The sequence below is a fragment of the Bubalus kerabau genome, unplaced genomic scaffold (genome assembly GCF_029407905.1).
Source record: "Bubalus kerabau isolate K-KA32 ecotype Philippines breed swamp buffalo unplaced genomic scaffold, PCC_UOA_SB_1v2 scaffold_104, whole genome shotgun sequence".
In the NCBI taxonomy this organism is placed as follows: domain Eukaryota; kingdom Metazoa; phylum Chordata; class Mammalia; order Artiodactyla; family Bovidae; genus Bubalus; species Bubalus kerabau.
The window spans coordinates 7,975-77,154 of NW_026577958.1; the positions used below are offsets into that span (position 1 = coordinate 7,975).

The window sequence follows — 69,180 nt, forward strand, 5'->3', positions numbered from 1 at the left end:
CGGGCGAGAACGCTAGAAGCTGGGAAGCGCTGGGCGAGGCTCGCCCAGGCCAGAGCAGCCTCTCGGCCGGGGCTGTGCGCTATCGCGCCTGGGCGCAGAGCTGGAGCTCCGCCGCTCTGGCAGCTCGCTCGGTCCTTCCCAGTAACAGGCCCGCAACCCCTCTCTTCTCTCCGGCGTGCTGGGAACCGGGCTTCCAGGCCTGGGGACAGAGCCCTTGCCCGGAGCTCTCTGCTCAGGGACTGGTTCCCCTGCGCTGGGGCTGTGCTCTCCCCAGCCCAAACGCACCGGGGAAGGCCCCAAACCACATCCACACGACTCTACGCTGGGGGAGAGCTCCAGGGAAGCCCAGTCTGGCAGGCGCTTGCTGGGCACAAACGGAGGATCCCTCTGGCTGTGGTGCTGCCTCCCCCAGTCAGGGGCGCTGGGACCCTGATTCCCTCCGCCCAGCGCTTAGTCTGGGCGGACAAGCAGCCGTTTGGGAATGCAGCCCTGGGCGCTCTCTTGGCCTGACAAAGAGCTCTGCTTGCGGGAGGCTTTGGCAGTTTGCACACCCCCGGCCCCTGAGCCTTCTGCAAAGAGGCCTGGCTCCTAGATCCAAAGGGAAGGCCAGAGCGGAGCTGAGGCCAGCCAGGCGCCAGTCACGTCTCCCACACTCCCGCAGCCTGCTCCTTCCCGGGCGAGAACGCTAGAAGCTGGGAAGCGCTGGGCGAGGCTCGCCCAGGCCAGAGCAGCCTCTTGGCCGGGGCTGTGCGCTATCGCGCCTGGGCGCAGAGCTGGAGCTCCGCCGCTCTGGCAGCTCGCTCGGTCCTTCCCAGTAACAGGCCCGCAACCCCTCTCTTCTCTCCGGCGTGCTGGGAACCGGGCTTCCAGGCCTGGGCACAGAGCCCTTGCCCGGAGCTCTCTGCTCAGGGACTGGTTCCCCTGCGCTGGGGCTGTGCTCTCCCCAGCCCAAACGCACCGGGGAAGGCCCCAAACCACATCCACACGACTCTACGCTGGGGGAGAGCTCCAGGGAAGCCCAGTCTGGCAGGCGCTTGCTGGGCACAAACGGAGGATCCCTCTGGCTGTGGTGCTGCCTCCCCCAGTCAGGGGCGCTGGGACCCTGATTCCCTCCGCCCAGCGCTTAGTCTGGGCGGACAAGCAGCCGTTTGGGAATGCAGCCCTGGGCGCTCTCTTGGCCTGACAAAGAGCTCTGCTTGCGGGAGGCTTTGGCAGTTTGCACACCCCCGGCCCCTGAGCCTTCTGCAAAGAGGCCTGGCTCCTAGATCCAAAGGGAAGGCCAGAGCGGAGCTGAGGCCAGCCAGGCGCCAGTCACGTCTCCCACACTCCCGCAGCCTGCTCCTTCCCGGGCGAGAACGCTAGAAGCTGGGAAGCGCTGGGCGAGGCTCGCCCAGGCCAGAGCAGCCTCTCGGGCGGGGCTGTGCGCTATCGCGCCTGGGCGCAGAGCTGGAGCTCCGCCGCTCTGGCAGCTCGCTCGGTCCTTCCCAGTAACAGGCCCGCAACCCCTCTCTTCTCTCCGGCGTGCTGGGAACCGGGCTTCCAGTCCTGGGCACAGAGCCCTTGCCCGGAGCTCTCTGCTCAGGGACTGGTTCCCCTGCGCTGGGGCTGTGCTCTCCCCAGCCCAAATGCACCGGGGAAGGCCCCAAACCACATCCACACGACTCTACGCTGGGGGAGAGCTCCAGGGAAGCCCAGTCTGGCAGGCGCTTGCTGGGCACAAACGGAGGATCCCTCTGGCTGTGGTGCTGCCTCCCCCAGTCAGGGGCGCTGGGACCCTGATTCCCTCCGCCCAGCGCTTAGTCAGGGCGGACAAGCAGCCGTTTGGGAATGCAGCCCTGGGCGCTCTCTTTGCCTGACAAAGAGCTCTGCTTGCGGGAGGCTTTGGCAGTTTGCACACCCCCGGCCCCTGAGCCTTCTGCAAAGAGGCCTGGCTCCTAGATCCAAAGGGAAGGCCAGAGCGGAGCTGAGGCCAGCCAGGCGCCAGTCACGTCTCCCACACTCCCGCAGCCTGCTCCTTCCCGGGCGAGAACGCTAGAAGCTGGGAAGCGCTGGGCGAGGCTCGCCCAGGCCAGAGCAGCCTCTCGGCCGGGGCTGTGCGCTATCGCGCCTGGGCGCAGAGCTGGAGCTCCGCCGCTCTGGCAGCTCGCTCGGTCCTTCCCAGTAACAGGCCCGCAACCCCTCTCTTCTCTCCAGCGTGCTGGGAACCGGGCTTCCAGGCCTGGGCACAGAGCCCTTGCCCGGAGCTCTCTGCTCAGGGACTGGTTCCCCTGCGCTGGGGCTGTGCTCTCCCCAGCCCAAATGCACCGGGGAAGGCCCCAAACCACATCCACACGACTCTACGCTGGGGGAGAGCTCCAGGGAAGCCCAGTCTGGCAGGCGCTTGCTGGGCACAAACGGAGGATCCCTCTGGCTGTGGTGCTGCCTCCCCCAGCCAGGGGCGCTGGGACCCTGATTCCCTCCGCCCAGCGCTTAGTCTGGGCGGCCAAGCAACCGCTTGGGAAGGCAGCCCTGTGCGCTCTATTTGCCTGACAAACAGCTCTGCTTGCGTGAGCCTTTGGCAGTTTGCACACCCCCGGCCCCTGAGCCTTCTGCAAAGAGGCCTGGCTCCTAGGTCCAAAGGGAAGGCCAGAGCGGAGCAGAGGCCAGCTAGGCGCCAGTCACGTCTCCCACACTCCCGCAGCCTGCTCCTTCCCGGGCGAGAACGCTAGAAGCTGGGAAGCGCTGGGCGAGGCTCGCCCAGGCCAGAGCAGCCTCTCGGCCGGGGCTGTGCGCTATCGCGCCTGGGCGCAGAGCTGGAGCTCCGCCGCTCTGGCAGCTCGCTCGGTCCTTCCCAGTAACAGGCCCGCAACCCCTCTCTTCTCTCCGGCGTGCTGGGAACCGGGCTTCCAGGCCTGGGCACAGAGCCCTTGCCCGGAGCTCTCTGCTCAGGGACTGGTTCCCCTGCGCTGGGGCTGTGCTCTCCCTAGCCCAAAGGCACCGGGGAAGGCCCCAAACCACATCCACACGACTCTACGCTGGGGGAGAGCTCCAGGGAAGCCCAGTCTGGCAGGCGCTTGCTGGGCACAAACGGAGGATCCCTCTGGCTGTGGTGCTGCCTCCCCCAGCCAGGGGCGCTGGGACCCTGATTCCCTCCGCCCAGCGCTTAGTCTGGGCGGCCAAGCAACCGCTTGGGAAGGCAGCCCTGTGCGCTCTATTTGCCTGACAAACAGCTCTGCTTGCGTGAGCCTTTGGCAGTTTGCACACCCCCGGCCCCTGAGCCTTCTGCAAAGAGGCCTGGCTCCTAGGTCCAAAGGGAAGGCCAGAGCGGAGCAGAGGCCAGCTAGGCGCCAGTCACGTCTCCCACACTCCCGCAGCCTGCTCCTTCCCGGGCGAGAACGCTAGAAGCTGGGAAGCGCTGGGCGAGGCTCGCCCAGGCCAGAGCAGCCTCTCGGCCGGGGCTGTGCGCTATCGCGCCTGGGCGCAGAGCTGGAGGTCCGCCGCTCTGGCAGCTCGCTCGGTCCTTCCCAGTAACAGGCCCGCAACCCCTCTCTTCTCTCCGGCGTGCTGGGAACCGGGCTTCCAGGCCTGGGCACAGAGCCCTTGCCCGGAGCTCTCTGCTCAGGGACTGGTTCCCCTGCGCTGGGGCTGTGCTCTCCCCAGCCCAAACGCACTGGGGAAGGCCCCAAACCACATCCACACGACTCTACGCTGGGGGAGAGCTCCAGGGAAGCCCAGTCTGGCAGGCGCTTGCTGGGCACAAACGGAGGATCCCACTGGCTGTGGTGCTGCCTCCCCAAGCCAGGGGCGTTGGGACCCTGATTCCCTCCGCCCAGCCCTTAGTCTGGGGGGACAAGCAACCGCTTGGGAATGCAGCCCTGGGCGCTCTCTTTGCCTGACAAAGAGCTCTGCTTGCGGGAGGCTTTGGCAGTTTGCACACCCCCGGCCCCTGAACCTTCTGCAAAGAGGCCTGGCTCCTAGGTCCAAAGGGAAGGCCAGAGCGGAGCTGAGGCCAGCCAGGCGCCAGTCACGTCTCCCACACTCCCGCAGCCTGCTCCTTCCCGGGCGAGAACGCTAGAAGCTGGGAAGCGCTGGGCGAGGCTCGCCCAGGCCAGAGCAGCCTCTCGGCCGGGGCTGTGCGCTATCGCGCCTGGGCGCAGAGCTGGAGCTCCGCCGCTCTGGCAGCTCGCTCGGTCCTTCCCAGTAACAGGCCCGCAACCCCTCTCTTCTCTCCGGCGTGCTGGGAACCGGGCTTCCAGGCCTGGGCACAGAGCCCTTGCCCGGAGCTCTCTGCTCAGGGACTGGTTCCCCTGCGCTGGGGCTGTGCTCTCCCCAGCCCAAACGCACCGGGGAAGGCCCCAAACCACATCCACACGACTCTACGCTGGGGGAGAGCTCCAGGGAAGCCCAGTCTGGCAGGCGCTTGCTGGGCACAAACGGAGGATCCCTCTGGCTGTGGTGCTGCCTCCCCCAGTCAGGGGCGCTGGGACCCTGATTCCCTCCGCCCAGCGCTTAGTCAGGGCGGACAAGCAGCCGTTTGGGAATGCAGCCCTGGGCGCTCTCTTTGCCTGACAAAGAGCTCTGCTTGCGGGACGCTTTGGCAGTTTGCACACCCCCGGCCCCTGAGCCTTCTGCAAAGAGGCCTGGCTCCTAGATCCAAAGGGAAGGCCAGAGCGGAGCTGAGGCCAGCCAGGCGCCAGTCACGTCTCCCACACTCCCGCAGCCTGCTCCTTCCCGGGCGAGAACGCTAGAAGCTGGGAAGCGCTGGGCGAGGCTCGCCCAGGCCAGAGCAGCCTCTCGGCCGGGGCTGTGCGCTATCGCGCCTGGGCGCAGAGCTGGAGCTCCGCCGCTCTGGCAGCTCGCTCGGTCCTTCCCAGTAACAGGCCCGCAACCCCTCTCTTCTCTCCGGCGTGCTGGGAACCGGGCTTCCAGGCCTGGGCACAGAGCCCTTGCCCGGAGCTCTCTGCTCAGGGACTGGTTCCCCTGCGCTGGGGCTGTGCTCTCCCCAGCCCAAACGCACCGGGGAAGGCCCCAAACCACATCCACACGACTCTACGCTGGGGGAGAGCTCCAGGGAAGCCCAGTCTGGCAGGCGCTTGCTGGGCACAAACGGAGGATCCCTCTGGCTGTGGTGCTGCCTCCCACAGCCAGGGGCGCTGGGACCCTGATTCCCTCCGCCCAGCGCTTAGTCTGGGCGGCCAAGCAACCGCTTGGGAAGGCAGCCCTGTGCGCTCTATTTGCCTGACAAACAGCTCTGCTTGCGTGAGCCTTTGGCAGTTTGCACACCCCCGGCCCCTGAGCCTTCTGCAAAGAGGCCTGGCTCCTAGGTCCAAAGGGAAGGCCAGAGCGGAGCAGAGGCCAGCTAGGCGCCAGTCACGTCTCCCACACTCCCGCAGCCTGCTCCTTCCCGGGCGAGAACGCTAGAAGCTGGGAAGCGCTGGGCGAGGCTCGCCCAGGCCAGAGCAGCCTCTTGGCCGGGGCTGTGCGCTATCGCGCCTGGGCGCAGAGCTGGAGCTCCGCCGCTCTGGCAGCTCGCTCGGTCCTTCCCAGTAACAGGCCCGCAACCCCTCTCTTCTCACCGGCGTGCTGGGAACCGGGCTTCCAGGCCTGGGCACAGAGCCCTTGCCCGGAGCTCTCTGCTCAGGGACTGGTTCCCCTGCGCTGGGGCTGTGCTCTCCCCAGCCGAAACGCACCGGGGAAGGCCCCAAACCACATCCACACGACTCTACGCTGGGGGAGAGCTCCAGGGAAGCCCAGTCTGGCAGGCGCTTGCTGGGCACAAACGGAGGATCCCTCTGGCTGTGGTGCTGCCTCCCACAGCCAGGGGCGCTGGGACCCTGATTCCCTCCGCCCAGCGCTTAGTCTGGGCGGCCAAGCAACCGCTTTGGAAGGCAGCCCTGTGCGCTGTATTTGCCTGACAAAGAGCTCTGCTTGCGGGAGGCTTTGGCAGTTTGCACACCCCCGGCCCCTGAGCCTTCTGCAAAGAGGCCTGGCTCCTAGGTCCAAAGGGAAGGCCAGAGCGGAGCAGAGGCCAGCCAGGCGCCAGTCACGTCTCCCACACTCCCGCAGCCTGCTCCTTCCCGGGCGAGAACGCTAGAAGCTGGGAAGCGCTGGGCGAGGCTCGCCCAGGCCAGAGCAGCCTCTCGGCCGGGGCTGTGCGCTATCGCGCCTGGGCGCAGAGATGGAGCTCCGCCGCTCTGGCAGCTCGCTCGGTCCTTCCCAGTAACAGGCCCGCAACCCCTCTCTTCTCTCCGGCGTGCTGGGAACCGGGCTTCCAGGCCTGGGCACAGAGCCCTTGCCCGGAGCTCTCTGCTCAGGGACTGGTTCCCCTGCGCTGGGGCTGTGCTCTCCCCAGACCAAACGCACCGGGGAAGGCCCCAAACCACATCCACACGACTCTACGCTGGGGGAGAGCTCCAGGGAAGCCCAGTCTGGCAGGCGCTTGCTGGGCACAAACGGAGGATCCCTCTGGCTGTGGTGCTGCCTCCCCCAGTCAGGGGCGCTGGGACCCTGATTCCCTCCGCCCAGCGCTTAGTCTGGGCGGACAAGCAGCCGTTTGGGAATGCAGCCCTGGGCGCTCTCTTGGCCTGACAAAGAGCTCTGCTTGCGGGAGGCTTTGGCAGTTTGCACACCCCCGGCCCCTGAGCCTTCTGCAAAGAGGCCTGGCTCCTAGATCCAAAGGGAAGGCCAGAGCGGAGCTGAGGCCAGCCAGGCGCCAGTCACGTCTCCCACACTCCCTCAGCCTGCTCCTTCCCGGGCGAGAACGCTAGAAGCTGGGAAGCGCTGGGCGAGGCTCGCCCAGGCCAGAGCAGCCTCTCGGCCGGGGCTCTGCGCTATCGCGCCTGGGCGCAGAGCTGGAGCTCCGCCGCTCTGGCAGCTCGCTCGGTCCTTCCCAGTAACAGGCCCGCAACCCCTCCCTTCTCTCCGGCGTGCTGGGAACCGGGCTTCCAGGCCTGGGCACAGAGCCCTTGCCCGGAGCTCTCTGCTCAGGGACTGGTTCCCCTGCGCTGGGGCTGTGCTCTCCCCAGCCCAAACGCACCGGGGAAGGCCCCAAACCACATCCACACGACTCTACGCTGGGGGAGAGCTCCAGGGAAGCCCAGTCTGGCAGGCGCTTGCTGGGCACAAACGGAGGATCCCTCTGGCTGTGGTGCTGCCTCCCCCAGCCAGGGGCGCTGGGACCCTGATTCCCTCCGCCCAGCGCTTAGTCTGGGCGGCCAAGCAACCGCTTGGGAAGGCAGCCCTGGGCGCTCTCTTTGCCTGACAAAGAGCTCTGCTTGCGGGAGGCTTTGGCAGTTTGCACACCCCCGGCCCCTGAGCCTTCTGCAAAGAGGCCTGGCTCCTAGGTCCAAAGGGAAGGCGAGAGCGGAGCTGAGGCCAGCCAGGCGCCAGTCACGTCTCCCACACTCCCGCAGCCTTCTCCTTCCCGGGCGAGAACGCTAGAAGCTGGGAAGCGCTGGGCGAGGCTCGCCCAGGCCAGAGCAGCCTCTCGGGCGGGGCTCTGCGCTATCGCGCCTGGGCGCAGAGCTGGAGCTCCGCCGCTCTGGCAGCTCGCTCGGTCCTTCCCAGTAACAGGCCCGCAACCCCTCTCTTCTCTCCGGCGTGCTGGGAACCGGGCTTCCAGGCCTGGGCACAGAGCCCTTGCCCGGAGCTCTCTGCTCAGGGACTGGTTCCCCTGCGCTGGTTCTGTGCTCTCCCTAGCCCAAACGCACTGGGGAAGGCCGGAAACCACATCCACACGACTCTACGCTGGGGGAGAGCTCCAGGGAAGCCCAGTCTGGCAGGCACTTGATGGGCACAAACGGAGGATCCCTCTGGCTGTGGTGCTGCCTCCCCCAGCCAGGGGCGCTGGGACCCTGATTCCCTCCGCCCAGCGTTTCGTCTGGGCAGCCAAGCAACCGCTTGGGGATGCAGCCCTGGGCGCTCTCTTTGCCTGACAAAGAGCTCTGCTTGCGGGAGGCTTTGGCAGTTTGCACATACCCGGACCCTGAGCCTTCTGCAAAGAGGCCTGGCTCCTAGGTCCAAAGGGAAGGCGAGAGCGGAGCTGAGGCCAGCCAGGCGCCAGTCACGTCTCCCACACTCCCGCAGCCTGCTCCTTCCCGGGCGAGAACGCTAGAAGCTGGGAAGCGCTGGGCGAGGCTCGCCCAGGCCAGAGCAGCCTCTCGGGCGGGGCTGTGCGCTATCGCGCCTGGGCGCAGAGCTGGAGCTCCGCCGCTCTGGCAGCTCGCTCGGTCCTTCCCAGTAACAGGCCCGCAACCCCTCTCTTCTCTCCGGCGTGCTGGGAACCGGGCTTCCAGGCCTGGGCACAGAGCCCTTGCCCGGAGCTCTCTGCTCAGGGACTGGTTCCCCTGCGCTGGGGCTGTGATCTCCCTAGCCCAAACTCACCGGGGAAGGCCCCAAACCACATCCACACGACTCTACGCTGGGGGAGAGCTCCAGGGAAGCCCAGTCTGGCAGGCGCTTGCTGGGCACAAACGGAGGATCCCTCTGGCTGTGGTGCTGCCTCCCCCAGCCAGGGGCGCTGGGACCCTGATTCCCTCCGCCCAGCGCTTAGTCTGGGCGGCCAAGCAACCGCTTGGGAAGGCAGCCCTGGGCGCTCTCTTTGCCTGACAAAGAGCTCTGCTTGCGGGAGGGTTTGGCAGTTTGCACACCCCCGGCCCCTGAGCCTTCTGCAAAGAGGCCTGGCTCCTAGGTCCAAAGGGAAGGCCAGAGCGGAGCTGAGGCCAGCCAGGCGCCAGTCACGTCTCCCACACTCCCGCAGCCTGCTCCTTCCCGGGCGAGAACGCTAGAAGCTGGGAAGCGCTGGGCGAGTCTCGCCCAGGCCAGAGCAGCCTCTCGGCCGGGGCTCTGCGCTATCGCGCCTGGGCGCAGAGCTGGAGCTCCGCCGCTCTGGCAGCTCGCTCGGTCCTTCCCAGTAACAGGCCCGCAACCCCTCTCTTCTCTCCGGCGTGCTGGGAACCGGGCTTCCAGGCCTGGGCACAGAGCCCTTGCCCGCAGCTCTCTGCTCAGGGACTGGTTCCCCTGCGCTGGGGCTGTGCTCTCCCCAGCCCAAACGCACCGGGGAAGGCCCCAAACCACATCCACACGACTCTACGCTGGGGGAGAGCTCCAGGGAAGCCCAGTCTGGCAGGCGCTTGCTGGGCACAAACGGAGGATCCCTCTGGCTGTGGTGCTGCCTCCCCCAGCCAGGGGCGCTGGGACCCTGATTCCCTCCGCCCAGCGCTTAGTCTGGGCGGCCAAGCAACCGCTTTGGAATGCAGCCCTGGGCGTTCTCTTTGCCTGACAAAGAGCTCGGCTTGCGGGAGGCTTTGGCAGTTTGCACACCCCCGACCCATGAGCCTTCTGCAAAGAGGCCTGGCTCCTAGGTCCAAAGGGAAGGCGAGAGCGGAGCTGAGGCCAGCCAGGCGCCAGTCACGTCTCCCACACTCCCGCAGCCTGCTCCTTCCCGGGCGAGAACGCTAGAAGCTGGGAAGCGCTGGGCGAGGCTCGCCCAGGCCAGAGCAGCCTCTCGGCCGGGGCTCTGCGCTATCGCGCCTGGGCGCAGAGCTGGAGCTCCGCCGCTCTGGCAGCTCGCTCGGTCCTTCCCAGTAACAGGCCCGCAACCCCTCTCTTCTCTCCGGCGTGCTGGGAACCGGGCTTCCAGGCCTGGGCACAGAGCCCTTGCCCGGAGCTCTCTGCTCAGGGACTGGTTCCCCTGTGCTGGGGCTGTGCTCTCCCTAGCCCAAACGCACCGGGGAAGGCCCCAAACCACATCCACACGACTCTACGCTGGGGGAGAGCTCCAGGGAAGCCCAGTCTGGCAGGCGCTTGCTGGGCACAAACGGAGGATCCCTCTGGCTGTAGTGCTGCCTCCCCCAGCCAGGGGCGCCGGGACCCTGATTCCCTCCGCCAGCGCTTAGTCTGGGCGGCCAAGCAACCGCTTGGGAAGGCAGCCCTGGGCGCTCTCTTTGCCTGACAAAGAGCTCTGCTTGCGCGAGGCTTTGGCAGTTTGCACACCCCCGGTCCCTGAGCCTTCTGCAAAGAGGCCTGGCTCCTAGGTCCAAAGGGAAGGCCAGAGCGGAGCTGAGGCCTGCCAGGCACCAGTCACGTCTCCCACAATCCCGCAGCCTGCTCCTTCCCGGGCGAGAACGCTAGAAGCTGGGAAGCGCTGGGCGAGGCTCGCCCAGGCCAGAGCAGCCTCTCGGGCGGGGCTGTGCGCTATCGCGCCTGGGCGCAGAGCTGGAGCTCCGCCGCTCTGGCAGCTCGCTCGGTCCTTCCCAGTAACAGGCCCGCAACCCCTCTCTTCTCTCCAGCGTGCTGGGAACCGGGCTTCCAGGCCTGGGCACAGAGCCCTTGCCCGGAGCTCTCTGCTCAGGGACTGGTTCCCCTGCGCTGGGGCTGTGCTCTCCCTAGCCCAAACGCACCGGGGAAGGCCCCAAACCACATCCACACGACTCTACGCTGGGGGAGAGCTCCAGGGAAGCCCAGTCTGGCAGGCGCTTGCTGGGCACAAACGGAGGATCCCTCTGGCTGTGGTGCTGCCTCCCCCAGCCAGGGGCGCTGGGACCCTGATTCCCTCCGCCCAGCGCTTCGTCTGGGCGGCCAAGCAACCGCTTGGGAAGGCAGCCCTGGGCGCTCTCTTTGCCTGACAAAGAGCTCTGCTTGCGCGAGGCTTTGGCAGTTTGCACACCCCTGGCCCCTGAGCCTTCTGCAAAGAGGCCTGGCTCCTAGGTCCAAAGGCAAGGCCAGAGCGGAGCTGAGGCCAGCCAGGCGCCAGTCACGTCTCCCACACTCCCGCAGCCTGCTCCTTCCCGGGCGAGAACGCTAGAAGCTGGGAAGCGCTGGGCGAGGCTCGCCCAGGCCAGAGCAGCCTCTCGGCCGGGGCTCTGCGCTATCGCGCCTGGGCGCAGAGCTGGAGCTCCGCCGCTCTGGCAGCTCGCTCGGTCCTTCCCAGTAACAGGCCCGCAACCCCTCTCTTCTCTCCGGCGTGCTGGGAACCGGGCTTCCAGGCCTGGGCACAGAGCCCTTGCCCGGAGCTCTCTGCTCAGGGACTGGTTCCCCTGCGCTGGGGCTGTGCTCTCCCTAGCCCAAACGCACCGGGGAAGGCCCCAAACCACATCCACACGACTCTACGCTGGGGGAGAGCTCCAGGGAAGGCCAGTCTGGCAGGCGCTTGCTGGGCACAAACGGAGGATCCCTCTGGCTGTGGTGCTGCCTCCCCCAGCCAGGGGCGCTGGGACCCTGATTCCCTCCGCCCAGCGCTTAGTCTGGGCGGCCAAGCAACCGCTTGGGAAGGCAGCCCTGGGCGCTCTCTTTGCCTGACAAAGAGCTCTGCTTGCGCGAGGCTTTGGCAGTTTGCACACCCCCGGCCCCTGAGCCTTCTGCAAAGAGGCCTGGCTCCTAGGTCCAAAGGGAAGGCCAGAGCGGAGCTGAGGCCTGCCAGTCGCCAGTCACGTCTCCCACAATCCCGCAGCCTGCTCCTTCCCGGGCGAGAACGCTAGAAGCTTGGAAGCGCTGGGCGAGGCTCGCCCAGGCCAGAGCAGCCTCTCGGTCGGGGCTGTGCGCTATCGCGCCTGGGCGCAGAGCTGGAGCTCCGCCGCTCTGGCAGCTCGCTCGGTCCTTCCCAGTAACAGGCCCGCAACCCCTCTCTTCTCTCCGGCGTGCTGGGAAGCGGGCTTCAAGGCCTGGGCACAGAGCCATTGCCCGGAGCTCTCTGCTCAGGGACTGGTTCCCCTGCGCTGGGGCTGTGCTCTCCCTAGCCCAAACGCACCGGGGAAGGCCCCAAACCACATCCACATGACTCTACGCTGGGGGAGAGCTCCAGGGAAGCCCAGTCTGGCACGCGCTTGCTGGGCACAAACGGAGGATCCCTCTGGCTGTGGTACTGCCTCTCCCAGCCAGGGGCGCTGGGACCCTGATTCCCTCCGCCCAGCGCTTAGTCTGGGCGGCCAGGAAACCACTTGGGAAGGCAGCCCTGGGCGCTCTCTTTGCCTGATAAAGAGCTCTGCTTGCGCGAGGCTTTGGCAGTTTGCACACACCCGGCCCCTGAGCCTTCTGCAAAGAGGCCTGGCTCCTAGGTCCAAAGGCAAGGCCAGAGCGGAGCTGAGGCCAGCCAGGCGCCAGTCACGTCTCCCACACTCCCGAAGCCTGCTCCTTCCCGGGCGAGAACGCTAGAAGCTGGGAAGCGCTGGGCGAGGCTCGCCCAGGCCAGAGCAGCCTCTCGGCCGGGGCTGTGCGCTATCGCGCCTGGGCGCAGAGCTGGAGCTCCGCCGCTCTGGCAGCTCGCTCGGTCCTTCCCAGTAACAGGCCCGCAACCCCTCTCTTCTCTCCGGCGTGCTGGGAACCGGGCTTCCAGGCCTGGGCACAGAGCCCTTGCCCGGAGCTCTCTGCTCAGGGACTGGTTCCCCTGCGCTGGGGCTGTGCTCTCCCTAGCCCAAACGCACCGGGGAAGGCCCCAAACCACATCCACACGACTCTACGCTGGGGGAGAGCTCCAGGGAAGCCCAGTCTGGCAGGCGCTTGCTGGGCACAAACGGAGGATCCCTCTGGCTGTGGTGCTGCCTCCCCCAGCCAGGGGCGCTGGGACCCTGATTCCCTCCGCCCAGCGCTTAGTCTGGGCGGCCAAGAAACCGCTTGGGAAGGCAGCCCTGGGCGCTCTCTTTGCCTGATAAAGAGCTCTGCTTGCGCGAGGCTTTGGCAGTTTGCACAACCCTGGCCCCTGAGCCTTCTGCAAAGAGGCCTGGCTCCTAGGTCCAAAGGGAAGGCCAGAGCGGAGCTGAGGCCAGCCAGGCGCCAGTCACGTCTCCCACACTCCCGCAGCCTGCTCCTTCCCGGGCGAGAACGCTAGAAGCTGGGAAGCGCTGGGCGAGGCTCGCCCAGGCCAGAGCAGCCTCTCGGCCGGGGCTCTGCGCTATCGCGCCTGGGCGCAGAGCTGGAGCTCCGCCGCTCTGGCAGCTCGCTCGGTCCTTCCCAGTAACAGGCCCGCAACCCCTCTCTTCTCTCTGGCGTGCTGGGAACCGGGCTTCCAGGCCTGGGCACAGAGCCCTTGCCCGGAGCTCTCTGCTCAGGGACTGGTTCCCCTGCGCTGGGGCTGTGTTCTCCCTAGCCCAAACACACCGGGGAAGGCCCCAAACCACATCCACACGACTCTACGCTGGGGGAGAGCTCCAGGGAAGCCCAGTCTGGCAGGCGCTTGCTGGGCACAAACGGAGGATCCCTCTGGCTGTGGTGCTGCCTCCCCCAGCCAGGGGCGCTGGGACCCTGATTCCCTCCGCCCAGCGCTTAGTCTGGGCGGCCAAGCAACCGCTTGTGAATGCAGCCCTGGGCGCTCTATTTGCCTGAAAAAAGCTCTGCTTGCGGGAGGCTTTGGCAGTTTGCACACCCTCGGCCCCTGAGCCTTCTGCAAAGAGGCCTGGCTCCTAGGTCCAAAGGGAAGGCCAGAGCGGAGCTGAGGCCAGCCAGGCGCCAGTCACGTCTCCCACACTCCCGCAGCCTACTCCTTCCCGGGCGAGAACGCTAGAAGCTGGGAAGCGCTGGGCGAGGCTCGCCCAGGCCAGAGCAGCCTCTCGGCCGGGGCTGTGCGCTATCGCGCCTGGGCGCAGAGCTGGAGCTCCGCCGCTCTGGCAGCTCGCTCGGTCCTTCCCAGTAACAGGCCCGCAACCCCTCTCTTCTCTCCGGCGTGCTGGGAACCGGGCTTCCAGGCCTGGGCACAGAGCCCTTGCCCGGAGCTCTCTGCTCAGGGACTGGTTCCCCTGCGCTGGGGCTGTGCTCTCCCCAGCCCAAACGCACCGGGGAAGGCCCCAAACCACATCCACACGACTCTACGCTGGGGGAGAGCTCCAGGGAAGCCCAGTCTGGCAGGCGCTTGCTGGGCACAAACGGAGGATCCCTCTGGCTGTGGTGCTGCCTCCCCCAGCCAGGGGCGCTCGGACCCTGATTCCCTCCGCCCAGCGCTTAGTCTGGGCGGCCAAGCAACCGCTTGGGAAGGCAGCCCTGGGCGCTCTCTTTGCCTGACAAAGAGCTCTGCTTGCGCGAGGCTTTGGCAGTTTGCACACCCCCGGCCCCTGAGCCTTCTGCAAAGAGGCCTGGCTCCTAGGTCCAAAGGGAAGGCCAGAGCGGAGCTGAGGCCAGCCAGGCGCCAGTCACGTCTCCCACACTCCCGCAGCCTGCTCCTTCCCGGGCGAGAACGCTAGAAGCTGGGAAGCGCTGGGCGAGGCTCGCCCAGGCCAGAGCAGCCTCTCGGCCGGGGCTCTGCGCTATCGCGCCTGGGCGCAGAGCTGGAGCTCCGCCGCTCTGGCAGCTCGCACGGTCCTTACCAGTAACAGGCCCTCAACCCCTCTCTTCTCTCCGGCGTGCTGGGAACCGGGCTTCCAGGCCTGGGCACCCAGCCCTTGCCAGGAGCTCTCTGCTCAGGGACTGGTTCCCCTGTGCTGGGGCTGTGCTCTCCCTAGCCCAAACGCACCGGGGAGGGCCCCAAACCACATCCACACGACTCTACGCTGGGGGAGAGCTCCAGGGAAGCCCAGTCTGGCAGGCGCTTGCTGGGCACAAACGGAGGATCCCTCTGGCTGTGGTGCTGCCTCCCCCAGCCAGGGGCGCTGGGACCCTGATTCCCTCCGCCCAGCGCTTAGTCTGGGCGTCCAAGCAACCGCTTGGGAAGGCAGCCCTGGGCGCTCTCTTTGCCTGACAAAGAGCTCTGCTTGCGCGAGGCTTTGGCAGTTTGCACACCCCCGGCCCCTGAGCCTTCTGCAAAGAGGCCTGGCTCCTAGGTCCAAAGGGAAGGCCAGAGCGGAGCTGAGGCCTGCCAGTCGCCAGTCACGTCTCCCACACTCCCGCAGCCTGCTTCTTCCCGGGCGAGAACGCTAGAAGCTGGGAAGCGCTGGGCGAGGCTCGCCCAGGCCAGAGCAGCCTCTCCGTCGGGGCTGTGCGCTATCGCGCCTGGGCCCAGAGCTGGAGCTCAGCCGCTCTGGCAGCTCGCTCGGTCCTTCCCAGTAACAGGCCCGCAACCCCTCTCTTCTCTCCGGCGTGCTGGGAACCGGGCTTCCAGGCCTGGGCACAGAGCCCTTGCCCGGAGCTCTCTGCTCAGGGACTGGTTCCCCTGCGCTGGGGCTGTGCTCTCCCTAGCCCAAACGCACCGGGGAAGCCCCCAAACCACATCCACACGACTCTACGCTGGGGGAGAGCTCCAGGGAAGCCCAGTCTGGCACGCGCTTGCTGGGCACAAACGGAGGATCCCTCTGGCTGTGGTGCTGCCTCTCCCAGCCAGGGGCGCTGGGACCCTGATTCCCTCCGCCCAGCGCTTAGTCTGGGCGGCCAAGAAACCGCTTGGGAAGGCAGCCCTGGGCGCTCTCTTTGCCTGACAAAGAGCTCTGCTTGCGAGAGGCTTTGGCAGTTTGCACACCCCCGGCCCCTGAGCCTTCTGCAAAGACGCCTGGCTCCTAGGTCCAAAGGCAAGGCCAGAGCGGAGCTGAGGCCAGCCAGGCGCCAGTCACGTCTCCCACACTCCCGCAGCCTGCTCCTTCCCGGGCGAGAACGCTAGAAGCTGGGAAGCGCTGGGCGAGGCTCGCCCAGGCCAGAGCAGCCTCTCGGCCGGGCCTGTGCGCTATCGCGTCTGGGCGCAGAGCTGGAGCTCCGCCGCTCTGGCAGCTCGCTCGGTCCTTCCCAGTAACAGGCCCGCAACCCCTCTCTTCTCTCCGGCGTGCTGGGAACCGGGCTTCCAGGCCTGGGCACAGAGCCCTTGCCCGGAGCTCTCTGCTCAGGAACTGGTTCCCCTGCGCTGGGGCTGTGCTCTCCCTAGCCCAAACGCACCGGGGAAGGCCCCAAAGCACATCCACACGACTCTACGCTGGGGGAGAGCTCCAGGGAAGCCCAGTCTGGCAGGCGCTTGCTGGGCACAAACGGAGGATCCCTCTGGCTGTGGTGCTGCCTCCCCCAGCCAGGGGCGCTGGGACCCTGATTCCCTCCACCCAGCGCTTCGTCTGGGCGGCCAAGCAACCGCTTGGGAAGGCAGCCCTGGGCGCTCTCTTTGCCTGACAAAGAGCTCTGCTTGCGCGAGGCTTTGGCAGTTTGCACACCCCCGGCCCCTGAGCCTTCTGCATAGAGGCCTGGCTCCTAGGTCCAAAGGGAAGGCCAGAGCGGAGCTGAGGCCAGCCAGGCGCCAGTCACGTCTCCCACACTCCCGCAGCCTGCTCCTTCCCGGGCGAGAACGCTAGAAGCTGGGAAGCGCGGGGCGAGGCTCGCCCAGGCCAGAGTAGCCTCTCGGCCGGGGCTCTGCACTATCGCGCCTGGGCGCAGAGCTGGAGCTCAGCCGCTCTGGCAGCTCGCTAGGTCCTTCTCAGTAACAGGCCCGCAACCCCTCTCTTCTCTCCGACGTGCTGGGAACCGGGCTTCCAGGCCTGGGCACAGAGCCCTTGCCCGGAGCTCTCTGCTCAGGGACTGGTTCCCCTGCGCTGGGGCTGTGCTCTCCCTAGCCCAAACGCACCGGGGAAGGCCCCAAACCACATCCACACGACTCTACGCTGGGGGAGAGCTCCAGGGAAGCCCAGTCTGGCACGCGCTTGCTGGGCACAAACGGAGGATCCCTCTGGCTGTGGTGCTGCCTCCCCCAGCCAGGAGCGCTGGGACCCTGATTCCCTCCGCCCAGCGCTTAGTCTGGGCGGCCAAGAAACCGCTTGGGGGGGGAGCCCTGGGCGCTCTCTTTGCCTGACAAAGAGCTCTGCTTGCGCGAGGCTTTGGCAGTTTGCACACCCCCGGCCCCTGAGCCTTCTGCAAAGAGGCCTGTCTCCTAGGTCCAAAGGGAAGGCCAGAGCGGAGCTGAGGCCAGCCAGGCGCCAGTCACGTCTCCCACACTCCCGCAGCCTGCTCCTTCCCGGGCGAGAACGCTAGAAGCTGGGAAGCGCTGGGCGAGGCTCGCCCAGGCCAGAGCAGCCTCTCGGCCGGGGCTCTGCGCTATCGCGCCTGGGCGCAGAGCTGGAGCTCCGCCGCTCTGGCAGCTCGCTCGGTCCTTCCCAGTAACAGGCCCGCAACCCCTCTCTTCTCTCCGGCGTGCTGGGAACCGGGCTTCCAGGCCTGGGCACAGAGCCCTTGCCCGGAGCTCTCTGCTCAGGGACTGGTTCCCCTGCGCTGGGGCTGTGCTCTCCCTAGCCCAAACGCACCGGGGAAGGCCCCAAACCACATCCACACGACTCTACGCTGGGGGAGAGCTCCAGGGAAGCCCAGTCTGGCAGGCGCTTGCTGGGCACAAACGGAGGATCCCTCTGGCTGTGGTGCTGCCTCCCCCAGCCAGGGGCCCTGGGACCCTGATTCCCTCCGCCCAGCGCTTAGTCTGGGCGGCCAAGAAACCGCTTGGGAAGGCAGCCCTGGGCGCTCTCTTTGCCTGATAAAGAGCTCTGCTTGCGCGAGGCTTTGGCAGTTTGCACACCCCTGGCCCCTGAGCCTTCTGCAAAGAGGCCTGGCTCCTAGGTCCAAAGGGAAGGCCAGAGCGGAGCTGAGGCCAGCCAGGCGCCAGTCACGTCTCCCACACTCCCGCAGCCTGCTCCTTCCCGGGCGAGAACGCTAGAAGCTGGGAAGCGCTGGGCGAGGCTCGCCCAGGCCAGAGCAGCCTCTCGGCCGGGGCTGTGCGCTATCGCGCCTGGGCGCAGAGCTGGAGCTCCGCCGCTCTGGCAGCTCGCTCGGTCCTTCCCAGTAACAGGCCCGCAACCCCTCTCTTCTCTCCGGCGTGCTGGGAACCGGGCTTCCAGGCCTGGGCACAGAGCCCTTGCCCGGAGCTCTCTGCTCAGGGACTGGTTCCCCTGCGCTGGGGCTGTGCTCTCCCCAGCCCAAACGCACCGGGGAAGGCCCCAAACCACATCCACACGACTCTACGCTGGGGGAGAGCTCCAGGGAAGCCCAGTCTGGCAGGCGCTTGCTGGGCACAAACGGAGGATCCCTCTGGCTGTGGTGCTGCCTCCCCAAGCCAGGGGCGCTGGGACCCTGATTCCCTCCGCCCAGCGCTTCGTGTGGGCAGACAAGCAACCGCTTGGGAATGCAGCCCTGGGTGCTCTCTTTGCCTGACAAAGAGCTCTGCTTGCGGGAGGCTTTGGCAGTTTGCACACCCCCGGCCCCTGAGCCTTCTGCAAAGAGGCCTGGCTCCTAGGTCCAAAGGGAAGGCCAGAGCGGAGCTGAGGCCAGCCAGGCGCCAGTCACGTCTCCCACACTCCCGCAGCCTGCTCCTTCCCGGGCGAGAACGCTAGAAGCTGGGAAGCGCTGGGCGAGGCTCGCCCAGGCCAGAGCAGCCTCTCGGCCGGGGCTCTGCGCTATCGCGCCTGTGCGCAGAGCTGGAGCTCCGCCGCTCTGGCAGCTCGCACGGTCCTTACCAGTAACAGGCCCTCAACCCCTCTCTTCTCTCCGGCGTGCTGGGAACCGGGCTTCCAGGCCTGGGCACCCAGCCCTTGCCAGGAGCTCTCTGCTCAGGGACTGGTTCCCCTGTGCTGGGGCTGTGCTCTCCCTAGCCCAAACGCACCGGGGAGGGCCCCAAACCACATCCACACGACTCTACGCTGGGGGAGAGCTCCAGGGAAGCCCAGTCTGGCAGGCGCTTGCTGGGCACAAACGGAGGATCCCTCTGGCTGTGGTGCTGCCTCCCCCAGCCAGGGGCGCTCGGACCCTGATTCCCTCCGCCCAGCGCTTAGTCTGGGCGGCCAAGCAACCGCTTGGGAAGGCAGCCCTGGGCGCTCTCTTTGCCTGACAAAGAGCTCTGCTTGCGCGAGGCTTTGGCAGTTTGCACACCCCCGGCCCCTGAGCCTTCTGCAAAGAGGCCTGGCTCCTAGGTCCAAAGGGAAGGCCAGAGCGGAGCTGAGGCCTGCCAGTCGCCAGTCACGTCTCCCACAATCCCGCAGCCTGCTTCTTCCCGGGCGAGAACGCTAGAAGCTGGGAAGTGCTGGGCGAGGCTCGCCCAGGCCAGAGCAGCCTCTCCATCGGGGCTGTGCGCTATCGCGCCTGGGCGCAGAGCTGGAGCTCAGCCGCTCTGGCAGCTCGCTCGGTCCTTCCCAGTAACAGGCCCGCAACCCCTCTCTTCTCTCCAGCGTGCTGGGAACCGGGCTTCCAGGCCTGGGCACAGAGCCCTTGCCCGGAGCTCTCTGCTCAGGGACTGGTTCCCCTGCGCTGGGGCTGTGCTCTCCCTAGCCCAAACGCACCGGGGAAGCCCCCAAACCACATCCACACGACTCTACGCTGGGGGAGAGCTCCAGGGAAGCCCAGTCTGGCACGCGCTTGCTGGGCACAAACGGAGGATCCCTCTGGCTGTGGTGCTGCCTCTCCCAGCCAGGGGCGCTGGGACCCTGATTCCCTCCGCCCAGCGCTTAGTCTGGGCGGCCAAGAAACCGCTTGGGAAGGCAGCCCTGGGCGCTCTCTTTGCCTGACAAAGAGCTCTGCTTGCGCGAGGCTTTGGCAGTTTGCACACCCCCGGCCCCTGAGCCTTCTGCAAAGAGGCCTGGCTCCTAGGTCCAAAGGCAAGGCCAGAGCGGAGCTGAGGCCAGCCAGGCGCCAGTCACGTCTCCCACACTCCCGCAGCCTGCTCCTTCCCGGGCGAGAACGCTAGAAGCTGGGAAGCGCTGGGCGAGGCTCGCCCAGGCCAGAGCAGCCTCTCGGCCAGGGCTGTGCGCTATCGCGACTGGGCGCAGAGCTGGAGCTCCGCCGCTCTGGCAGCTCGCTCGGTCCTTCCCAGTAACAGGCCCTCAACCCCTCTCTTCTCTCCGGCGTGCTGGGAACCGGGCTTCCAGGCCTGGGCACAGAGCCCTTGCCCGGAGCTCTCTGCTCAGGGACTGGTTCCCCTGCGCTGGGGCTGTGCTCTCCCTAGACCAAACGCACCGGCGAAGGCCCCAAACCACATCCACACGACTCTACGCTGGGGGAGAGCTCCAGGGAAGCCCAGTCTGGCAGGCGCTTGCTGGGCACAAACGGAGGATCCCTCTGGCTGTGGTGCTGCCTCCCCCAGCCAGGGGCCCTGGGACCCTGATCCCTCCGCCCAGCGCTTAGTCTGGGCGGCCAAGCAACCGCTTGGGAAGGCAGCCCTGGGCGCTCTCTTTGCCTGACAAAGAGCTCTGCTTGCGCGAGGCTTTGGCAGTTTGCACACCCCCGGCCCCTGAGCCTTCTGCAAAGAGGCCTGGCTCCTAGGTCCAAAGGGAAGGCCAGAGCGGAGCTGAGGCCTGCCAGTCGCCAGTCACGTCTCCCACAATCCCGCAGCCTGCTTCTTCCCGGGCGAGAACGCTAGAAGCTGGGAAGCGCTGGGCGAGGCTCGCCCAGGCCAGAGCAGCCTCTCCGTCGGGGCTGTGCGCTATCGCGCCTGGGCGCAGAGCTGGAGCTCAGCCGCTCTGGCAGCTCGCTCGGTCCTTCCCAGTAACAGGCCCGCAACCCCTCTCTTCTCTCCGGCGTGCTGGGAACCGGGCTTCCAGGCCTGGGCACAGAGCCCTTGCCCGGAGCTCTCTGCTCAGGGACTGGTTCCCCTGCGCTGGGGCTGTGCTCTCCCTAGCCCAAACGCACCGGGGAAGCCCCCAAACCACATCCACACGACTCTACGCTGGGGGAGAGCTCCAGGGAAGCCCAGTCTGGCACGCGCTTGCTGGGCACAAACGGAGGATCCCTCTGGCTGTGGTGCTGCCTCTCCCAGCCAGGGGCGCTGGGACCCTGATTCCCTCCGCCCAGCGCTTAGTCTGGGCGGCCAAGAAACCGCTTGGGAAGGCAGCCCTGGGCGCTCTCTTTGCCTGACAAAGAGCTCTGCTTGCGCGAGGCTTTGGCAGTTTGCACACCCCCGGCCCCTGAGCCTTCTGCAAAGACGCCTGGCTCCTAGGTCCAAAGGCAAGGCCAGAGCGGAGCTGAGGCCAGCCAGGCGCCAGTCACGTCTCCCACACTCCCGCAGCCTGCTCCTTCCCGGGCGAGAACGCTAGAAGCTGGGAAGCGCTGGGCGAGGCTCGCCCAGGCCAGAGCAGCCTCTCGGCCGGGGCTCTGCGCTATCGCGCCTGGGCGCAGAGCTGGAGCTCCGCCGCTCTGGCAGCTCGCTCGGTCCTTCCCAGTAACAGGCCCGCAACCCCTCTCTTCTCTCCGGCGTGCTGGGAACCGGGCTTCCAGGCCTGGGCACAGAGCCCTTGCCCGGAGCTCTCTGCTCAGGGACTGGTTCCCCTGTGCTCGGGCTGTGCTCTCCCTAGCCCAAACGCACCGGGGAAGGCCCCAAACCACATCCACACGACTCTACGCTGGGGGAGAGCTCCAGGGAAGCCCAGTCTGGCACGCGCTTGCTGGGCACAAACGGAGGATCCCTCTGGCTGTGGTGCTGCCTCTCCCAGCCAGGGGCGCTGGGACCCTGATTCCCTCCGCCCAGCGCTTAGTCTGGGCGGCCAAGAAACCGCTTGGGAAGGCAGCCCTGGGCGCTCTCTTTGCCTGATAAAGAGCTCTGCTTGCGCGAGGCTTTGGCAGTTTGCACACCCCCGGCCCCTGAGCCTTCTGCAAAGAGGCCTGGCTCCTAGGTCCAAAGGGAAGGCCAGAGCGGAGCTGAGGCCAGCCAGGCGCCAGTCACGTCTCCCACACTCCCGCAGCCTGCTCCTTCCCGGGCGAGAACGCTAGAAGCTGGGAAGCGCTGGGCGAGGCTCGCCCAGGCCAGAGCAGCCTCTCGGCCGGGGCTCTGCGCTATCGCGCCTGGGCGCAGAGCTGGAGCTCCGCCGCTCTGGCAGCTCGCTCGGTCCTTCCCAGTAACAGGCCCGCAACCCCTCTCTTCTCTCCGGCGTGCTGGGAACCGGGCTTCCAGGCCTGGGCACAGAGCCCTTGCCCGGAGCTCTCTGCTCAGGGACTGGTTCCCCTGCGCTGGGGCTGTGCTCTCCCTAGCCCAAACGCACCGGGGAAGGCCCCAAACCACATCCACACGACTCTACGCTGGGGGAGAGCTCCAGGGAAGCCCAGTCTGGCAGGCGCTTGCTGGGCACAAACGGAGGATCCCTCTGGCTGTGGTGCTGCCTCCCCCAGCCAGGGGCCCTGGGACCCTGATTCCCTCCGCCCAGCGCTTAGTCTGGGCGGCCAAGAAACCGCTTGGGAAGGCAGCCCTGGGCGCTCTCTTTGCCTGATAAAGAGCTCTGCTTGCGCGAGGCTTTGGCAGTTTGCACACCCCTGGCCCCTGAGCCTTCTGCAAAGAGGCCTGGCTCCTAGGTCCAAAGGGAAGGCCAGAGCGGAGCTGAGGCCAGCCAGGCGCCAGTCACGTCTCCCACACTCCCGCAGCCTGCTCCTTCCCGGGCGAGAACGCTAGAAGCTGGGAAGCGCTGGGCGAGGCTCGCCCAGGCCAGAGCAGCCTCTCGGCCGGGGCTGTGTGCTATCGCGCCTGGGCGCAGAGCTGGAGCTCCGCCGCTCTGGCAGCTCGCTCGGTCCTTCCCAGTAACAGGCCCGCAACCCCTCTCTTCTCTCCGGCGTGCTGGGAACCGGGCTTCCAGGCCTGGGCACAGAGCCCTTGCCCGGAGCTCTCTGCTCAGGGACTGGTTCCCCTGCGCTGGGGCTGTGCTCTCCCCAGCCCAAACGCACCGGGGAAGGCCCCAAACCACATCCACACGACTCTACGCTGGGGGAGAGCTCCAGGGAAGCCCAGTCTGGCAGGCGCTTGCTGGGCACAAACGGAGGATCCCTCTGGCTGTGGTGCTGCCTCCCCAAGCCAGGGGCGCTGGGACCCTGATTCCCTCCGCCCAGCGCTTCGTGTGGGCAGACAAGCAACCGCTTGGGAATGCAGCCCTGGGCGCTCTCTTTGCCTGACAAAGAGCTCTGCTTGCGGGAGGCTTTGGCAGTTTGCACACCCCCGGCCCCTGAGCCTTCTGCAAAGAGGCCTGGCTCCTAGGTCCAAAGGGAAGGCCAGAGCGGAGCTGAGGCCAGCCAGGCGCCAGTCACGTCTCCCACACTCCCGCAGCCTGCTCCTTCCCGGGCGAGAACGCTAGAAGCTGGGAAGCGCTGGGCGAGGCTCGCCCAGGCCAGAGCAGCCTCTCGGCCGGGGCTCTGCGCTATCGCGCCTGTGCGCAGAGCTGGAGCTCCGCCGCTCTGGCAGCTCGCACGGTCCTTACCAGTAACAGGCCCTCAACCCCTCTCTTCTCTCCGGCGTGCTGGGAACCGGGCTTCCAGGCCTGGGCACCCAGCCCTTGCCAGGAGCTCTCTGCTCAGGGACTGGTTCCCCTGTGCTGGGGCTGTGCTCTCCCTAGCCCAAACGCACCGGGGAGGGCCCCAAACCACATCCACACGACTCTACGCTGGGGGAGAGCTCCAGGGAAGCCCAGTCTGGCAGGCGCTTGCTGGGCACAAACGGAGGATCCCTCTGGCTGTGGTGCTGCCTCCCCCAGCCAGGGGCGCTCGGACCCTGATTCCCTCCGCCCAGCGCTTAGTCTGGGCGGCCAAGCAACCGCTTGGGAAGGCAGCCCTGGGCGCTCTCTTTGCCTGACAAAGAGCTCTGCTTGCGCGAGGCTTTGGCAGTTTGCACACCCCCGGCCCCTGAGCCTTCTGCAAAGAGGCCTGGCTCCTAGGTCCAAAGGGAAGGCCAGAGCGGAGCTGAGGCCTGCCAGTCGCCAGTCACGTCTCCCACAATCCCGCAGCCTGCTTCTTCCCGGGCGAGAACGCTAGAAGCTGGGAAGCGCTGGGCGAGGCTCGCCCAGGCCAGAGCAGCCTCTCCGTCGGGGCTGTGCGCTATCGCGCCTGGGCGCAGAGCTGGAGCTCAGCCGCTCTGGCAGCTCGCTCGGTCCTTCCCAGTAACAGGCCCGCAACCCCTCTCTTCTCTCCGGCGTGCTGGGAACCGGGCTTCCAGGCCTGGGCACAGAGCCCTTGCCCGGAGCTCTCTGCTCAGGGACTGGTTCCCCTGCGCTGGGGCTGTGCTCTCCCTAGCCCAAACGCACCGGGGAAGGCCCCAAACCACATCCACACGACTCTACGCTGGGGGAGAGCTCCAGGGAAGCCCAGTCTGGCAGGCGCTTGCTGGGCACAAACGGAGGATCCCTCTGGCTGTGGTGCTGCCTCCCCCAGCCAGGGGCCCTGGGACCCTGATTCCCTCCGCCCAGCGCTTCGTCTGGGCGGCCAAGCAACCGCTTGGGAAGGCAGCCCTGGGCGCTCTCTTTGCCTGACAAAGAGCTCTGCTTGCGCGAGGCTTTGGCAGTTTGCACATCCCCGGCCCCTGAGCCTTCTGCATAGAGGCCTGGCTCCTAGGTCCAAAGGGAAGGCCAGAGCGGAGCTGAGGCCAGCCAGGCGCCAGTCACGTCTCCCACACTCCCGCAGCCTGCTCCTTCCCGGGCGAGAACGCTAGAAGCTGGGAAGCGCGGGCGAGGCTCGCCCAGGCCAGAGTAGCCTCTCGGCCGGGGCTCTGCACTATCGCGCCTGGGCGCAGAGCTGGAGCTCAGCCGCTCTGGCAGCTCGCTAGGTCCTTCCCAGTAACAGGCCCGCAACCCCTCTCTTCTCTCCGACGTGCTGGGAACCGGGCTTCCAGGCCTGGGCACAGAGCCCTTGCCCGGAGCTCTCTGCTCAGGGACTGGTTCCCCTGCGCTGGGGCTGTGCTCTCCCTAGCCCAAACGCACCGGGGAAGGCCCCAAACCACATCCACACGACTCTACGCTGGGGGAGAGCTCCAGGGAAGCCCAGTCTGGCAGGCGCTTGCTGGGCACAAACGGAGGATCCCTCTGGCTGTGGTGCTGCCTCCCCCAGCCAGGGGCGCTGGGACCCTGATTCCCTCCGCCCAGCGCTTAGTCTGGGCGGCCAAGAAACCGCTTGGGGGGGAGCCCTGGGCGCTCTCTTTGCCTGACAAAGAGCTCTGCTTGCGCGAGGCTTTGGCAGTTTGCACATCCCCGCCCCCTGAGCCTTCTGCAAAGAGGCCTGGCTCCTAGGTCCAAAGGGAAGGCCAGAGCGGAGCTGAGGCCAGCCAGGCGCCAGTCACGTCTCCCACACTCCCGCAGCCTGCTCCTTCCCGGGCGAGAACGCTAGAAGCTGGGAAGCGCTGGGCGAGGCTCGCCCAGGCCAGAGCAGCCTCTCGGCCGGGGCTGTGCGCTATCGCGCCTGGGCGCAGAGCTGGAGCTCCGCCGCTCTGGCAGCTCGCTCGGTCCTTCCCAGTAACAGGCCCGCAACCCCTCTCTTCTCTCCGGCGTGCTGGGAACCGGGCTTCCAGGCCTGGGCACAGAGCCCTTGCCCGGAGCTCTCTGCTCAAGGACTGGTTCCCCTGCGCTGGGGCTGTGCTCTCCCCAGCCCAAACGCACCGGGGAAGGCCCCAAACCACATCCACACGACTCTACGCTGGGGGAGAGCTCCAGGGAAGCCCAGTCTGGCAGGCGCTTGCTGGGCACAAACGGAGGATCCCTCTGGCTGTGGTGCTGCCTCCCCAAGCCAGGGGCGCTGGGACCCTGATTCCCTCCGCCCAGCGCTTCGTCTGGGCGGACAAGCAACCGCTTGGGAATGCAGCCCTGGGCGCTCTCTTTGCCTGACAAAGAGCTCTGCTTGCGGGAGGCTTTGGCAGTTTGCACACCCCCGGCCCCTGAGCCTTCTGCAAAGAGGCCTGGCTCCTAGGTCCAAAGGGAAGGCCAGAGCGGAGCTGAGGCCAGCCAGGCGCCAGTCACGTCTCCCACACTCCCGCAGCCTGCTCCTTCCCGGGCGAGAACGCTAGAAGCTGGGAAGCGCTGGGCGAGGCTCGCCCAGGCCAGAGCAGCCTCTCGGCCGGGGCTCTGCGCTATCGCGCCTGTGCGCAGAGCTGGAGCTCCGCCGCTCTGGCAGCTCGCACGGTCCTTACCAGTAACAGGCCCTCAACCCCTCTCTTCTCTCCGGCGTGCTGGGAACCGGGCTTCCAGGCCTGGGCACCCAGCCCTTGCCAGGAGCTCTCTGCTCAGGGACTGGTTCCCCTGTGCTGGGGCTGTGCTCTCCCTAGCCCAAACGCACCGGGGAGGGCCCCAAACCACATCCACACGACTCTACGCTGGGGGAGAGCTCCAGGGAAGCCCAGTCTGGCAGGCGCTTGCTGGGCACAAACGGAGGATCCCTCTGGCTGTGGTGCTGCCTCCCCCAGCCAGGGGCGCTCGGACCCTGATTCCCTCCGCCCAGCGCTTAGTCTGGGCGGCCAAGCAACCGCTTGGGAAGGCAGCCCTGGGCGCTCTCTTTGCCTGACAAAGAGCTCTGCTTGCGCGAGGCTTTGGCAGTTTGCACACCCCCGGCCCCTGAGCCTTCTGCAAAGAGGCCTGGCTCCTAGGTCCAAAGGGAAGGCCAGAGCGGAGCTGAGGCCTGCCAGTCGCCAGTCACGTCTCCCACAATCCCGCAGCCTGCTTCTTCCCGGGCGAGAACGCTAGAAGCTGGGAAGTGCTGGGCGAGGCTCGCCCAGGCCAGAGCAGCCTCTCCATCGGGGCTGTGCGCTATCGCGCCTGGGCGCAGAGCTGGAGCTCAGCCGCTCTGGCAGCTCGCTCGGTCCTTCCCAGTAACAGGCCCGCAACCCCTCTCTTCTCTCCAGCGTGCTGGGAACCGGGCTTCCAGGCCTGGGCACAGAGCCCTTGCCCGGAGCTCTCTGCTCAGGGACTGGTTCCCCTGCGCTGGGGCTGTGCTCTCCCTAGCCCAAACGCACCGGGGAAGCCCCCAAACCACATCCACACGACTCTACGCTGGGGGAGAGCTCCAGGGAAGCCCAGTCTGGCACGCGCTTGCTGGGCACAAACGGAGGATCCCTCTGGCTGTGGTGCTGCCTCTCCCAGCCAGGGGCGCTGGGACCCTGATTCCCTCCGCCCAGCGCTTAGTCTGGGCGGCCAAGAAACCGCTTGGGAAGGCAGCCCTGGGCGCTCTCTTTGCCTGACAAAGAGCTCTGCTTGCGCGAGGCTTTGGCAGTTTGCACACCCCCGGCCCCTGAGCCTTCTGCAAAGAGGCCTGGCTCCTAGGTCCAAAGGCAAGGCCAGAGCGGAGCTGAGGCCAGCCAGGCGCCAGTCACGTCTCCCACACTCCCGCAGCCTGCTCCTTCCCGGGCGAGAACGCTAGAAGCTGGGAAGCGCTGGGCGAGGCTCGCCCAGGCCAGAGCAGCCTCTCGGCCAGGGCTGTGCGCTATCGCGACTGGGCGCAGAGCTGGAGCTCCGCCGCTCTGGCAGCTCGCTCGGTCCTTCCCAGTAACAGGCCCTCAACCCCTCTCTTCTCTCCGGCGTGCTGGGAACCGGGCTTCCAGGCCTGGGCACAAAGCCCTTGCCCGGAGCTCTCTGCTCAGGGACTGGTTCCCCTGCGCTGGGGCTGTGCTCTCCCTAGACCAAACGCACCGGCGAAGGCCCCAAACCACATCCACACGACTCTACGCTGGGGGAGAGCTCCAGGGAAGCCCAGTCTGGCAGGCGCTTGCTGGGCACAAACGGAGGATCCCTCTGGCTGTGGTGCTGCCTCCCCCAGCCAGGGGCCCTGGGACCCTGATCCCTCCGCCCAGCGCTTAGTCTGGGCGGCCAAGCAACCGCTTGGGAAGGCAGCCCTGGGCGCTCTCTTTGCCTGACAAAGAGCTCTGCTTGCGCGAGGCTTTGGCAGTTTGCACACCCCCGGCCCCTGAGCCTTCTGCAAAGAGGCCTGGCTCCTAGGTCCAAAGGGAAGGCCAGAGCGGAGCTGAGGCCTGCCAGTCGCCAGTCACGTCTCCCACAATCCCGCAGCCTGCTTCTTCCCGGGCGAGAACGCTAGAAGCTGGGAAGCGCTGGGCGAGGCTCGCCCAGGCCAGAGCAGCCTCTCCGTCGGGGCTGTGCGCTATCGCGCCTGGGCGCAGAGCTGGAGCTCAGCCGCTCTGGCAGCTCGCTCGGTCCTTCCCAGTAACAGGCCCGCAACCCCTCTCTTCTCTCCGGCGTGCTGGGAACCGGGCTTCCAGGCCTGGGCACAGAGCCCTTGCCCGGAGCTCTCTGCTCAGGGACTGGTTCCCCTGCGCTGGGGCTGTGCTCTCCCTAGCCCAAACGCACCGGGGAAGCCCCCAAACCACATCCACACGACTCTACGCTGGGGGAGAGCTCCAGGGAAGCCCAGTCTGGCACGCGCTTGCTGGGCACAAACGGAGGATCCCTCTGGCTGTGGTGCTGCCTCTCCCAGCCAGGGGCGCTGGGACCCTGATTCCCTCCGCCCAGCGCTTAGTCTGGGCGGCCAAGAAACCGCTTGGGAAGGCAGCCCTGGGCGCTCTCTTTGCCTGACAAAGAGCTCTGCTTGCGCGAGGCTTTGGCAGTTTGCACACCCCCGGCCCCTGAGCCTTCTGCAAAGACGCCTGGCTCCTAGGTCCAAAGGCAAGGCCAGAGCGGAGCTGAGGCCAGCCAGGCGCCAGTCACGTCTCCCACACTCCCGCAGCCTGCTCCTTCCCGGGCGAGAACGCTAGAAGCTGGGAAGCGCTGGGCGAGGCTCGCCCAGGCCAGAGCAGCCTCTCGGCCGGGGCTCTGCGCTATCGCGCCTGGGCGCAGAGCTGGAGCTCCGCCGCTCTGGCAGCTCGCTCGGTCCTTCCCAGTAACAGGCCCGCAACCCCTCTCTTCTCTCCGGCGTGCTGGGAACCGGGCTTCCAGGCCTGGGCACAGAGCCCTTGCCCGGAGCTCTCTGCTCAGGGACTGGTTCCCCTGTGCTCGGGCTGTGCTCTCCCTAGCCCAAACGCACCGGGGAAGGCCCCAAACCACATCCACACGACTCTACGCTGGGGGAGAGCTCCAGGGAAGCCCAGTCTGGCACGCGCTTGCTGGGCACAAACGGAGGATCCCTCTGGCTGTGGTGCTGCCTCTCCCAGCCAGGGGCGCTGGGACCCTGATTCCCTCCGCCCAGCGCTTAGTCTGGGCGGCCAAGAAACCGCTTGGGAAGGCAGCCCTGGGCGCTCTCTTTGCCTGATAAAGAGCTCTGCTTGCGCGAGGCTTTGGCAGTTTGCACACCCCCGGCCCCTGAGCCTTCTGCAAAGAGGCCTGGCTCCTAGGTCCAAAGGGAAGGCCAGAGCGGAGCTGAGGCCAGCCAGGCGCCAGTCACGTCTCCCACACTCCCGCAGCCTGCTCCTTCCCGGGCGAGAACGCTAGAAGCTGGGAAGCGCTGGGCGAGGCTCGCCCAGGCCAGAGCAGCCTCTCGGCCGGGGCTCTGCGCTATCGCGCCTGGGCGCAGAGCTGGAGCTCCGCCGCTCTGGCAGCTCGCTCGGTCCTTCCCAGTAACAGGCCCGCAACCCCTCTCTTCTCTCCGGCGTGCTGGGAACCGGGCTTCCAGGCCTGGGCACAGAGCCCTTGCCCGGAGCTCTCTGCTCAGGGACTGGTTCCCCTGCGCTGGGGCTGTGCTCTCCCTAGCCCAAACGCACCGGGGAAGGCCCCAAACCACATCCACACGACTCTACGCTGGGGGAGAGCTCCAGGGAAGCCCAGTCTGGCAGGCGCTTGCTGGGCACAAACGGAGGATCCCTCTGGCTGTGGTGCTGCCTCCCCCAGCCAGGGGCCCTGGGACCCTGATTCCCTCCGCCCAGCGCTTAGTCTGGGCGGCCAAGAAACCGCTTGGGAAGGCAGCCCTGGGCGCTCTCTTTGCCTGATAAAGAGCTCTGCTTGCGCGAGGCTTTGGCAGTTTGCACACCCCTGGCCCCTGAGCCTTCTGCAAAGAGGCCTGGCTCCTAGGTCCAAAGGGAAGGCCAGAGCGGAGCTGAGGCCAGCCAGGCGCCAGTCACGTCTCCCACACTCCCGCAGCCTGCTCCTTCCCGGGCGAGAACGCTAGAAGCTGGGAAGCGCTGGGCGAGGCTCGCCCAGGCCAGAGCAGCCTCTCGGCCGGGGCTGTGTGCTATCGCGCCTGGGCGCAGAGCTGGAGCTCCGCCGCTCTGGCAGCTCGCTCGGTCCTTCCCAGTAACAGGCCCGCAACCCCTCTCTTCTCTCCGGCGTGCTGGGAACCGGGCTTCCAGGCCTGGGCACAGAGCCCTTGCCCGGAGCTCTCTGCTCAGGGACTGGTTCCCCTGCGCTGGGGCTGTGCTCTCCCCAGCCCAAACGCACCGGGGAAGGCCCCAAACCACATCCACACGACTCTACGCTGGGGGAGAGCTCCAGGGAAGCCCAGTCTGGCAGGCGCTTGCTGGGCACAAACGGAGGATCCCTCTGGCTGTGGTGCTGCCTCCCCAAGCCAGGGGCGCTGGGACCCTGATTCCCTCCGCCCAGCGCTTCGTGTGGGCAGACAAGCAACCGCTTGGGAATGCAGCCCTGGGCGCTCTCTTTGCCTGACAAAGAGCTCTGCTTGCGGGAGGCTTTGGCAGTTTGCACACCCCCGGCCCCTGAGCCTTCTGCAAAGAGGCCTGGCTCCTAGGTCCAAAGGGAAGGCCAGAGCGGAGCTGAGGCCAGCCAGGCGCCAGTCACGTCTCCCACACTCCCGCAGCCTGCTCCTTCCCGGGCGAGAACGCTAGAAGCTGGGAAGCGCTGGGCGAGGCTCGCCCAGGCCAGAGCAGCCTCTCGGCCGGGGCTCTGCGCTATCGCGCCTGTGCGCAGAGCTGGAGCTCCGCCGCTCTGGCAGCTCGCACGGTCCTTACCAGTAACAGGCCCTCAACCCCTCTCTTCTCTCCGGCGTGCTGGGAACCGGGCTTCCAGGCCTGGGCACCCAGCCCTTGCCAGGAGCTCTCTGCTCAGGGACTGGTTCCCCTGTGCTGGGGCTGTGCTCTCCCTAGCCCAAACGCACCGGGGAGGGCCCCAAACCACATCCACACGACTCTACGCTGGGGGAGAGCTCCAGGGAAGCCCAGTCTGGCAGGCGCTTGCTGGGCACAAACGGAGGATCCCTCTGGCTGTGGTGCTGCCTCCCCCAGCCAGGGGCGCTCGGACCCTGATTCCCTCCGCCCAGCGCTTAGTCTGGGCGGCCAAGCAACCGCTTGGGAAGGCAGCCCTGGGCGCTCTCTTTGCCTGACAAAGAGCTCTGCTTGCGCGAGGCTTTGGCAGTTTGCACACCCCCGGCCCCTGAGCCTTCTGCAAAGAGGCCTGGCTCCTAGGTCCAAAGGGAAGGCCAGAGCGGAGCTGAGGCCTGCCAGTCGCCAGTCACGTCTCCCACAATCCCGCAGCCTGCTTCTTCCCGGGCGAGAACGCTAGAAGCTGGGAAGCGCTGGGCGAGGCTCGCCCAGGCCAGAGCAGCCTCTCCGTCGGGGCTGTGCGCTATCGCGCCTGGGCGCAGAGCTGGAGCTCAGCCGCTCTGGCAGCTCGCTCGGTCCTTCCCAGTAACAGGCCCGCAACCCCTCTCTTCTCTCCGGCGTGCTGGGAACCGGGCTTCCAGGCCTGGGCACAGAGCCCTTGCCCGGAGCTCTCTGCTCAGGGACTGGTTCCCCTGCGCTGGGGCTGTGCTCTCCCTAGCCCAAACGCACCGGGGAAGGCCCCAAACCACATCCACACGACTCTACGCTGGGGGAGAGCTCCAGGGAAGCCCAGTCTGGCAGGCGCTTGCTGGGCACAAACGGAGGATCCCTCTGGCTGTGGTGCTGCCTCCCCCAGCCAGGGGCCCTGGGACCCTGATTCCCTCCGCCCAGCGCTTCGTCTGGGCGGCCAAGCAACCGCTTGGGAAGGCAGCCCTGGGCGCTCTCTTTGCCTGACAAAGAGCTCTGCTTGCGCGAGGCTTTGGCAGTTTGCACATCCCCGGCCCCTGAGCCTTCTGCATAGAGGCCTGGCTCCTAGGTCCAAAGGGAAGGCCAGAGCGGAGCTGAGGCCAGCCAGGCGCCAGTCACGTCTCCCACACTCCCGCAGCCTGCTCCTTCCCGGGCGAGAACGCTAGAAGCTGGGAAGCGCGGGGCGAGGCTCGCCCAGGCCAGAGTAGCCTCTCGGCCGGGGCTCTGCACTATCGCGCCTGGGCGCAGAGCTGGAGCTCAGCCGCTCTGGCAGCTCGCTAGGTCCTTCCCAGTAACAGGCCCGCAACCCCTCTCTTCTCTCCGACGTGCTGGGAACCGGGCTTCCAGGCCTGGGCACAGAGCCCTTGCCCGGAGCTCTCTGCTCAGGGACTGGTTCCCCTGCGCTGGGGCTGTGCTCTCCCTAGCCCAAACGCACCGGGGAAGGCCCCAAACCACATCCACACGACTCTACGCTGGGGGAGAGCTCCAGGGAAGCCCAGTCTGGCAGGCGCTTGCTGGGCACAAACGGAGGATCCCTCTGGCTGTGGTGCTGCCTCCCCCAGCCAGGGGCGCTGGGACCCTGATTCCCTCCGCGCAGCGCTTAGTCTGGGCGGCCAAGAAACCGCTTGGGGGGGAGCCCTGGGCGCTCTCTTTGCCTGACAAAGAGCTCTGCTTGCGCGAGGCTTTGGCAGTTTGCACATCCCCGCCCCCTGAGCCTTCTGCAAAGAGGCCTGGCTCCTAGGTCCAAAGGGAAGGCCAGAGCGGAGCTGAGGCCAGCCAGGCGCCAGTCACGTCTCCCACACTCCCGCAGCCTGCTCCTTCCCGGGCGAGAACGCTAGAAGCTGGGAAGCGCTGGGCGAGGCTCGCCCAGGCCAGAGCAGCCTCTCGGCCGGGGCTGTGCGCTATCGCGCCTGGGCGCAGAGCTGGAGCTCCGCCGCTCTGGCAGCTCGCTCGGTCCTTCCCAGTAACAGGCCCGCAACCCCTCTCTTCTCTCCGGCGTGCTGGGAACCGGGCTTCCAGGCCTGGGCACAGAGCCCTTGCCCGGAGCTCTCTGCTCAAGGACTGGTTCCCCTGCGCTGGGGCTGTGCTCTCCCCAGCCCAAACGCACCGGGGAAGGCCCCAAACCACATCCACACGACTCTACGCTGGGGGAGAGCTCCAGGGAAGCCCAGTCTGGCAGGCGCTTGCTGGGCACAAACGGAGGATCCCTCTGGCTGTGGTGCTGCCTCCCCAAGCCAGGGGCGCTGGGACCCTGATTCCCTCCGCCCAGCGCTTCGTCTGGGCGGACAAGCAACCGCTTGGGAATGCAGCCCTGGGCGCTCTCTTTGCCTGACAAAGAGCTCTGCTTGCGGGAGGCTTTGGCAGTTTGCACACCCCCGGCCCCTGAGCCTTCTGCAAAGAGGCCTGGCTCCTAGGTCCAAAGGGAAGGCCAGAGCGGAGCTGAGGCCAGCCAGGCGCCAGTCACGTCTCCCACACTCCCGCAGCCTGCTCCTTCCCGGGCGAGAACGCTAGAAGCTGGGAAGCGCTGGGCGAGGCTCGCCCAGGCCAGAGCAGCCTCTCGGCCGGGGCTCTGCGCTATCGCGCCTGGGCGCAGAGCTGGAGCTCCGCCGCTCTGGCAGCTCGCACGGTCCTTCCCAGTAACAGGCCCGCAACCCCTCTCTTCTCTCCGGCGTGCTGGGAACCGGGCTTCCAGGCCTGGGCACAGAGCCCTTGCCCGGAGCTCTCTGCTCAGGGACTGGTTCCCCTGCGCTGGGGCTGTGCTCTCCCTAGCCCAAACGCACCGGGGAAGCCCCCAAACCACATCCACACGACTCTACGCTGGGGGAGAGCTCCAGGGAAGCCCAGTCTGGCACGCGCTTGCTGGGCACAAACGGAGAATCCCTCTGGCTGTGGTGCTGCCTCTCCCAGCCAGGGGCGCTGGGACCCTGATTCCCTCCGCCCAGCGCTTCGTCTGGGCGGCCAAGAAACCGCTTGGGAAGGCAGCCCTGGGCGCTCTCTTTGCCTGATAAAGAGCTCTGCTTGCGCGAGGCTTTGGCAGTTTGCACACCCCTGGCCCCTGAGCCTTCTGCAAAGAGGCCTGGCTCCTAGGTCCAAAGGGAAGGCCAGAGCGGAGCTGAGGCCAGCCAGGCGCCAGTCACGTCTCCCACACTCCTGCAGCCTGCTCCTTCCCGGGCGAGAACGCTAGAAGCTGGGAAGCGCTGGGCGAGGCTCGCCCAGGCCAGAGCAGCCTCTCGGCCGGGGCTCTGCGCTATCGCGCCTGGGCGCAGAGCTGGAGCTCCGCCGCTCTGGCAGCTCGCTCGGTCCTTCCCAGTAACAGGCCCGCAACCCCTCTCTTCTCTCCGGCGTGCTGGGAACCGGGCTTCCAGGCCTGGGCACAGAGCCCTTGCCCGGAGCTCTCTGCTCAGGGACTGGTTCCCCTGCGCTGGGGCTGTGCTCTCCCTAACCCAAAGGCACCGGGGAAGGCCCCAAACCACATCCACACGACTCTACGCTGGGGGAGAGCTCCAGGGAAGCCCAGTCTGGCAGGCGCTTGCTGGGCACAAACGGAGGATCCCTCTGGCTGTGGTGCTGCCTCCCCCAGCCAGGGGCGCTGGGACCCTGATTCCCTCCGCCCAGCGCTTCGTCTGGGCGGCCAAGCAACCGCTTGGGAAGGCAGCCCTGGGCGCTCTCTTTGCCTGACAAAGAGCTCTGCTTGCGGGAGGCTTTGGCAGTTTGCACACCCCCGGCCCCTGAGCCTTCCGCAAAGATACCTGGCTCCTAGGTCCAAAGGGAAGGCCAGAGCGGAGCTGAGGCCAGCCAGGCGCCAGTCACGTCTCCCACACTCCCGCAGCCTGCTCCTTCCCGGGCGAGAACGCTAGAAGCTGGGAAGCGCTGGGCGAGGCTCGCCCAGGCCAGAGCAGCCTCTCGGCCGGGGCTCTGCGCTATCGCGCCTGGGCGCAGAGCTGGAGCTCCGCCGCTCTGGCAGCTCGCTCGGTCCTTCCCAGTAACAGGCCCGCAACCCCTCTCTTCTCTCCGGCGTGCTGGGATCTGGGCTTCCAGGCCTGGGCACAGAGCACTTGCCCGGAGCTCTCTGCTCAGGGACTGGATCCCCTGCGTTGGGGCTGTGCTCTCCCTAGCCCAAACGCACCGGGGAAGGCCCCAAACCACATCCACACGACTCTATGCTGGGGGAGAGCTCCAGGGAAGCCCAGTCTGGCAGGCGCTTTCTGGGCACCAAGGAGGAATACTCTGGCTGTGTAGTTGCCTCCCAAGCCAGGGTCACTGGGACCCGGATTCCCTCTGTGCAGCGCTGAATCTGGGCGGCTAAGCAACAGTTTGGTAATGCAGCCTGGGGTGCTTCACTTCCCTCCTACAGAGCTCTCCTTGCGTGAGTTCTTGACAATTTGCACACCATCGGGCCCTAAGCCCTCTGGATGGAGGCCTGGCTCCTAGGTAAAGGGAAGGCAATAGCAGAACTGAGGCCAGTCAGGCGCCACTCTCGTCTCCAGCAATCCATCATCCTGTTCCGTCTAGGGCGCTAACACTAGAAGCTGGTAAGGGCTTGAAGAGACTCGCCCAGGGCAGAGCACTCTCCGCTGGGGCTCTCCACGATCGCACCTGGGCAGAGATCAGGAGCTCCGCCAGTGTGGAAGCTCACTCGGTCCTTCCCAAGGACACCCACATGCACAGGGGATGGCAAAACCACATGGAAAGTCTTTGCTCTGTAGGAGATCTCTAGTGAACCTCAGTCTGTGAGGAACATTCTTGACTCCTACGGATACACCTCTTTGTGCGAAGCTGCATAGCATCATATTAGCACAGAGAGAATCAGGCTCTCTGTGCCACTCTGAAGCGGTCGTTGCCACCACCACTTATGTGTTCATACAATGATCTCCCTTACCTCTGAGAGAGTTCTCATTGCTGTAGCCCTTGGCAGTTTGTAGAAATCCGCATCCAAACCCTTCTCCAAGTAGGCCTGAGTCCTAGTTCCAATGCAAAAGCCATAGAAGAATTGAGACCATTGAGGCACTAGACATGTGTCACATACTGGCAGCCTGCCCCTCAATGGACAGGAAGACCTCTTCTTTCCTGCAGGAGTCTCGATTGCCTTTCCTCCTGTGAACTGCCTTTCCCAGCCTGGGGGAACAGCGGTTCCTGGAGATCTTTCCTCAGGGGCTGTTCCCCAGAGCTGCGGCAAAGCTCAGAGACCCAAATCACAGGGGAATGCAAAACCACATGGACACGTCTATGTTCTGTAGGAGAGCTCTAGTGAACCTTATCTGGCAGGAACATTCTTGGCTCCTATGGAGACTCCTCTGTGTGTGAAGCTACATATCCAACATAGAGGCACAGGGATCCTGATTCTCTATTTGGGGTGCTGAAGCTTTTTAGCCAAGCAACAGGTTGAGAATCCATCCACTTACTCTTCCCTTACCTCTGACAGAGGTCTCATTGCTGTGTCTCTTGGCAGTTTGGAAAGAAGCAGACTCTTACCCTTCACCAAGTAGACCTTTGTCCTAGATTGAACGGAAAGGCAATAGCTTAGCCGAGACCAGTAAGGTGCCAGTCAATCTGAGACTCTCGAAGCCTGCTCCTTCATGGACCATAACGCTAGAATCTAGGAATGTCTTTGCAAGGCTGGCAAAGGGCAGTCAGGAACCTCGACCCTGCCTCTGGAATTTCTGTCTTTTGAGCAGATCTGGAGGTCTCCTTTTGGAGAAGTAACCCATTCCTTCCAAATAGAGGCTTCTAAACACAGGCCAGTTGGCTGCCTCTTCTTGCCCACAGGAGGTTCGCTTTCCCCACCTCTTGTGAAGTGTATTTCCCATCCTGGGGGGAAATCGGTTCTTGGAGTTCTTTTCTCAGGGGCTGTTTTCCCGGAGCTGGGGCCGAGCATGGGAACCCACACTCACAGGGGAAGGAAAACCCACAGCAACACGTCTCAGTTCTGTAAGAGAGCTCTAGTGATCCTAAGTCTGTTAGGAGCTTTCTTGGCACATACAGACACAGCTCTGTGTGTGAAGCTGAATACCCAACATAGGGGCACAGAGAGCTTAGGAGCTGTCGTCCAAGCAACAGCTTGAGAATCCATACAATGCACTCTATTACCTCTGAGAGGGTTCTGATTTCTGTAGCCTTTGGCAGTTTGTAAAAATCCGCCCCAAAGGCTTCTCAAAGTAGGTCTGGGTCATATTTCCAATTCAAAGTCCAGAGGAGAACTGAGCCCAGTAAGGCACTAGTCATGTCTTACACATTCCAGCAGCCAGCTCATCCATGGATAGTAAGGCTAGAAACTAGGAATTTCTTTGCAAGGGTAGCAAAGGGCAGGAGAGAATCTCGACCCTGACTCTGGAATTTCCTCTTCTGAGCAGATATGGAAGCCTCCTTTTGGAGAAGCTAACCCATTCCTTCCAAATAGAGGCTTCCAAACACAGGGCAGCTGGCTGCCTCTTCTTGCTCAAAGGAGTCTCACTTTCTCCGCCTCCTGAAAACACCACTTCCCAGGCTAGGGGAAAAGTGGTTCTTGGACATCTTTTCTCAGGGGTTGTTACCCCAGAACTGGGGCCAAGCTTGGGGAACCATAATCACAAGGGAAGGCAAAAACCACATGGACAAGTCTTTGCTCTGTAGGAGAGCTCTATTGTACCTCAGTCTGTCAGGAACATTCTTGACTTCTACAGAGACACCCCTGTGTATGAAGCTGGGTACCCAACATAGGAGCACAGAGAGCCTGATTCTCTCTGTGCAGCTTTGAAGCTGTCAATCAAACAATAGCTTGAGAATCCATACAATGCTCTTCCTTACCTCTGAAAGAGTTCGCATTGCTTTAGCCCTTGGCAGTTTGTAGAAATCCGCACCCAAACCCTTCTCCAAGTAGGCTTGGGTCCTAGTTCCAATGCAAAGGTCATAGTAGAACTGAGGCCAGTAAGGCACCAGTCAAGTCTCACAAACTCTGGCAGCCTGCTGCTTCATGGACGGTAAGGCCTCTTCTTCCCTGCAGGAAGTTCGCTTGCCTTGCCTACTGTGAACTGCACTTCCCTGCCTGGGGAAAATGCAGTTCCTGGAGATCTTTTCTCAGGGGCTGTTTCCACAGAGCTGGGGTGGAGCTCGGGAACCCACACTCACAGGTGAAGGCAAAACCACATGGATAGGTCTATGCTCTGTAGGAAAGCTCTAGTTAACCTCAGTCTGTCAGGAAAATTCTTGGCTCTTACGGAGACACCTCTGTGTGAGAAACTACATATTCAACATAGGGAGCCTGATTTTCTCCGTGGGGTGTTGAAATGCACGACCAAGCACCTGCTTGAGAAACCATCCACTTACTCTTCCCTTACCTCTGACAGAGGTCTCATTGCTGTAGCCCTTGGCAGTTTGGAAAAAAGCAGACCAAAAAGGCCTTTGTCCTAGTATGAATGGAAAGGCAATATCTGAGCTGAAGCCAGTAAGGCGCCAGTCATATTGACATATTCCCAAAGCCTAATCCTTCATGGACAATAACTCTAGAATCTAGGAATATCTTTGCAAGGCTGGCAAAGAGCAGGTGAGAATCCATCCAGACTCTGGAATTTCTGTCTTCTGAGCAGATCTGGAGGTCTCCTTTTGGAGACGCTAACCCATTCCTTCCAAATAGAGGCTTCCAAACACAGGCTGATTGGGTGCCTCTTCTTGCCCGCAGGAGGCTTGCTTTCTGCACCTCCTGTGAAGTGCACTTCCAAGGCTGGGGGAAAACGTGGTTCTTGGAGATCTTTTCTCAGGGGCTGTTTCCCCAGAGCTGGGGCTGAGCTCAGAGAACCATACTGATAGGGAAAGGCAAAACCACATGGACAAGTCTTTGCTCTGTAGGAGAGTTCTAGTGAACCTTAGTCTGTGAGGAACATTCTTGGCTCCTCTGGAGACACCTCTGTGTGTGAAGCTGCATATCCAACGTATTGGCACAGAGAGCCTGATTCTCTCTGTGCAGCTTTGAAGCTCTCGTTCAAGCCACAGCTTGAGAATCCATACAATGCTCTCCCTCCCTTGAGATAGTTCTCATTGCTGTACCCTTTGGCAGGTTGTAAAAATCTGCACCCATATCTTTCTCCAAGTAGGCCTGGGTCATAGTTCCAATGCAATGGCCATAGAAGAACTGAAGCCAATAAGGCACCGAGGACAGAGGAGCCTCTCGGCTGGATGTGTAGATGTGGTTTGGGGCCTTCCCCTGTGTGTTTGGGCTCCCTAGCACTGCCCCAGCTCAGGGGAACCAGCCCCTGAGCAAAGACCTCCAGGAAGCGCTTTGCGTCCAGGCAGGGAAGCCCAGTTCACAGCCTAACCCTAGCCTTCTTTCACGGAGAAGAGGCAGCCCGCCGGCAGGTGCTTACAAGCCTGTATTGGGAAGGACCGAGTGATCTTCCACAATGGCGGAGTTCCAGATCTGCTCCCAGGCGCGATACTGCAATACCCCAGCCCAGAGGCTGCTCTGCCCTGGGTGAGCCTCACCAAGACATGCCTAGCTTCTAGCGTTCCTTCCTGGGAAGGAGCAGGCTGCAGCAGTGTGGGAGATGGGACTGGAGCCTGACTGGCCTCATCTCAGCTGCCTTTCCATTCAAACTACGACCCATGCCTACTTGGACAAGGGTAAGGCTCTGCTTCTTTCCAAACTGGCAAGGGCTACAGCAATGAGACCTCTGTCAGAGTTAAGAGTAAGTGGATGGATTCTCAAAAGTTGCTTGACCACAAAGCTTCAGCACCCCATGGAGAGAATCAGGCTCCCTGTATCCATATGTTGGGTATGCAGTTTCACAGAGGTCTCTCCATAGGAGCCAAGAATGTTCCTGACAGAGTGAGGTTCACTAGAGTTCTCCTACAGAGCAAAGACTGGTCTATGTGGTTTTGCCTTCCCCTGTGCGTGTGGGTCCCCGGGCTCGGTCCCAGCTCCGTGGAAACATCCCATGAGAAAAGATCTCCAAGATCCGCTTTTCTCCCAGGCTAGGAAGCCGAGTTACAGGAGGCAGGGAAAGCGAGCCTCCTTCGGGCAAGAAGAGGCAGCCAAACGGCCTGTGTTTGGAAGCCACAATTTGGAAACAATGGGTTAATTTTGCCGAAAGGAGACCTCTAGATCTGCTTAGAAGATGGACATTTCAGAGTATGGATCAAGATTCTCGCCTGCACTTTGCCAGCCTTGCAATAACATTCCTAGATTCTAGCGTTATTCTTCAAGAAGGAGCAGGCTTCTGGAGTATGGGAGATGACTGGTGCCTTACTGGTCTTAGCTCAGTTATTGCCTTTCCATTTATACTAGGACAAAGGGCTACTTGGTGAAGGGTAAGGGTCTGCTTTTTTCCAAACTGCCAAGGGCTACAGAAATAAGACATCTGTCAAGGCAAGGGAAGAGTAAGTGGATGGATTCTCAAGCAGGTGCATGGCCGCACATTTCAGCCCCCCACTGAGAGAATGCAGCTTCACACACAGAGGTGTCTTTATAGGAGCCAAGAATGTTCCTGACAGATGAGGTTCACTAGAGCTCTCCCACAGAGCATAGACCTGTCCATGTGGTTTTGCCTTCCCCTGTGAGTTGGGTCCCCGAGGTCCGCCCCAGCTCCGGGGAAACAGCCCCTGAGAAAAGATCTCCAGGAACCGCTTTTCCCCCAGGCTAGGAAACACAGTTCACAGGAGGCAAGGCAAGTGAGCCTCCTGCAGAGAAAAAGAGGCCTTATTGTCCCTGGAGGAGCAGGTTGCCAGAGTGTGTGAGACCGGCTGGTGCCTTACTCAGCTCCGCCATTGCATGTTCATCCGAACTAGGACTCAAGCCTACTTGGAGAAGTGTTTGGGTGCGGATTTCTACAAACTGCCAAGGCCTAGAGCAATGAGAATTCTCTCAGCGGTAAGGGAGAGCATTGTATGGATTCTCAAGCTGTTTGCTGAATGACAGTGTCAAAGCTGCACAGAGAGAATCAGGCTCTCTGTGCCCCTATGTTGGGTACCCAGCTTCACACAAAGGGGTGTCTCTGTAGGAGCCAAGAATGTTCCTGACAGAGTGAGGTTCACTAGAGCTCTCCTAGAAGGCAAAGACTTGTCCATGTGGTTTTGCCTTCCCCTCTGCATGTGGGTCTCCGGCCTCAGCCCTAGCTCCGAGGAAACAGCCCCTGAGAAAAGATCTCCAAGAACCGCTTTCCCCCAGGCTGGGAAGCGGAGTTCGCAGCAGGTGGGACAAGCAAGCCACCTTCGGGCAAGCACAGGCAGCCAACCGGCCTGTGTTTGGAAGCCTCTATTTGGAAGGAATGGGTTAGCTTCTCCAAAAGGAGACCTCCAGATCTGCTCAGAAGACAGAAATTCCAGAGGAAGGGTCGAGGTTCCTGACTGCCCTTTGCCAGCATTGCAAAGACATTCCTTGATTACAGCATTATTGTCCATGAAGGAGCAGGCTTCGGGAATATGTGGAGAAGGGTTTGAGTTCGGATTTCTGCAAACTGCCAAGGCCTACAGCAATGAGAACTCTCTCAGCGGTAAGGGAGAGGCTTGTACGGATTCTCAAGCTGTTTTCTGAATGACAGCATCAAAGCTCCAAAGAGAGAATCAGGTTCTCTGTGCCCCTATGTTGGGTATGCAGCTTCACACACAGAGGTGTCCCTGTAGGAGCCAAGAACGTTCCTGACAGATGAGGTTCACTAGAGCTCTCCCACAGAGCATAGACCTGTCCATGTGGTTTTGCATTCCCCTGTGAGGTGGGTCCCCGAGGTCCGCCCCAGCTCCGGGGAAACAGCCCCTGAGAAAAGATCTCCAGGAACCGCTTTTCCCCCAGGCTAGGAAACACAGTTCACAGGAGGCAAGGCAAGTGAGCCTCCTGCAGAGAAAAAGAGGCCTTACTGTCCTTGGAGGAGCAGGCTGCCAGAGTGTGTGAGACCGGCTGGTGCCTTACTCAGCTCCGCCATTGCATGTTCATCCGAACTAGGACTCAAGCCTACTTGGAGAAGTGTTTGGGTGCGGATTTCTACAAACTGCCAAGGCCTAGAGCAATGAGAATTCTCTCAGCGGTAAGAGAGAGCATTGTATGGATTCTCAAGCTGTTTTCTGAATGACAGTGTCAAAACTGCACAGAGAGAATCAGGCTCTCTGTGCCCCTATGTTGGGTACCCAGCTTCACACAAAGGGGTGTCTCCGTAGGAGCCAAGAACGTTCCTGACAGAGTGAGGTTCACTAGAGCTCTCCTAGAAGGCAAAGACTTGTCCATGTGGTTTTGCCTTCCCCTGTGCGTGTGGGTCTCCGGGCTCGGCCCCAGCTCCGTGGAAACAGCCCCTGAGAAAAGATCTCCAAGAACCGCTTTTCCCGGAGGCTGGGAAGTGGAGTTCACAGGAGGCGGGAAAAGCAAGCCTCCTTCGAGCAAGGAGCAGCAGCCAACCGGCCTGAATTTGGAAGTCTCTATTTGGAAGGAATGGGTTAGCGTCTCCTAAAGGAGACCTCCAGATCTGCTCAGAAGACGGAAATTCCAGAGGCAGGGTCGAGGTTCCTGACTGCCCTTTGCCAGCCTTGAAAACACATTCCTAGATTCTAGCATTATGGTCCATGAAGGAGCAGGCTTTTGGAGTATGTCAGACTTGACTGGCGCCTTACTGGCCTCAGCTCAGCTGTTGCCTTTCCATTCAATCTAGGACAAAGGCCTACTTGGTAAAGGGAAAGTGTCTGCTTCTTTCCAAGGGAAGAGTAAGAGGATGGATTCTCAAGCCGTTGCTTGGCCACAAAGCTTCAGCACCCCATGGAGAGAATCAGGCTCCATGTGCCCCTATGTTGGGTATGTAGCTTCACACACAGAGGTGTCTTTGTAGGAGCCAAAAATATTTCTGACAGATGAGGTTCACTAGAGCTCTCCTACAGAGCATAGAGCTCTACATGTGGTTTTGCCTTCCCCTGGGAGTTGGGTCCCCAAGCTTCACCTCAGCCCTGGGGAAACAGCCCCTGAGAAAAGATCTCTAGGAACCGCTTTTCTCACAGGCTATGAAACGCAGTTCACAGGAGGCAAGGCAAGTGAGCCTAACCCTAACCCTTACTGTCCATAGAGAAGCAGGCTGCCAGAGTGTGTCAGACCTGACTGGTGCCTTACTGGCCTCAGTTCTTCTATGGCCTTTGTATTGGAAGTAGGACCCAGGCCTACTTGGAGAAGGGTTTGGGTGTGGATTTCTACAAACTGCCAAGGGCTACAGCAATGAGAACTCTCTCAGAAATAAGGCAGAGCATTGTATGGATGCTCAAGCTGTTGCTTGAATGACAGCTTCAAAGCTGCACAGAGAAAATCAGGCTCTCTGTACCCCTATGTTGGCTGTGCAGCTTCACACACAGAGTTTGGCTCTGTAGGAGCCAGAAATATTCCTGACAGACTTAGGTTCACCAAAGCTGTCCTCCGGAGCAAAGATGTTGGATGTGGTTTTGCCTTCCCTTGTCAGTATGGGTCCCCTAGCTTGGCCCCAGCTCCGGGGAAACAGCCTCTGAAAAAATTCTTCCAAGAAGCGATTTTCTCCCAGGCTGTTAAGCGGAATTCTCAGGTTGCAAGGAAAGGAAGCCTGCTTCATGGAAGAGGAGGCAGCCAACCGGCCTGTGTTTGGAAGCCTGTATTTGAAGAAATGGGTTAGCTTCTACAACGGAAGAACCTCAGATCTGCTCAGTGGACTGAAATACCAGAGTCAGGGTCGAGGTTCTCCCCTGTCCTTTGCGCACCTTGCTAAGACATTCCTAGCTTCTAGCGTTAGTGTCCATGAAGTAGCAGGCTGCGGGAGCATGTGATAAATGACTGGCGCGTTCCTGTCCTCAGCTCTGCTATTGACTTTCTATTCGAACTAGAACCCAGGCCTACTTTGAGAGGGGTTAGGGTCCAGTGTTTCCAAACTGCCAAGGGCTACAGCAATGCGAGCTCTGTCAGAGGTAAGAAAAGAGCAATTGGTTGGATTCTCCAGCTGTTGCTTGGCCGCACAGCTTCCGCGCCGCATGGAGAGCATGAGGCTCCTTGTGGCCCTATTTTGGGTATGCAGCAAAATGCACACAGAGTGTCTATGTTCGAGCCAAAATGTTCCTGACAGACTTAGGTACACTAGAGCTGTCCTGGAGAGCAAAGACATGTGGATGTGGTTTTGCCTTTCCCTATGAGTTTGGGTCCCTTACCTCAGCCCCACCCCCGGGGAAACAGCCCTTGAGAAAATACTTACCATAGTGGTTTGTCCATCAGCTGGGAAGCGAAGTTCACAGAATGCGGGTAAACGAAGCCTCCCTTGTGGAAGGAGAGTCAGCCAACCGGTATGTGTTTGCAAGCGTGTATTTGGAAGGAACGGGTTAGCTTCTACAATGGGAGACGTCCAGATCTGCTCAGAGGACTGAAACTCAGGGTCAGGGCTGAGCTCAGTGTCAGGGCCGAGCATCTCGCATGCCATTTGTGAACCTTGTAATGACATTCCTAGGTTATAGTGGCATTCCCCATGAAGGAGCAGGCTGTGGCACTGTGTCAGACGTGTTTGGCCGCCTTACTCTGGTCAGCTCCACTATTTCCTTTCATGTACATTTTGGTCTCTAGGCCTGGTATCGAGGGGCACACACAGGGTGTTTTCCTGCAGGATCCAAGAATGTTCCAGACAGTCCTAGGCTCACTAGCTGTTTCTAGGTTGCACATTATGCTATACTTATTGTTAACAGTAAAAATACTATTGGAGCTCTAATTAATTTTTTTAATTTTTATTTGCAATGCTAGTGATAGAACCAAAGGCTGATATCTATATCTACCAAGAGAAACGTAAAGGAAACTAAACAATTTTATGTAATCACATTGCCGTGATCCTATACAGTAAAATGGAAATTCAAAGGACATGATTTTTCTGAATGCAGGAGACTCCGGTTTCATTCCTGGGTTGGGAAGATTCCCTGGAGAAGGAACAGGCAACCCACTCCAGTATTCTGGCCTAGAGAATGCCATGGACTGTATAGTCCATGGGGTCACAAAGAGTCAGGCACCACTGAGCCACTTTCACTTTCACATGTGGATATTATTAAAATAAAATGTGGTAACAGATCTAGAACCTTTGGCAAGCTAACGAATGAGTAATATAAATATGAATAATCAACTTTGTCCTTCATGGTGATTACCATCCGGTATTTGCTTTGAGAGCAGTTGAACTCCTCATTGTTAAAGAGAAATAATCCTTTCCTCTCTGAAACGTTTGTGAACCATTCAGTTTGGTGTGGTGAATAAAATACTTAAGGATCTAATACATAAAAATGCAATAGTCAAAGCACATTATTTTTTCACTCCCTTTCTCAAAGGATGGAATATTTTGTATTTGCCCTGATTTTGTGTCCTGCCTTTATGTACCATTGTATAGTGACATTTTTTGTTGAAATACAGTAGGACTAAAAATATTGATATAATACTAATAAATCATGTTGGTATGTGTGGTTGTCACATACAGGAGATTTAAATCCACAGTTGTCAACGTAAAGGATTCATGCTATTTAGCTTCTTCATGAATCTATACCGTGAAGGAAGAGCTTTTTGCAACATATTTCACTGAGGGAACTACAGGGATGATAGGCGTAATCCTATGTGTCAACTCATGGATTTCTAAGCATTGCTCACAATACAGATCTGATTTTCAACATCAGGATTCTTTCAGTGTCCTTGAACAGCGTTTGTTTTTCTGTTCAGTTCAGTTCAGTTCAGTCGCTCAGTCGTGTCCGACTCTTTGCGACCCCCATTGAACCGCAGCACACCAGGCCTCCCTGTCCATCATCAACTCCAAGAGTTTACCCAAACTTGTAACCATTGGGTCGCTGGTGCCATCTAACCATCTCATCCGCTGTCGTCCCCGTCTCCTCCTGTCTTCAATCTTTCCCAACATCAGGGTCTTTTCAAATGAGTCAGCTCTTCAAAAACTGGAGTTTCAGCTTCAACATCAGTCCTTCAGATGAACACCCAGAACGGATTTCTTTTAGGATGGACTGGTTGGATTTCCTTGCAACCCAAGGGACTCTCAAGAGTCTTCCCCAACACCACAGTTCAAAAGCATCCATTCTTCTGTGCTCAGCTTTCTTTATAGTTCACCTATATATTCTGTATACAGAAGAAAAACACTCATGAGTATAAAACTTGTTCACATAAAATGAGTGTATGAATTGTTAACTTCCCGACCCAGGGATCAAACCCACATCACTTCCATATCCTGCACTGGTGACTGTGCCACCTAGGAATCGATATACATTTCAAGAACCACTGCCATCAGCTTCTCCTGTTCATGACCGAAGTAGGAGAAAGAACACTGAAAGAAGAACCGGTAAGCATATTATTTAGTCAAGGAACTGTTGTTATGCTGGGTAGTCCAGTTATTACTGGGACAAGTCAGTTCCTCCAATGATGATGGGTATACCTGAAAAATTCTTAGAAATTCATGGGATGCGATGTCTACATGATCAATGTGTTCATCTTATGCTACTGCTTCAGGTAGACCTGCTTCAGCATGAAGGACTGCACTTAAAGGGATGCCTACTATTCCAGCTCAAGCAACAGATACTGAAGTGCAGATCACTGTCCTTTGTTGAAAAGAATCAGCAGTTTGTCAACATAGGTAACACTCCAGAGAAAGCCTTGGGATGCAACACTGAAAACAGTTTAGGCCCTCTTTTCCCCAAGCCCTGCGATAAAATACAAATCCAAAAAAGAAAAATAGCAACGGTTTTGTCAGGACTTCCTCACTTTTTCTTTCTGGATGGCAAGAAGCACACACTGAGGCCAGATAACTGCAGGATTTAATTGTGAGCTAACATTGGGTGGGGTGGAAGCTCATCACTCTAGGAAGAATGTGGCTCAACTAAACCGTTTGACTTTCATTCACGTCATGTACATAGAGTTCCATAATCCTTCGTTAAGGAATTCAGTAAGTTATACTTCCTTACACCTTCACCATCTCTTGGTTTACACGAATGTCAATTCCTAGTCTAGCACTTATTTATACAATGAGTGTTACAGGTAGTAATAGTGCATAAATGATGATGAGCAATGACAGGAAGTTTATTTCTTCTCTGTTTGACTTCTCTATTTTTATATAACCAAGCAGTGAAATATACTTATGGATGTGAATATTTTAGTGGCGTGTAGAAATACATAGTGTTGGTATAATAATTATCAGGGTATCGTGTCTTTTTCATATATTCCTTTGGAGATTCTGTTCCATTATACATTATCATAAGATATTCAATACAGTTTCCGAAACTATAGAGTAGGTCCTTGTGGTTTCTTTCATACATAGTACTATGTAGTTGTTAATAATTCAAACAAAAACTGGTACACAAATATTCATAGCGAGCTTATTCACAATAGCCCAAAGGTAGAACCCATTCAAGTGTCCATTGGTGGGTGAATGAATATGCAACACAGGGTATATTCAAAAGCTTGAACAGTATTCTACCATACAAAAAGATAAACTGAAATGGTTCTGCCACTGCGGAACACTACAGAAAAAAACTAACACATGGAACAAACAGATATTTCAATTCTAATTCATGCTATGTACCCAAAAGGTTTGGAAAAGGGGGCTGAAAAATGCATATTTCTGCAGTCAAAGTCACAACAGCATGATTCACCCCGGCCAACAAATAGAGGCAATCTAAGTGTCCATGGACAGCCAGTTCCATAAACAAACTGTGGTAGACACACATTGGAATCTGATTCGGCCCTTCAAAGTCGGTAATTCTGACAATGAACCTTATGGTCATTATATTAAGTGAAATAAACCAGACCAAAAAAGGAGAAATGTTCTGTGATTCCACTAGTATGAGATATCCAAACAAGTCAAATCCAAAGCCAGAAGAAGCAGAAAGTGATTACCAGGGATCGAAGACAGTTCATGTTTCACAGAACCCGCCCAGTTTCCCTTGGGGAAACTGACTTCTCATGACTTCTCCAAAACCAATTATACAAATAATTGGAAGCCATATACAGTCAAATGAATGTAGACATAATTTTACAATGTACACCAACCTCACTCAAACTTCTCAACAGACAAAAGGGAAAATTGTATCTATGGTACCTCAGCTTTGCTTAAAACTGTATCTACAGTACCTTAGTTTTGCTTATGAAATTTAACCAAACCAAAACAAACCAAACCAAACACTAAAGTCTATCCAAAAAAGGACATAAAAATTATAACATGAACTTTAAAAAATTATAAATTTAAACTGTGAAAAACGTCATTCACAAAACTTAAACACAAGCCACAGAAAAATATATTGACAAAATACATATATGATAAAGGATCGTACTCCAAATATACCAAAATATCTGGAACAAACAACCTCATTAAAAGTGTATAAATCTGAACGCCTGGCCAAAGAAAAGGTACAGATAGTAAATCAGCATATCAAAAATACTCAAACTCATATATCATTAGGAAATTACAATCTAAAACAGCAGTGAAGTAGCACTGCACACCTATTAGATCCAGTAACCTCAAACAGGGGGGAGGGGGGTGCGGGGCTTCTCTGGTGGCTCAGTGGTAAAGAATCTGCGTGCCGATGCAAGACACTCAAGTTCGATCCCTTACCCAGGAAGATCCCACCTGCCAGAGAAATTTAGCTGGATTTTTCCACAGCTAAACAAGGCTCACCTGTGACCTGAACACTACATGTCTAGCACTTACTAAACAGCTTTAAAAAAGTGTCCAGACAAAAAGTATCACACAATTATACACAGCAGCTCTACTTCTAACAGCTAAAAAGTTTCAAATATCAGGATGTCTTCGGTCGATGATTGTGTAAGCAAATTGGGATACATCCAAAGTGAAGGGGAGCAAATGCTACCCCAAAATATACCTCTTCAGCATGAGAATTAGTTGGACCTAATTAACTTTCTTTTTTTTTAAGAGGACACATGCTCATCTCTGAAACCCAAGTTCAGGACTGCCGGGGACCAGCCCCAGCTGATCCAGGGTATTCGAAGGAGAGACGGCTAGACGAGGGTCGGGGAACAACTGCTTAATTAAACGTTAATTAAGGATATAAAGAATAAGAAGATGAGGATAGCTCAGTAGGAAAATTCAGTGGAGAAAAGAGGCTGAGTAGCTTGGTTTACGCGGGGGACCAATAAAACTTCAAGACAAGAAGCTTGCACCACTTACGTAGGCCGCAGGCGTCCTTCCGTTCTCCCGAAGGAGAGGAGACACTGAGGCCTCCCCGGTCGGATCTTAGAAGCCCAGGCAAAATTAGTAAGCTTGGTGGGTTCCGCGCTCCAGATGGAGACTCAACCAGAGTGAGAGAGAGAGAGAGACATGGGGAGACCAGTATTTCGAGGAACTGATCCCAATTCTTTATTTTCCATGGTCTACTTTTATACACTGAGGTGTTATGCAAAAGTCACACGGGGTCAGCAGTCCTGACTTTTATCAAAGTCAGGTGCTTCATACAAATGTATACAGAGGTCTTAGGGGTGTTACATCATCTTCTGGCCGGGGGGCCTGCTGACAATTTACGACCCTCTCCTTGTGACAGCGGTCAGTCAACCAGGACACTTATTTCTCCAGGGGTGATTATTCTTAAAACAGACGCCACCCAAATAAAGTTACATTCCTATAGGGTGAGGGTGTAGTGGGTTTTAGTTAAGGAAAGAATTTACTTAGCCTAAGGTCTAACGTGATTAATATCAAAGGTTAATACTTATTTCTTTTATATATTCATTAATGTGTGTAAGGGCAGGGGATATGGAGACTTAGCAGTAAACATTGGCTCAACAAATGAAAAACCCTTCACCAATACAATTTCTAATCAGCCCATTATACTTATACTAATAATTTTCTAACTTTTCTAAGGAACCTGTTTTTAGAAGGTTTAAAGCATCTTGTGCCTCTCATGGTTGGGAGGCTGTGAGCAATCACATGTGGCCGGACAAGCCTGTCAGGCAGGCTAGAGAACCTTCAGAGGAGTTTGTAGGTTAAAACACTCTTGTCACACCCAGGGGTTTTATCAACTGGAGCTCTAGGTTAACTCCTTCTCCGAAAGAGGTGGTGGGGGACAGCCCCCCGTAAAGTCAGAGGTGTAGGTGAGAGCACAAAGTAGTAAGGTAGGCAGGCTCTGGTTATGGGGGTAGACGCTCGAGGATTTCCAGGGGGACTCCTGAGGCTCGATCCCGCCTTTGCGTATGTCGAGCCTCCTTCCTCATGACCTTTGCCATGGGCGGAGTGCCTCACTCTGGCCCCCAACACAGGACGGCTCTTCTGTGAGTCACATTTACAAGAGAAATCTCATTTCAAAGGAATTCTCGGTATCTACCAGATAGAAGGATGACAGTCTTGTGAAACTTTTTTTTATCAATAGGGAAAGCTAAGATGTAAATCCGTACAACAACCATACCCTGCCTTTCCTTTGGTTTTATTTTTTTTCAACATTGATTTTTTTTTTTTTGTATTTGGTTGCACCAGATCGACCTTCGTTGAGGCAAGCCAGATGTTTAGCTAAAGCATGCCAACTCTTCATTGTGTCATAGGAGATCTAGTTCTCGGATCAGGGATTGGACCTGGGCCTCCTTCTTTGGGAGTGTCCAGTCTTAGCTACTGGACTACCAGGGAGCCCCTGATTTGGTTTTAGATAAAGATAGTATCTAAGGTGATATCTTGGACCATTTAAGTCACTGACTCAGTTTCTTGAGTTTCTTCAAAGCATGCACAAGGTACACAGTATTAAACCGGTTTGCAGAACAAGGAAATGTAGTTCATACTACAACACTGTATGCTTACAAATATCTAAGTGGTAAATGGCATGTTATTTATTTTTAATTACTATGCAGAAAAAAAGAATACAGGATTCACACATTTTACAACATGAATAAACATTAAAACCATCTTTAGTGAAAAATATCCATATAGAAAAGGCCACGCAGATCCCATATTCACCGTCTGCTTTAAATCCATCAAGTTTGTCCAAATCACTGAAAATCTCAGTAACATTGTTAAAAAAAAAAGATGGGAAGAAAAGTTATATTCATACAATTGAACAACTGCTGAAAGGGAAGTGGGGCTGTGGATTACATTATACTGTAGAAACCATATGATGTCCTGATTTTGGAGATTATGTGCAGGTTCTGCAGGAGAATGCACCCATTTTGGATAAAACACATAGAGTGTTTTAGATGATGTGGCAAATGCGAGCACTTTTCCCCCTCTGCTAGACTTTTCTGTACATTTTACCTGAAAAGGAAATTATGTTTCAAATCAAACAAGTCAATACCATAAAAGAAAATCAGATTAGACAGGCATGAAAATTTTCTATAGAGTTCAGACTTACCCAGGCGAAGTTCAAGGGAAGCTGTGATGCTCCACTGCCCTTGAAGGAGTCCACATGGAATGAAGAAGTACTGTGGGAAGTCTATTAGTATCCACCATGCCTTGGGTCTGTGGGAGAAACAGATTTTATAAATAAAAATTTCCCCATAACTTCACAAAAAAGTTTTTAGATTACATTCAGTAAAGTTTAAAAATTTCCAATCGATTGACAATCATATAAAATACTACAACTTACAATCGCAATCAATATACAAAATTCACTTGCATTTGTATACACTAATACCAATCAGAAACAAAAATTAAGAAAATCCCACTTATAATTGCATCCAAAAGAATAAAACATCTGGCAACAAACTTAATCAAGGACATAAAAGACCAGTAGTGAGAAAACTAGAAAGCACTGATAAAGAAACCAAAGAAAACACAAATAAACAGAAAACTATTCCACGCTCAGGCACTGCAACAATGAGGAATTAAAATGTCCATTCCAAAAAAAGCCATCAACAAATACACTGACTGAAATCACAAAATGATATTCAATGCCCTTTTCCAGAAACAGAAATACTCCTCCTAGTAGGCTGCTAATATTGAACAGGACCTTAAATGGTGAAGACTCTGAGAAAGAAGAACACAGCTGGAGGCATCTTCCTCTCCGACTTCACTACATCACGGCCCTGTAGTAACCACCACAGTGAGGAACTGGCAGGAAAACAGACACATGGACTCCGGGAAGGAAGAGAGAGCCCAGGAATGAATCCACATGGATGTGGTCAGTTCATGAAAATCAAACCAGGAACGAGCCAAGAGGAAAGGACAGTCTTCTGAAGAAACAGGGACAGGGAAACTGGCCACCTACTCGGAAGAACATCCGTGAAGGTCATCCTCTAGGCTATCCAACAGAAATCCAACTGAAAACCCACCATTTGCACCTGGAGCTCTCCCCCACCCCCTGCCCTGCCACCCCCCAAGTGCGCTGAGATGGACCTCCAGTCAGCGCTCAGCTGGACACAGGAAACGTCTACTTCGTCCTCATTTTCCCCTCTTGCAGCACCTCCCTACCGGCGGGCACTGAGGCAACCCCGCTCCTCTCAGCCGGGATGCAGCCCCGTGACCCCGGAGCCCAAGCCCTGAGGGCCCTGAGGAGACAAAGCTCCCGCCAGGGAAGAGTGGGCAGCCCCACGCTCACAGACCTCAGAGGGCTCACCCAGAAGCAGCTCTGCTGTGAGCACTCAGACTGGAGGCCCAAACTGAAATGGAGCACAATGGCCCCATAACCCTCCTCAAAACACGGCTAAGGAACAGTCAGAGCCTGGATGGAATGCAGCCATACAAAGGAACACATTTGAGTCCGTTCTAAGGAAGGGGATGCACCGAGAGCGTATTAAACAGGCAAGTCAGTCAGAAAGAGAAAAACATGGAATCGAGAAGGATGGGTCTGACGAATCTGTTCACATAGCAGCACCAGAGATGAAGACATAGAGGACAGACTTATGGACCAGGGTGGGGAACAAGAGGGAGAGGGTGACATGAATGGAGAGAGCAGCATGGGTGCACGCACACCAACATTTGTAAATATACAACCAGTGGGAATTTGCTGTTAGGACTCAGGGAATTCAAACTTGGGCTCTGTAATAACCTAGAGAGGTGGGGATGGATGGGATGTGGGAGGGAGATTCCAGAGCAAGGGGACACACGTACATCTATGGTTCGTTTGTGTGGATGTATGACAAATCAAACCGATATTGTAAAGCAGTGATCAATCAACTAGAAATAAATGTTTAAAAAAAAAACTAAATGAACAGAAGCACAAACTTTGCAACTAACACCAGAATTCTATTTATAAAACTATACAATTTGAGAAAACAACAAAAGATCTACATGACCTTTGGTCTGGTGATGAGTTGTAACACACAACAAAAAAAGCCAACTTACCCAATTAGGAATATACATTATTTCAAACATTGACTTTTACAATTTTATACATTTACTCTGTGAAGGACCTTATTCCAGAGAACCAAAAGACACTCTGTTAAATGAACCAGTGACCACTCACCCTTGCCAGACAACAGAGAAGAGAAAACACTTGCAGGAGTCATCTTACAACAGGAGGTCCTGGTAAGGAACAAGGAACTAACAAGCTCCCACCAACCAGGATTCTGCAGAGGTCAACAAGAGGTCAACAAGAGATGGGAGACTGCAGTCCAGAGGTTCAAGCAACTTCCATCTAGCAACAAAGACCCAGCATAGTCAAAACTAATTCAATGTTAAAAAAATAAATAAATAAAAGGACAGAATTCTTTGAACAAATGACTGAGATTAGGGGTGAGTGCCGGGATAATCTTAAAGTATGAGAAAGTAAAGAAAGTAAAGACAACTATCAAGCTGTCCAAACTGATACAAATGAATGATTACACAGTTTTATCTGTATACACTAGCAGGTAATAATCTGAAAAGGAATTTAAAAAAATTCCCTTTCAATAATGTCAACATGAATAAAATACTTTGCCATGGATGTAACGAGGATGACAAGACTGGCACACTGGAAATTATACACCATGGCTGAAAAATATCCTGAATACATGGACAGATATTCCATAGCAATGCAAAGACTTAAGATGGCAATACCATGGAATGAATCTTCAATCTGAAATGAAGATTCGATATGACGTGATCGCTCAGAGCTTTTGTGTCATCAAGTGTTATTAAAGTATAAAAGAGATAGAGAAAGCTGCTGACATAGACTTGCAGTGGGTTGGGGTGGGGTGGGCAGTAAGAGTACCCCCTGCTGGTCTTTAGCCAGATGTTATACAGCCACTAGCAGTCAGCTAAGGAAAGAAAGGCAGTGTCTCAGAGAATGGCACCAGGCCCCTCCCCCACGACATGCATTGAGATAACTTGGGCAGCAGGTGAGTCATCCCGGGCCAAAAAATGATTGACATGAATCTTGAAGAAAGGCAGATTTCTAGGCAAATATATCATTTCCTTAACATAGATTAGGAGAACAAGGTATGAGTAAAACATACTGTTTTGTTCAAGTCGCTTCTGAGCCTTTTGGGGGAACCGACCTGAAGCCAGAGTCTAGTGGATATTAACATCGCTTAAGACAAATATTTCCTTGGGAAAAAATGCGTTGCTTAGCTCAAGGTTTGTCTGGGAAATTCTTACACATCAGGAGATGGCTCCAAGCTGGATTTCCACAAACAAGAACATCCATGCAAAGGACAAGCCTGCACAGCTCTGTGCCTCCCCACAGCCAGCAGCATTTCCAAGTGACGTCCTAAGGCCTTTGCCAAACTACAGGGGCACCTCTGGGTTTCCTGTTTCCTTCATTTTTCGGACTCTTTTCTTAAATAAAAGAAAAACAAAACACACACACACACACACACACACATTTCTTCATAGAATTCCACAGTGGAAGGAAAACAGGCCTTCAATTTTTAGACCTCAATTTTCAAAAAACTTGGAGCTTGTTTTTTTTTTTTTTTTTTCAATTAAACCACCACATAATTTTAAATTTTTACACGTTCTAATTATTCAGTAACAAAACACCAAACTTTAATTGCACAAGGTCCCCATGGACAGGCCCCCTCAGCAGGACAGCCACAGATTCTGCCATGAAAGGGCAGCAAGGTGCCCTCCTCCCTTCTTTTCTGCCAGGGCGGCCACCAGTTTTTTAAATCCATGCACCCTACTAAGTTTCTAGGGTGCAATTTGTAGGCCCTTCCCTTTCCCATCCCAGCAGGTGGTTAAGGGCCTGCTGGCCTACAAAGTTCCAGAAGCAGGGCTGGGCCAGCTGGCCAGAGTTCAGAGTTCTGTTCCTTGGACTTCCAGCGGACACTACGCTGCTTGGGAAAACTGCACGGCTCTGAGCTTTCCTGGTACCCCCTGGTAAAGGCCTTGACCGCAAACGCGAGGTGTTTCTGCGACCGCCAGGTTGGGTAGCTCCGAGAATGGAATACGTGGTTCCCTGCTCCATGCAGTCCCAGTTCCCTTACCTGTGGTCCGCGCTCCTCCAGTCCCCTCACTGGATGCCCATCCGTGGGGACCCAGGAGCGCATGAAATGGGCGTTCCCAGCCGCAATGGCGACCCCCAGAGAGCACAACTGGGAACCCCCCCACCCCTGCCACGACCCGACCCCCGCCCCTCGCCGCCCGGGTTGGCCCTGCCCCTGGTGTGCCCCTGGAGCCTTCCCAGCTGCAAAGGTGACCGCCGAGAGCACAACTGGGACCCCCGCCCCCGCTCCACCACCCGACCCCCGACCCGTGCCTCCCGGGTTGGCCCCGCCCCTGGCGTGCTCCCGGTGCACTCCCCACCTTCACCACGGGCTATGGGTGAGCCCCACCCCCACGCCCGTTTCCAGGAGAGGCTCTTGGACCTCTTTCACCTATTGCCACTAGGTGAAACACGAGGACAAGTAAATCTTCCCAGGTGGTTCAATGGGTAAAGAATCTGCCTGAAAAGCTAGAATAGACGTGGGTTCGATCCCTAGGTCAGGAAGATCCCCTGGAGAAGGGCATGGCAATCCACGTCAGTATTCTTGCTTGGAGAATCCTATGGCCAGAGATGCCTGGTGGGCTACAGTCCGTGGGATCACAAAGAATCAGACATGAAGTGACTGAGCAACCCAGGCCTCACAGGAAGACTGCTCTTTGGTTTGCTTTTCTCTGTGTGTCCTAACATTTTCCTACTTCCTTTACTCTCGTTCAGTATTTGCTCTGCTCTTTGCTTTTGTTAAACGACAGACTTCTTTTTATTTCTCACACTGTTCCTAATGCCCACCTATCATTTGGAGGGTGGCAGGAAAGACGTTGGAGTCCCCAAGCTTTATTTTCCACTTCAGAAAGCTATCTCTTTTCAGATAACTCCACTGAATTGGAGTTGCCCAATAAAACCTGATGAATATAAAGGCCAGAACTGACACCCAAAGAAGTTGAACATGGGTAAACAATAACCCTATAGTAGCTGTCTCTTTCAATAGCCTTTTTTAAAATTTCGTTTTGTTCTCTTTCAGAGTTCTTCTCTATTTTTTGAACAAAAGTTTTAATGTGGAAACTTACAGATATGTATGTAGGGAAAGCAGATTTCCCATAACCTAGCTACAGTAATTATTAACAGTTTGTTCATCTTTTTTTTTTTGTTTGGTTGGTTTGCTTTGTGTGTGTGTGTGTGTGTGTATTTCACACACCCCAACCACTGATCAATCCTGAAACCCCTGCAGTGGAAGCACAGAGACTTTTTTTTAAAAGCATTTAAAAAATATGACCCAGCAGTACCTTGCTTTATTTATTCATTTTTTTGGCTGTGCTGGGTTGTAGTTGGCGGCACATGGGTTCTTTGCTGCCACACACAGGATCTTCCTTGTGGCATGTGGGATCTAGTTCCCTGACTAGGGATGAAACCTGGGCCCCCTGGGAGCGTGGAGTCTTAGCCACTGGACCGGACCACCAAGGAAGTCCCACAATTTGCGATCTTGTTCCATTCCACATCATATTTTCCCCAATTTTTATTATGAAAATTATTATTATTATTCTTGTTATTTTTGGGCATGCCACACAACTTGTAGGATCTTAGCTCCTCGACCAGGGATTGAACCTGGGCCACAGCAGTGAAGGTGCAGAGTCCTAGTCAATGGAGCAAAAGGGGATTCCCTGAAAATTATTTTTTAAAAGTCTGAAGAACAGTACAATGATCACCTATAAACCTACCATCTGTACTCAACAACTGTCAACATTTTTTACCAAATTTGCTTTATTGATTTAATCATGTGAAATATTTGAATCTGTTCCCATGCATCACGACACTTCATTTTAAATAGTTCATTATGTACCTCTTAGAACAGCGTTTCTCTTGGATATCCATAATTCCATTACCACACTTAAGAAAATTAACAATACCTCCTAATATTAGCTAATATTCATGTCTGAATTTCCTCCGCTGTCTCCAAAATGTCTTATATAGGTATATAAAAAAAAACCCAGAATCCAAACAAGATCCACACTTTATATTTGTTTATTATTGTCTTTTGAATTTATCCTCTCTTTCGTCCCACTCTGTTCTATTAAATTATCATTTTGATGAGAACAGGCTAGTTGTCTTGTTGAATGTCTTGGATTCTGGATTTGCTGATTATCTCCATGATATGTTTAACTTTTTCCTTGGTCCCTTGTAAATTTCCTGTAAATTGCAAGTTGGGTCTGAAGGTTTAATTCAATTAAGATTAAACACTTGAGAAGAATACTTAATAGATGATGCTATGTACTTACTGCATCTCATCAAGGTCTATGTCAGAGTTGTACTATTAGTGATACAAGGTTTGATCACTTGGATAAGGGGGTGACCTATCTGATCTTTCCATTTAAAACTTTTGGGTTCCTTATTTTATTATTTTTTTTTTTTGCAAATAATCATGTGGTGATATTTGTCACCAGGTTAGTATCCTTTTCCCTAACAAATTTTCCCTTAAAGCTTTGATGATTGATGACACTTGCTTAAGTCAATTATTTAATTTTGGGTTGGAGAATGAATGATTTTCTAATTTTTAAATTTCTCTACATTCATTATATGGAATTCTTGAAAAAAAAATTTCCCTTGTGGACTAAAGATGAACTACAGTTCTTCCTAAAAGAAAAAGTGCTTCTTTCATTTTAATTAACAATTTTCAGAGTAAAGAGTTGGTGTAAAAGTGACCTCCAAGGTGGCAAATTAGCTTTTTTCCTATTTGTATTACTATAGACTAGGGGTTTGTCCCAGTAGTCTCTTCTTACACATCCCATTTTCCTGTCTGGTTTATCCATGACGATTGCCAAGTCTCTCCGCACTTAAACGTCTGGGCTTTCGAACCAGCCCGCTAGGGGTCACTAGTTTCCTCCCTGCCCCACGCTGCCGCTCTATCATGCTCTTCGCCATTTGCTACCGGTTGTTCTCTCGCTGGTGCCAACGCTGTCCACGGAGCCGCTCTAGGCTGTTGGGAGGCCGTCCTCATAGCGTGGGGAAGGTTTGGACGACGCAGTCGCCTCGCCGGCCCCCTGGGCGGTTAGAGCTTCCAGGGTCGGAGGGTGCGCGGGGTTGAAAGCGGGCCGCTCCGCCCCGTCCCCCTCCCAGACCAGCAGAGGCAGCCGCCGGAGCCTGCACCCTCTCCCGTCCGCCCTCCCTCCGCCGCCCTCCACCCCCCGCCCGGGGTCTCTTTCCCCCTTCCTCCTCCTTCTCCTCCTCCTCCACCCCCTCCCCTTCCTTCTCCGCCTGCCCGCGGGCCCCCCCCTCGCCTTCCCGCCCGCCCCTATTGTTCCGCCCCCGGCCTCCCGCACTTCCCCTTCCCGCCCGCTCCCCTTTTCCCCTCACTCCCCTCGCGCCTGCAGGTAAGCTTCAAATTTTTCCCTCCGCCCGCGGCTATGGCTCTATTGCTACGCTTGCCATCTTTCTTAGCGGGCTCCGGTGCTCGTCACGAGCCCCGGCCTCGCGTAGTCCCGCGTGAGCGCCTGCCCTCTCCCTCTGTCTGGCCGGCCATTCACGCGAGGCCCTGGCTCCGACGAGGCCTAGTAGGCCTCGCGCAAGGCCTCCTCCCCTTCTAATCGCCTTTTCCCGGTGGCGGCAGCGCAGGAGTCAAGGAGGGCGCGCGCGCGGCAGGGGGAGGGGTGCAGCGGTGGATTTGTTGCTTGAGGGGGGTGGGGGAGGCGATGGCCGGCTTGCTGGCCTGGCGGGTGAGCGTGGCTCCCCGCGGGGTTAGGGTTAGGGGTAGGGGTTAGGGTAGGGGTTAGGGTTAGGGATAGGGTTTAGATTTGGGTTAGGGTGAGTGTTAAGGGTTAGGGGTTAGGGGTTAAGCTTTATCGTTTAGGGTTAGGGGTTAGGGTTCAGGTTAGGGTTCGGGTTCGGGGACCACCTCCCCCCAAAATCCACACCCTCGAGGGTTTGGGTTAGGGTTAGGGGTTAGGATTAGGGGGTTAGGGGGATAGGGTTGGAGATAGGGTCAGGGTTAGGGTTAAGGTTAGGGTTCGTGCACCCTCACCCCAAAACTCCGCACCCCCAAATTCGAGTTCCAGTTAGCGTCAGGCTTAGGGTAGGGTTTGCGTTAGGGTTAGGGTTCTTGTACCCCCTCGCCCCAAAACTCCGCACCCTCAAATCGAGTTCTAGTTAGAGTTAGGCTTAGGGTAGGGTTAGTGTTAGGGTTAGGGTTAGCGTTCGTGTACCCCCTCACCACAAAACTCCGCACCCCCAAATTCGAGTTCCAGTGAGCATCAGGCTTAGGGTAGGGTTAGCGTTAGGGTTAGGGTTTGTGTACCCCCTCACCCCAAAAATTCCGCACCCCCAAATTCGAGCTCCAGTTAGCATCAGGCTTAGGGTAGGGTTAGCGTTAGGGTTCGTGTACCCCCTCACCCCAAAACTCCGCACCCCCAAATTTGAGTTCCAGTTAGCATCAGGCTTAGGGTAGGTTTAGCGTTAGGGTTAGGGTTCATGTACCCCTCACCCCAAAACTCCGCACCCCCAAATTTGAGTTCCAGTTAGCATCAGGCTTAGGGTAGGTTTAGCGTTAGGGTTAGGGTTCATGTACCCCTCACCCCAAAACTCCGCACCCCCAAAATTTAGTTCGAGTTAGCATCAGGGTCAGGGTGAGGTTTAGGGTTAGCTTTAGGGTTAGGGTTCGTGCACCCCCTCACCCCAAAACTCCGATCCCCGAAATTCAAGTTCGGGTTAGCATCAGGCTTAGGGTAGGGTTAGCGTTAGGGTTAGGGTTCGTGTACCCCCTCACCCCAAAACTCCGCACCCCCAAATTCGAAGTCCAGTTACCATCAGGCTTAGGGTAAGGTTAGCGTTAGGATTAGGGTTCGTGTAGCCCTTCACCCCAAATCTCCGCACCCCCAAATTCGAGTTCTAGTTAGCATCAGGCTTAGGGTAGGTTTAGCGTTAGGGTTAGGGTTCGTGTACCCCCTCGCCCCAAAACTCCGCACCCTCAAATCGAGTTCTATTAGAGTCAGGCTTAGGGTAGGGTTAGTGTTAGGGTTAGCGTTCTTATGCCCCCTCACCACAAAACTCCGCACACCCAAATTCGAGTTCCAGTGAGCATCAGGCTTAGGGTAGGGTTAGCGTTAGGGTTAGGGTTCGTGTACCCCCTCACCCCAAAATTCCGCACCCCCAAATTTGAGTTCCAGTGAGCATCAGGCTTAGGGTAGGGTTAGCGTTAGGGTTAGGGTTCGTGTACACCCTCACCCCAAAATTCCGCACCCCCAAATTTGAGTTCCAGTTAGCATCAGGCTTAGGGTATGTTTAGCGTTAGGGTTAGGGTTCATGTACCCCCTCACCCCAAAACTCCGCACCCCCAAATTTTAGTTCGAGTTAGCATCAGGGTCAGGGTGAGGGTTAGGGTTAGCTTTAGGGTTAGGGTTCGTGTACCCCCTCACCCCAAAACTCCGATCCCAGAAATTCAAGTTCAAGTTAGCATCAGGTTAGGGTCAGGGTGAGCCTTAGGGTTAGGGTTCATGTACCCCTCACCCCAAAACTCCACACATGCAAATTCAAGTTCGAGGTAAAGTCAGGCTTAGGGTCAGGGTGAGCCGTTAGGGTTAGCGTGAGCATTAAGGTTCGTGCACCCCTCACCCCAAAACTCCGCACCCCCAAATTTGAGTTCGAGTTAGTGTCAGGCTTAGGGTTAGGGTGAGCGTTAGGGTTAGGGTTAGGGTTAACGCACCCTCCACCCCAAAACTCCGCACCTCCAAACTCGAGTTTGAGTTAACATCAGGCTTAGGGTGAGCTTCGGGTTAGGGTTCGTGTTCCCTCTTACCCCAAAACCCCACACCCCCCCAGCCTGGCTCGTGAGCCTCTCCTCCAATCGTGTGGCGCCAGATGGGAAGGTAGGGAGGGAAAGACGTCTGGAAGGTGGTGCGCCCTGGGCGGGTGGACGGGCCCAGTGGCCTTTCCGGTGGTAGGGGTTGAGGGGCCACGCAAGAGGTGGGGGGCAGTGTGCAGAGTAGGGGTCAGGTGGGAAAGGTGGCTCTATTCCACCTTCCCGCCCACCCTTCCATTCCCGGCGGGGCACCACCCTTGCCCCACGCCTGGTGGCATCATCTCCGGTGTCCCTCTTCTGCCCGACCTCACCGCCACGTTCCTTTGAGGTTGGGTCCGAGGGTTTGGGGCGGGGCAGGGGGTGCTCAGCGCGCCCCCACCGCACCCCACGCGCCTTTGCCCCTGGTGCCGGCCACGACTGCCTTCCTCCCGGCTGCGGACTTCATGGCATGGATCCTCTGGTCGCATCTCATGGGCTGTGTGGCATGACGGGTGGCGGCTGCCCACCGCGGGGCCGCTTGCTTGCCCGTTGCCTCCCGCCGCTGGCCCTGGACTGGTCTGCCTAGGCCGGTCATCGGTCGTCCGCTGCTCTGGGCCTGCTGTGCAGTCGCCAGTCACCTCCCCACGGCCTCCGAGCCTTGGGGCTTGCTCCCAACCCTACTTCCCCATGCGTCCTGCGGCTGTCTTGTCGGGTTCTCTCGCTCTCTCATCTCCTTACCTCTGTCGTGTCCCTTGCCTGCTAGGCGCCATGCTTCCTTTCAGAGCCCCTTCCCTCTGCCCTTGGTGGTCGGGGGAGAAGGGTGCCTGGGGCGTGTGTAGGGGACCCAGGTGGTTGAGGGGAGAGGTCGTGGGTGGGGGGTGTGGCCGTACGGGTGGAGATTTTTTTAATTAAAAATTTAATTAAAAATATTTACACCTTCTATTTATTCAGTTCTAAAACACCACACTTATTGCACAGGGTCACCATGGAAAGGCAGCCCTCTCAGCAGGACAGCCACAGATTCCACCATGAAAGGGCAGCAAGGTGCCCTCCTCTCTTCTTTTCTGCCTGGGTGGCCACCAGGTTTTTAAATCCCCACCAGGTGATGGGGGAGGGGTCTGCCCCGTTTCGGGGGGACGTGGGGGTGGTCGTCTGGGGTTGGCAGGGACCTCCAGGGGTCGGTCGACCAGTGCACGGCCGGGCCCCCAAGCATCACAGCTGGCAGCGCCGAGGTCCGCAGACGGCCGCGAGCGGAGATGTGGTGTTGGTTGATGTAGGGGCGGTGGCCTGTGGGGTGCACCGTGCCGCTCGCTCGCCTCCCCCTTTCCAGGTACATGCTAAATGTGGGGCTTCCCTGGTGGTTCGATCCCTGGGTTGGGCAGATCCCCTGGAGAAGGAAATGGCAACCCACTCCAGTACTCTTCCCTGGAAAATTCCATAGACAGAGGAGCCTGGTAGGCTACAGTCCATGGGGTCACAAAGAGTTGGACACGACTGAATGACTTTACTTCACAGCTGATAAAAAGCTTGGGTTGTCTTGGTGGGGTGGATTTGCTCCTGGATGGATTTCACCTGGCAGCACTAGCAAGGCTCGCAGGCCTCTTCTGGAAGTGGGCATATGGGCGGAGCACACCTGGCCCACATTGGAGGCGGAGTGCACTTTGGGGGCCAAGCACGCCTCCTCCAAGCTCCTAGGCTGTAGGTCTCAGGGGTCACCATTGCGGCTGGGAATGCACATTTAGTGGGCTCCTGGGTGCCCATCGATCAGCATCCAGTGAGTGCAGCAGAGGGGTGAGGACCACAGGTTAAGGAACTGGGGCTCCGTGGCACAGGATGGAGCAGGGAATCCATGTATCCCGCCCTCTCTGTTGGCACAGTCTGGGAGCCCCCTTACCTGGCGGTCGCAGAAAGGCCTCACCATTGGGGTCAAGGCCTTTACCCTTTGCATAAAGCTCAGACCCACGCGGTTTCCCAAAGCAGCCTATTGCCTGCAGCGAGGTCCCCAGGAAGTCTAAGGGATTTATCCTGCCTGGTGATTTCACCTGCTGGTACTCCACAACCCTTACTCTGGCCGACTGGCCTAGCCCTGCTACCAGCAGTTTGCAGCCCAGTGGGCCCTTGACCACCTGCTGGGATGGGAAAGGGAATGGTCCACAAATTGCACCCTAGCTACTTAGTAGGGTGCATGGATTTAAACGCCACCCAGGCAGAAAAGAAGGGGAGGGCACCTTGCTGCTCTTTCATGGTGGAATCTGTGGCTGTCCTGCTGAGCGGGGGCCTTTCCATAGGGACCCTGTCCAATAAGTGTGGTGTTTTAGAACTGAATAAATAGAATGTGTAAAATTTTTTAAATTATGTGGTGCTTTAATTAAAAAAAAAGCTCTAAGTTTTTTTTTTGCAAATTGAGGTCTAAAAATTGAAGGCCTATTTTCCTTCCACTGTGGCATTCTATGAGGAAATGTGTGTGTGTTTTTTTTTTAAAGAAAAGAGTCAGAAAAGTGAGGGAAACAGAAAGCCCAGAGGTGCCCCTGTAGTTTGGTGAAGGCTTTAGAAGGTCACTTGTAAATGCTGCTGGCTGTAGGGAGGCAGTCTCTTTTATGGAGTATTTCATTTCCTCTCCAATCCTTGGAAAGTGCTGGCCACAGGGCAGATGCTTCATCATTTTTATTGAACAAGTTCAATTTCACACAATTATATCCATAATGTCAGCAACACTATGAGGTATATTAGAACAGTGATCATCATAGTTGGTGCTTCATGGATCAGTAAAGAAAGAAAACTTTTTCTTAGGAAGGCTGTAACAATTGCTAAGTTTTAAGTTTACCCCACAAGGATATTAAAACAAAAAAATGAAACAAATCTCTCCCATCATCACCAAGGCCATCGGAGGTCTGTTGAGGACCCCACACAAGGGAGGGTTTACCTCTTGGGACACCCCTGCTTCAGCATCTCCCTAAGCCAGCAACCTGGGACAGCTGATACACTTGAAGTTCCTTCCTTGACCTCGGGAGTTTTTTTGGAAGACAATTTTTTTTGACAGACAGGGTGGGGGAAGGTTTTGGGATATTTCAAGTGCAGTCCATTTACTGTGCACTCTTTCTGTTCCCTGGTGGCTCAGTCGGTAGTCTACCTGCATTGCAGGAGACCCGGGTTCAATCCCTGGGTCGGGAAGATCTCCTGGAGAAGGAAATGACAGCCCACTCCAGTATTCTTGCCTGAAGAATTCAGTGGACTGAGGAGTCTTGTGGGCTGCAGTCCATAGGGTCACAAAGGGTTGGACATGGCTGAGTGACGGAACACATTTCCATTATTTGATCAGCTCCACCTCAGATCATCAGGCATTAGATCCTAGATGTTGGAGGCCCCTGCTTTAGTTCCCTCTTTCATCTTCTACACAGCTCCAGCCTGCTTCCTCCTCCTCTTCCACCTGAAGAACTACCTGCAGGGCTTCTCTGAATGTGGCTCAGAATCTCCTTCCCTCACTTCCTTGTCTCTGAGTCCGTTCTCCTAACTGGGTTTCCCTGATCTCCATCTAGGCACTTTTGCCCCAGGTGGTGCTAGTGGTAAAGAACCTATCTCCCAATGCAGGAATTAGATCCCTGGATTGGGAAGATCCCCTGAGGAGGGCACGGCAACCCACTCCAGTACTCTTGCCTGGAAAATTCCCATGGACAGAGGAGCCTGGTGGGCTCTGACAGTCAGACGTGACTGAAGCGACTTAGCGCAGCATACCAGAGGACATTTGAACTGCAGATTCATGTGATTGTTTTGGCTCCTTGGAGTCCCTTGTCATTCCACGTGTATGTTAGGGTCAGCTTGTGTGTTGCTTCCTACAGGCCTGGAGAGGGTAACAGGCAGGAAGGCCAGGGGTCTCCAGACAGAGAAAATAGGCTGCAAGTGTCAGACATTTTTTTTTATCTCTCTCTTAAGAGAAGGCAAGGGCAACCCACTCCAGTACTCTTGCCTGGAAAATCCCATGGACAGAGGAGCCTGGTAGGCTGTAGTCCATGGGATCACTAAGTGTTGGATACGACTGAGCATCATCACTTTCACTTTTCACTTTCATGCGTTGGAGAAGGAAATGGCAACCCACTCCAGTGTTCTTGCCTGGAGAATCCCAGGGACGGAGGAGCCTGGTGGGCTGCCTTCTATGGGGTTGCACAGAGTCGGACACGACTGAAGCAACTTAGCAGCAGTGAAATAATTAGATGAATTTTATACTTAATATCACGTAGAAGGCAATGGCAACCCACTCCAGTACTCTTGCCTGGAAAATCCCATGGACAGAGGAGCTTGGTAGGCTGCAGTCCATTAGGTCGCTAAGACTTGGACACGACTGAGCGACTTCACTTCACCTCACTAAGAGGCAGGAGGAAAGAAACCAGTGTTGCAATTTTTCTCCGTCTCGATACAAATTTAAAAGGAGGTTGCTCTGAAAATTGTGTTGCCATGACGACTCCTGGCTCCACCTGAATTTAACTTTTGTCAAACAATGCACTTTTCTCATGGAAATGTTTGTCTTAAGCTATGTTAATGTACTATGTATTTACCGAAGACTCTGTCTTCAGGTTGGTTCCCCCTAAAGGCTCAGAACGGACTCAACAAACCAGTATGTTTTACTCATACCTTGTTCTCCTAATCTATGTTAATGAAACTATATATTTGCTTGGAAATCTGCCTTTCTTCAAGATTCATGTCAATCATTTTATGGCCTGGGATGACTCACCTGCTGCCAATGTTATCTCAATGCATGTTGCGGGTGAGGGTCCTGGTGCCATTCTCTGAGACATTGTCTTTCTTTAATTAGCAGACTGCTAGTTGGCTGTATAACATCTGGCTAAAGGCTAGCAGGGGGTACTCTTTCTTCCCCCTTCTGATGTCTATGTCAGCAGCTTTCTCTATCTCTTTTATAGTTTTATAAAACTTTATAACACAAACCTCTGAGCGATCAAGCTTTGTCACTGGCCCTGGATTGAACTCTTCTACTCTGGAGGCCAAGAATCCTGGCATCTTTTGTGGTTTAGCAACAACCTTTCAGCCTTTTGTAATTCATATTGAATCTTCATTTCATATTGAAGATGCATCCCATGGTATTGCCAACTTAAGTCTTTCCATCGCTATGGAATATCTGTACATGTATTTAGGGTAATTTCAGCCATCGTGTATAATTTCCAATGTGCCAGTCTTGTCATCCTCTTTACATCTGTGGCAAAGTAGTTTATTCATGTTGACATTATTGAAAGGGAAGTTTTAAAAAAAATTCCTTTCAGATTGTTATTTGCTAGTATATACAGATAAAACTGTGTAATCATTCATTTTTATCAGTTTGGACAGCTTGATAGTAGTCTTTACTTTCTCATAATTTAAGATTACCCTGGCTCATATATTTACAGTCTCACCCCTAGTCTCAGTCATTTCTTCAAAGAACTGTCCTTTTTTCTTAACATTAAATTATTTTTGACTCTGCTGGGTCTTTATTGCTAGTCTGTCTAGTTGTAGTGAGCGGAGGCTGCCCTCTAGTGGCTGTGAATTACTGTTGACTATGCTGGGTCTGTATTGCTAGTTTGTCTAGGTGTAGTGAGCAGAGGCTTCCCTCTAGTTGCCATGCCATGGCTTCTCATTGCAGTGCTTTCTCTGGTTGCAGAACTTGGGCTCTGGAGCATGCAAACTTCAATAGTTGCTCGGGGACTTAGTTGCCCCTGGGCATGTGGAATCTTCTAGGACCAGGGATTGAACCCGTGTTCCCTGCATTGGTAGGCAGATTCTTTAGTGTTAGGTAGGTAGAATAGGGAAAAGGAGTCCAAAATGGTGGTGGCTAGAAGACAAGGAAGGGAAAAGCCCGCGAAAATAGAACAAAGGAAGGTCAAAGGAAGGTCTGAGGACCAGAGTGAAGACCTCAGGTAGAACAAACAGCACTCCTGGCTAAGCCCAATTTGCATAGGGCAGGCCCAGGTGGAGGAACAGATGTATAAAAGGAGGAGCCAAGGTGCTTTCTCGCTCTTTCTCTCCTGCGTGCGTATGCTCTTTCTCTCACTCTCTCCCTCACTCTCTCACTCTCTCCCTCCCCTGTGCACTCCTCCACTCTCTTCTATTCGAGTCTTTGGGTTGGCATGCCCTCACGCTTCGAGGATGGATTCTCCTGCTATCTTCTACATAAAATAGAGCTGTAACACTGATTTGCCTAAGAGCTATAACACGGTTTGTCCAAGAGCCAAGAGCTGTGACGTGCCGAGAGCTTTAATGTCCATCGCTCCAAATCTTTGTTGTGACGAGACAAAGAACTGAGGAACATACACTTGCGCGACATCTATGGTGCCGTGACTCGGGTTTAGCCTGGCTGAAACAACCTCTGCATGGAAGAGGCCAAGCACAACAGGACCCCAACTCAGCGAAGCTCCCACGCTAGAAGCGGAAGGCGAAGAAACCCAGCACAAAGGCCCATCATGCTGGAAACCAGGACAGTGAAAAAGGAACTCACCAGAAAGCTCATGCGGCCCAGTCTGATTCCAGAAGACCTCAGGTTAGGGTTAGCGGTCCTTGATCCTATAGCTGGAGGGATGTTTACAATCTCCCGTTTCTTGTTTGCTTGAACCTCCCGCGAACAGGCGGGCGGCAGGGGGCACAATTAGGGACTCTGGAGAGGCTACTCCTCAGCATGTCCCAAAGGTGCTATCTGCTGAGCCCCAGTAGCTGTTACACAAGTCGGTGGGGGTTTTTCTGTCCTTTCTCTTCTCTGTGCCAAGGATCAGACCAATGAAACTGTGAGCACCGGTCAGATATTTAGCAAATTTTCCGGCGGGCTATGAAGGTGATTCCTTGGCACGTTTTCCTACTGCTTTTTCTTCCTGTCCTTCAGCTCTCTCCATGTCCTTCTGCAATGCATGAAAGTGAAAAGTGAAAGTGAAGTCACTCAGTGAAGTCGTGTCCAACTCTTAGCGACCCCAGGGTTGCAGCCCTTCAGGCTCCTCTGTCCATGGGATTCTCCAGGCAATAGTACTGGAGTGGGCTGCCATTGCCTTCTACGATTTCCTTCTCTACAAGATAGTGTTTTGAAGATATTTTCTCCTGGATATTGCTTTTGATGAAGGAAGGGGGATCCCTTCCAGGGCTTGAGAGTGGGTTCTTGTCTGACACTTGGAAATGAGTTGTCTGAGGAGAGGAGTGCCATCCAAGTGAGAGCCTTTATTGGGAAGGGATGCTGGGGTGGAGGGCAGGAGGGTGAGGTAAACGGAGAGAACTGCTCTGCCACGTGGCTCACAGTCTCAGATTTTATAGTCATTGGGTTAGTTTCTGGTCTTGCCAGTCATTCTGAATTGGGATCCTTCCTGGGGGCACACGCATCATTCAGCTGAGATGGATTCCAGTGAGGAGGATCCTGGGAGGTTGGTAGGACCTCTGAACTGGAGTCTCCCATCTCCTTTTGATCTCTCCAGAATTCTGGTTGGTGGGAACTTGTTAGTTCCTTGTTTGTAAGATGACTCCAGCAAGTGTTTTCTTTTCTCTGTTGCCTGGCAAGGCTGGGTGGTCAGTGGTTCATTTAACAGTTTGTTTTTGGTTCTCTCGAGTAAGGTCCTCCACAGAGTAAATGTATACAATTATAAAAGTCAATGTTTTAAATAATTTATAATTCGGTAAGTTGGCTTTTTTTGTCGTGTGTTAGAACTGATCACCAGACCAAAGGTCATGTAGATCTTTTGTTGTTTTCTAAAAATTTTATAGTTTTTTAAATGGAATTGCTTGTTGCAGTTTGTGTTTATGTTCATTTCATATGTTTTATTTTTAACAGTTATTTATGTTTAGTTGGTTGATCATTGCTTTACAATATTGATTTGATTTGTCATACATCAATATGAATTAACCATAGGTGTACCTTTGTCCCCTTGCTCTTGAATCCTCCTCCCACGTCCCACCCATTCCCACCTGTCTAGGTTATTACAGAGCCCCAGTTTGAGTTCCCTGAGTCATACAGCAAATTCCCACTGGTTGTCTGTTTACAAATGTTGGTGTACATGCATCCATGCTGCTCTCTCCATTCATGTCACCCTCTCCCTCTTGTTCCCCACCCTTGTCCATAAGTCTGTTCTCTATGTTTGCATCTCCATTGCAGCTATGTGAACAGACTAGTCAGACCCATCCTTCTCGATTCCATGTTTTTCTCTTTTTGACTGACTTTCCTGTTTAATACACTCTAGGTTTATCCCCTTCATTAGGAATGACTCAAATGGGTTCCTTTTTATGGCTGCATTCCATACAGGCTCTCATTGTTCCCTAGCCATGTTTTGAGGAGAGTCATGGAGCTATTCTGCTCCATTTCAGTTTGGGCTTCCAGTCTGAGTGCTCACAGCAGAGCTGTTTCTGGGTGAGCCCTCTGAGGTCTGTGAGCATGGGGCTGCCTGCTCTTCTCTGGTGGCCTGCAGGGGGCGCCAAAACCCACTCTGACCCGCAGGCGCAGGACGCTTTGCCTTCAGACTGGGCTCGGTGACCAGCTGGCGGGAGCTGTGTTTCCTCAGGACCGCCAGGACTCGGGCTTCTGGATAACGGGGCTGCAACCAGGCTGAGAGGAGCAGGGTTGACTCAGTGCCCCAGCAGGGAGGCACTGCAAGAGGGAAAAATGAGGACGAAGTAGACGTTTCCCATGTCCAGCTGAGGGCTGACTGGAGGTCCATCTCAGAGGACTCAGGGGGGAAAGAGCTCC

At 57.4% G+C, this 69,180-nt stretch overlaps 2 long non-coding RNA genes across 2 annotated transcripts in view; one reads left to right on the plus strand and one right to left on the minus strand.

Moving 5' to 3' along the window:
* Positions 1–44,127: 44,127 nt before the first annotated feature.
* LOC129641204 (uncharacterized) lies at positions 44,128–51,247 on the minus strand. Its single transcript, XR_008709274.1, has 2 exons — positions 50,732–51,247; positions 44,128–45,515 (listed from the first exon to the last, which is right to left on the minus strand). It is a non-coding gene; the product is annotated as an uncharacterized LOC129641204 (long non-coding RNA).
* Positions 51,248–57,843: 6,596 nt separating this feature from the next.
* The window catches only part of LOC129641205 (uncharacterized), a 16,297-nt gene continuing 4,960 nt past the window's right edge, over positions 57,844–69,180 (plus strand). Inside the window, exon 1 of the long non-coding RNA XR_008709275.1 lies at positions 57,844–58,086. This is a non-coding gene — a long non-coding RNA (uncharacterized LOC129641205). The remainder of the gene's footprint in view (positions 58,087–69,180) is intronic.